Below are 71202 nucleotides of genomic sequence, written 5' to 3'. Positions count from 1 at the left end.
TCAGGACAACTCGGGTTAGCGTCAGGACAACTAGGGATAGCGTCAGGACAACTCGGGTTAGCGTCAGGACAACTCGGGTTAGCGTCAGGACAACTAGGGTTAGCGTCAGGACAACTAGGGTTAGCGTCAGGACAACTAGGGTTAGCGTCAGGACAACTAGGGTTAGCGTCAGGACAAGTAGGGTTAGCCTCAGGACAAGTAGGGTTAGCGTCAGGACAAGTAGGGTTAGCGTCAGGACAACTAGGGTTAGCGTCAGGACAACTAGGGTTAGCGTCAGGACAAGTAGGGTTAGCGTCAGGACAACTAGGGTTAGCGTTAGGACAACTAGGGTTAGCGTCAGGACAACTAGGGTTAGCGTCAGGACAAGTAGGGTTAGCATCAGGACAACTAGGGTTAGCGTCAGGACAACTAGGGTTAGCATCTGGACAACTAGCGTTAGCGTCAGGACAACTAGGGTTAGCGTCAGGACGACTAGGGTTAGCGTCAGGACAACTAGGGTTAGCGTCAGGACAACTAGGGTTAGCGTCAGGACAACTCGGGTTAGCGTCAGGACAACAAGGGTTAGCGTCCGGACAACTCGGGTTAGCGTCAGGACAACTCGGGTTAGCGTCAGGACAACTAGGGTTAGCGTCAGGACGACTAGGGTTAGCGTCAGGACAACTAGGGTTAGCGTCAGGACAACTCGGGTTAGCGTCAGGACAACTCGGGTTAGCGTCAGGACAACTCGGGTTAGCGTCAGGACAACAAGGGTTAGCGTCCGGACAACTCGGGTTAGCGTCAGGACAACTCGGGTTAGCGTCAGGACAACTCGGGTTAGCGTCAGGACAACTCGGGTTAGCGTCAGGACAACTAGGGTTAGCGTCAGGACAACTCGGGTTAGCGTCAGGACAACTCGGGTTAGCGTCAGGACAAGTAGGGTTAGCGTCAGGACAACTAGGGTAAGCGTCAGGACAACTAGGGTTAGCGTCAGGACAAGTAGGGTTAGCGTCAGGACAACTAGGATTAGCGTCAGGACAAGTAGGGTTAGCGTCAGGACAACTAGGGTTAGGGTCAGGACAACTAGGGTTAGCGTCAAAACAACTAGGGTTAGCGTAAGGACAACTAGGGTTAGCGTCAGGACAACTAGGGTTAGCGTCAGGACAACTAGGGTTAGCGTCAGGACAAATAGGGTTAGCATCAGGACAACTAGGGTTAGCGTCAGGACAACTAGGGTTAGAGTCAGGACAACTAGGGTTAGCGTCAGGTCAACTACGGTTAGCGTCAGGACAAGTAGGGTTAGCGTCAGGACAAGTAGGGTTAGCGTCAGGACAACTAGGGTTAGCGTCAGGACAACTAGGGTTAGCATCAGGACAAGTAGGGTTAGCGTCAGGACAAGTAGGGTTAGCGTCAGGACAACTAGGGTTAGCGTCAGGACAACTAGGGTTAGCGTCAGGACAACTAGGGTTAGCGTCAGGACAACTCGGGTTAGCGTCAGGACAACTCGGGTTAGCGTCAGGACAACTCGGGTTAGCATCAGGACAACTAGTGTAAGCGTCAGGACAACTCGGGTTAGCGTCAGGACAACTAGGGTTAGCGTCAAAACAACTAGGGTTAGCGTCAGGACAACTAGGGTTAGCGTCAGGACAACTAGGGTTAGCGTCAGCACAACTAGGGTTAGCGTCAGGACAAGTAGGGTTAGCATCAGGACAACTAGGGTTAGCGTCAGGACAACTAGGGTTAGCGTTAGGACAAGTAGGGTTAGCGTCAGGACAAGTAGGGTTAGCGTCAGGACAATTAGGGTTAGCGTCAGGACAACTAGGGTTAGCGTCAGGACAAGTAGGGTTAGCGTCAGGACAAGTAGGGTTAGCGTCAGGACAAGTAGGGTTAGCGTCAGGACAACTAGGGTTAGCGTCAGGACAACTAGGGTTAGCGTCAGGACAACTAGGGTTAGCGTCAGGACAACTAGGGTTAGCATCAGGACAACTAGGGTTAGCGTCAGGACAACTAGGGTTAGCCTCAGGACAACTAGGGTTAGCGTCAAGACAACTAGGGTTAGCGTCAGGACAAGTAGGGTTAGCGTCAGGACAACTCGGGTTAGCGTCAGGACAACTCGGGTTAGCGTCAGGACAACTCGGGTTAGCGTCAGGACAACTCGGGTTAGCGTCAGGACAACTAGGGTTAGCGTCAGGACAACTAGGGTTAGCGTCAGGACAAGTAGGGTTAGCGTCAGGACAAGTAGGGTTAGCGTCAGGACAACTAGGGTTAGCGTCAGGACAAGTAGGGTTAGCGTCAGGACAACTAGGGTTAGCGTCAGGACAAGTAGGGTTAGCGTCAGGACAAGAAGGGTTAGCGTCAGGACAAGTAGGGTTAGCGTCAGGACAAGTAGGGTTAGCGTCAGGACAACTAGGGTTAGCGTCAGGACAACTAGGGTTAGCGTCAGGAGAACTAGGGTTAGCGTCAGGACAACTAGGGTTAGCGTCAGGACAACCAGGGTTAGCCTCAGGACAACTAGGGTTAGCGTCAAGACAACTAGGGTTAGCGTCAGGACAAGTAGGGTTAGCGTCAGGACAACTCGGGTTAGCGTCAGGACAACTCGGGTTAGCGTCAGGACAACTCGGGTTAGCGTCAGGACAACTAGGGTTAGCGTCAGGACAACTCGGGTTAGCATCAGGACAACTCGGGTTAGCGTCAGGACAACTAGGGTTAGCGTCAGGACAACTCGGGTTAGCGCCAGGACAACTCAGGTTAGCGTCAGGACAACTCGGGTTAGCGTCAGGACAACTCGGGTTAGCGTCAGAACAACTAGGGTTAGCGTCAGGACAACTAGGGTTAGCGTCAGGACAACTAGGGTTAGCGTCAGGACAACTAGGGTTAGCGTCAGGACAACTAGGGTTAGCGTCAGGACAAGTAGGGTTAGCGTCAGGACAAGTAGGGTTAGCGTCAGGACAACTAGGGTTAGCGTCAGGACAGCTAGGGTTAGCGTCAATACAACTAGGGTTAGCGTCAGGACAACTAGGGTTAGCGTCAGGACAACTAGGGTTAGCGCCAGGACAACTGGGTTAGCGCCAGGACAACTAGGGTTAGCGCCAGGACAACTAGGGTTAGCGCCAGGACAACTGGGTTAGCGCCAGGACAACTAGAGTTAGCGCCAGGACAACTAGGGTTAGCGCCAGGACAACTAGGGTTAGCGCCAGGACAACGAGGGTTAGCGCCAGGACAACTAGGGTGAGCGTCAGGACAACTAGGGTGAGCGCCAGGACAACGAGGGTGAGCGCCAGGACAACTAGGATTAGCGCCAGGACAACTAGGGTTAGCGCCAGGACAACTAGGGTTAGCGCCAGGACAACTAGGGTGAGCGTCAGGACAACTAGGGTTAGCGCCAGGACAACTAGGGTTAGCGTCAGGACAACTAGGGTTAGCGCCAGGACAACTAGGGTTAGCGCCAGGACAACTAGGGTGAGCGTCAGGACAACTAGGGTTAGCGCCAGGACAACTAGGGTTAGCGTCAGGACAACTAGGGTTAGCGCCAGGACAACTCGGGTTAGCGTCAGGACAACTAGGGTTAGCGTCAGGACAAGTAGGGTTAGCGTCAGGACAAGTAGGGTTAACGTCAGGACAACTAGGGTTAGCGTCAGGACAAGTAGGGTTAGCGTCAGGACAACTAGGGTTAGCGTCAGGACAAGTAGGGTTAGCGTCAGGACAAGTAGGGTTAGCGTCAGGACAAGTAGGGTTAGCGTCAGGACAACTAGGGTTAGCGTCAGGACAACTAGGGTTAGCGTCAGGACAACTAGGGTTAGCGTCAGGAGAACTAGGGTTAGCGTCAGGACAACTAGGGTTAGCGTCAGGACAACCAGGGTTAGCCTCAGGACAACTAGGGTTAGCGTCAAGACAACTAGTTTTAGCGTCAGGACAAGTTGGGTTAGCGTCAGGACAACTCGGGTTAGCGTCAGGACAACTCGGGTTAGCGTCAGGACAACTAGGGTTAGCGTCAGGACAACTCGGGTTAGCGTCAGGACAACTCGGGTTAGCGTCAGGACAACTAGGGTTAGCGTCAGGACAACTCGGGTTAGCGCCAGGACAACTCGGGTTAGCGTCAGGACAACTCGGGTTAGCGTCAGTACAACTCGGGTTAGCGTCAGAACAACTAGGGTTAGCGTCAGAACAACTAGGGTTAGCGTCAGGACAACTAGGGTTAGCGTCAGGACAACTAGGGTTAGCGTCAGGACAACTAGGGTTAGCGTCAGGACAAGTAGGGTTAGCGTCAGGACAAGTAGGGTTAGCGTCAGGACAAGTAGGGTTAGCGTCAGGACAAGTAGGGTTAGCGTCAGGTCAACTAGGGTTAGCATCAGGACAGCTAGGGTTAGCGTCAGGACAGCTAGGGTTAGCGTCAGGACAACTAGGGTTAGCGCCAGGACAACTAGGGTTAGCGCCAGGACAACTAGGGTTAGCGCCAGGACAACTGGGTTAGCGCCAGGACAACTAGGGTTAGCGCCAGGACAACTAGGGTTAGCGCCAGGACAACTGGGTTAGCGCCAGGACAACTAGGGTTAGCGCCAGGACAACTAGGGTTAGCGCCAGGACAACTAGGGTTAGCGCCAGGACAACGAGGGTTAGCGCCAGGACAACTAGGGTGAGCGTCAGGACAACTAGGGTGAGCGCCAGGACAACGAGGGTGAGCGCCAGGACAACGAGGGTGAGCGCCAGGACAACTAGGATTAGCGCCAGGACAACTAGGGTTAGCGCCAGGACAACTAGGGTTAGCGCCAGGACAACTAGGGTGAGCGTCAGGACAACTAGGGTTAGCGCCAGGACAACTAGGGTTAGCGTCAGGACAACTAGGGTTAGCGCCAGGACAACTAGGGTTAGCGCCAGGACAACTAGGGTTAGCGTCAGGACAACTAGGGTTAGCGCCAGGACAACTAGGGTTAGCGTCAGGACAACTAGGGTTAGCGTCAGGACAACTAGGGTTAGCGTCAGGACAACTGGGGTTAGCGTCAGGACAACTAGGGTTGGCGTCAGGACAACTAGGGTTAGCGTCAGGACAACTAGGGTTAGCGTCAGGACAACTAGGGTTAGCGTCAGGACAACTAGGGTTAGCGTCAGGTCAACTAGGGTTAGCGTCAGGACAACTAGGGTTAGCGTCAGGACAACTAGGGTTAGCGTCAGGACAAGTAGGGTTAGCGTCAGGACAAGTAGGGTTAGCGTCAGGACAACTAGGGTTAGCGTCAGGACAACTCGGGTTAGCGTCAGGACAACTCGGGTTAGCGTCAGGACAACTAGGGTTAGCGTCTAAACAACTAGGGTTAGCGTCAGGACAACTAGGGTTAGCGTCAGGACAACTAAGGTTAGCGTCAGGACAAGTAGGGTTAGCATCAGGACAACTAGGGTTAGCGTCAGGACAACTAGGGTTAGCGTTAGGACAAGTAGGGTTAGCGTCAGGACAAGTAGGGTTAGCGTCAGGACAACTAGGGTTAGCCTCAGGACAACTAGGGTTAGCGTCAGGACAAGTAGGGTTAGCGTCAGGACAAGTAGGGTTAGCGTCAGGACAAGTAGGGTTAGCGTCAGGACAACTAGGGTTAGCGTCAGGACAACTAGGGTTAGCGTCAGGACAACTAGGGTTAGCGTCAGGACAACTAGGGATAGCGTCAGGACAACTAGGGTTAGCATCAGGACAACTAGGGTTAGCGTCAGGACAACTAGGGTTAGCCTCAGGACAACTAGGGTTAGCGTCAAGACAACTAGGGTTAGCGTCAGGACAAGTAGGGTTAGCGTCAGGACAACTCGGGTTAGCGTCAGGACAACTCGGGTTAGCGTCAGGACAACTCGGGTTAGCGTCAGGACAACTAGGGTTAGCGTCAGGACAACTAGGGTTAGCGTCAGGACAACTAGGGTTAGCGTCAGGACAACTGGGGTTAGCGTCAGGACAACTAGGGTTGGCGTCAGGACAACTAGGGTTAGCGTCAGGACAACTAGGGTTAGCGTCAGGACAACTAGGGTTAGCGTCAGGACAACTAGGGTTAGCGTCAGGTCAACTAGGGTTAGCGTCAGGACAACTAGGGTTAGCGTCAGGACAAGTAGGGTTAGCGTCAGGACAAGTAGGGTTAGCGTCAGGACAACTAGGGTTAGCGTCAGGACAACTCGGGTTAGCGTCAGGACAACTCGGGTTAGCGTCAGGACAACTAGGGTTAGCGTCAAAACAACTAGGGTTAGCGTCAGGACAACTAGGGTTAGCGTCAGGACAACTAAGGTTAGCGTCAGGACAAGTAGGGTTAGCATCAGGACAACTAGGGTTAGCGTCAGGACAACTAGGGTTAGCGTTAGGACAAGTAGGGTTAGCGTCAGGACAAGTAGGGTTAGCGTCAGGACAACTAGGGTTAGCCTCAGGACAACTAGGGTTAGCGTCAGGACAAGTAGGGTTAGCGTCAGGACAAGTAGGGTTAGCGTCAGGACAAGTAGGGTTAGCGTCAGGACAACTAGGGTTAGCGTCAGGACAACTAGGGTTAGCGTCAGGACAACTAGGGATAGCGTCAGGACAACTAGGGTTAGCATCAGGACAACTAGGGTTAGCGTCAGGACAACTAGGGTTAGCCTCAGGACAACTAGGGTTAGCGTCAAGACAACTAGGGTTAGCGTCAGGACAAGTAGGGTTAGCGTCAGGACAACTCGGGTTAGCATCAGGACAACTCGGGTTAGCGTCAGGACAACTCGGGTTAGCGTCAGGACAACTAGGGTTAGCGTCAGGACAACTAGGGTTAGCGTCAGGACAAGTAGGGTTAGCGTCAGGACAAGTAGGGTTAGCGTCAGGACAACTAGGGTTAGCGTCAGGACAACTCGGGTTAGCGTCAGGACAACTCGGGTTAGCGTCAGGACAACTAGGGTTAGCGTCAAAACAACTAGGGTTAGCGTCAGGACAACTAGGGTTAGCGTCAGGACAACTAAGGTTAGCGTCAGGACAAGTAGGGTTAGCATCAGGACAACTAGGGTTAGCGTCAGGACAACTAGGGTTAGCGTTAGGACAAGTAGGGTTAGCGTCAGGACAAGTAGGGTTAGCGTCAGGACAACTAGGGTTAGCCTCAGGACAACTAGGGTTAGCTTCAGGACAAGTAGGGTTAGCGTCAGGACAAGTAGGGTTAGCGTCAGGACAACTAGGGTTAGCGTCAGGACAACTAGGGTTAGCGTCAGGACAACTAGGGTTAGCGTCAGGACAACTAGGGTTAGCGTCAGGACAACTAGGGATAGCGTCAGGACAACTAGGGTTAGCATCAGGACAACTAGGGTTAGCGTCAGGACAACTAGGGTTAGCCTCAGGACAACTAGGGTTAGCGTCAAGACAACTAGGGTTAGCGTCAGGACAAGTAGGGTTAGCGTCAGGACAACTCGGGTTAGCGTCAGGACAACTCGGGTTAGCGTCAGGACAACTCGGGTTAGCGTCAGGACAACTCGGGTTAGCGTCAGGACAACTAGGGTTAGCGTCAGGACAACTAGGGTTAGCGTCAGGACAAGTAGGGTTAGCGTCAGGACAAGTAGGGTTAGCGTCAGGACAACTAGGGTTAGCGTCAGGACAAGTAGGGTTAGCGTCAGGACAACTAGGGTTAGCGTCAGGACAAGTAGGGTTAGCGTCAGGACAACTAGGGTTAGCGTCAGGACAACTAGGGTTAGCGTCAGGAGAACTAGGGTTAGCGTCAGGACAACTAGGGTTAGCGTCAGGACAACCAGGGTTAGCCTCAGGACAACTAGGGTTAGCGTCAAGACAACTAGGGTTAGCGTCAGGACAAGTAGGGTTAGCGTCAGGACAACTCGGGTTAGCGTCAGGACAACTCGGGTTAGCATCAGGACAACTCGGGTTAGCGTCAGGACAACTAGGGTTAGCGTCAGGACAACTCGGGTTAGCGTCAGGACAACTAGGGTTAGCGTCAGGACAACTCGGGTTAGCGCCAGGACAACTCGGGTTAGCGTCAGGACAACTCGGGTTAGCGTCAGGACAACTCGGGTTAGCGTTAGAACAACTAGGGTTAGCGTCAGGACAACTAGGGTTAGCGTCAGGACAACTAGGGTTAGCGTCAGGACAACTAGGGTTAGCGTCAGGACAAGTAGGGTTAGCGTCAGGACAAGTAGGGTTAGCATCAGGACAAGTAGGGTTAGCGTCAGGACAAGTAGGGTTAGCGTCAGGACAACTAGGGTTAGCATCAGGACAGCTAGGGTTAGCGTCAGGACAACTAGGGTTAGCGTCAGGACAACTAGGGTTAGCGCCAGGACAACTAGGGTTAGCGCCAGGACAACTAGGGTTAGCGCCAGGACAACTGGGTTAGCGCCAGGACAACTAGGGTTAGCGCCAGGACAACTAGGGTTAGCGCCAGGACAACTAGGGTTAGCGCCAGGACAACTAGGGTTAGCGCCAGGACAACGAGGGTTAGCGCCAGGACAACTAGGGTGAGCGTCAGGACAACTAGGGTGAGCGCCAGGACAACGAGGGTGAGCGCCAGGACAACGAGGGTGAGCGCCAGGACAACTAGGATTAGCGCCAGGACAACTAGGGTTAGCGCCAGGACAACTAGGGTTAGCGTCAGGACAACTAGGGTTAGCGTCAAAACAACTAGGGTTAGCGTCAGGACAACTAGGGTTAGCGTCAGGACAACTAGGGTTAGCGTCAGGACAAGTAGGGTTAGCATCAGGACAACTAGGGTTAGCGTCAGGACAACTAGGGTTAGCGTTAGGACAAGTAGGGTTAGCGTCAGGACAAGTAGGGTTAGCGTCAGGACAACTAGGGTTAGCCTCAGGACAACTAGGGTTAGCGTCAGGACAAGTAGGGTTAGCATCAGGACAAGTAGGGTTAGCGTCAGGACAACTAGGGTTAGCGTCAGGACAACTAGGGTTAGCGTCAGGACAACTAGGGTTAGCGTCAGGACAACTAGGGTTAGCGTCAGGACAACTAGGGATAGCGTCAGGACAACTAGGGTTAGCATCAGGACAACTAGGGTTAGCGTCAAGACAACTAGGGTTAGCGTCAGGACAAGTAGGGTTAGCGTCAGGACAAGTAGGGTTAGCGTCAGGACAACGCGGGTTAGCGTCAGGACAACTCGGGTTAGCGTCAGGACAACTCGGGTTAGCGTCAGGACAACTAGGGTGAGCGTCAGGACAACTAGGGTTAGCGCCAGGACAACTAGGGTTAGCGTCAGGACAACTAGGGTTAGCGCCAGGACAACTAGAGTTAGCGCCAGGACAACTAGGGTTAGCGTCAGGACAACTAGGGTTAGCGCCAGGACAACTAGGGTTAGCGTCAGGACAACTAGGGTTAGCGTCAGGACAACTAGGGTTAGCGTCAGGACAACTGGGGTTAGCGTCAGGACAACTAGGGTTGGCGTCAGGACAACTAGGTTTAGCGTCAGGACAACTAGGGTTAGCGTCAGGACAACTAGGGTTAGCGTCAGGACAAGTAGGGTTAGCGTCAGGACAAGAAGGGTTAGCGTCAGGACAAGTAGGGTTAGCGTCAGGACAACTAGGGTTAGCGTCAGGACAACTAGGGTTAGCGTCAGGACAACTAGGGTTAGCGTCAGGAGAACTAGGGTTAGCGTCAGGACAACTAGGGTTAGCGTCAGGACAACCAGGGTTAGCCTCAGGACAACTAGGGTTAGCGTCAAGACAACTAGGGTTAGCGTCAGGACAAGTAGGGTTAGCGTCAGGACAACTCGGGTTAGCGTCAGGACAACTCGGGTTAGCGTCAGGACAACTCGGGTTAGCGTCAGGACAACTAGGGTTAGCGTCAGGACAACTCGGGTTAGCGTCAGGACAACTCGGGTTAGCGTCAGGACAACTAGGGTTAGCGTCAGGACAACTCGGGTTAGCGCCAGGACAACTCAGGTTAGCGTCAGGACAACTCGGGTTAGCGTCAGGACAACTCGGGTTAGCGTCAGAACAACTAGGGTTAGCGTCAGGACAACTAGGGTTAGCGTCAGGACAACTAGGGTTAGCGTCAGGACAACTAGGGTTAGCGTCAGGACAACTAGGGTTAGCGTCAGGACAACTAGGGTTAGCGTCAGGACAAGTAGGGTTAGCGTCAGGACAAGTAGGGTTAGCGTCAGGACAACTAGGGTTAGCGTCAGGACAGCTAGGGTTAGCGTCAATACAACTAGGGTTAGCGTCAGGACAACTAGGGTTAGCGTCAGGACAACTAGGGTTAGCGCCAGGACAACTAGGGTTAGCGCCAGGACAACTGGGTTAGCGCCAGGACAACTAGGGTTAGCGCCAGGACAACTAGGGTTAGCGCCAGGACAACTGGGTTAGCGCCAGGACAACTAGAGTTAGCGCCAGGACAACTAGGGTTAGCGCCAGGACAACTAGGGTTAGCGCCAGGACAACGAGGGTTAGCGCCAGGACAACTAGGGTGAGCGTCAGGACAACTAGGGTGAGCGCCAGGACAACGAGGGTGAGCGCCAGGACAACGAGGGTGAGCGCCAGGACAACTAGGATTAGCGCCAGGACAACTAGGGTTAGCGCCAGGACAACTAGGGTTAGCGCCAGGACAACTAGGGTGAGCGTCAGGACAACTAGGGTTAGCGCCAGGACAACTAGGGTTAGCGTCAGGACAACTAGGGTTAGCGCCAGGACAACTAGGGTTAGCGCCAGGACAACTAGGGTGAGCGTCAGGACAACTAGGGTTAGCGCCAGGACAACTAGGGTTAGCGTCAGGACAACTAGGGTTAGCGCCAGGACAACTCGGGTTAGCGTCAGGACAACTAGGGTTAGCGTCAGGACAAGTAGGGTTAGCGTCAGGACAAGTAGGGTTAACGTCAGGACAACTAGGGTTAGCGTCAGGACAAGTAGGGTTAGCGTCAGGACAACTAGGGTTAGCGTCAGGACAAGTAGGGTTAGCGTCAGGACAAGTAGGGTTAGCGTCAGGACAAGTAGGGTTAGCGTCAGGACAACTAGGGTTAGCGTCAGGACAACTAGGGTTAGCGTCAGGACAACTAGGGTTAGCATCAGGAGAACTAGGGTTAGCGTCAGGACAACTAGGGTTAGCGTCAGGACAACCAGGGTTAGCCTCAGGACAACTAGGGTTAGCGTCAAGACAACTAGTTTTAGCGTCAGGACAAGTTGGGTTAGCGTCAGGACAACTCGGGTTAGCGTCAGGACAACTCGGGTTAGCGTCAGGACAACTAGGGTTAGCGTCAGGACAACTCGGGTTAGCGTCAGGACAACTCGGGTTAGCGTCAGGACAACTCGGGTTAGCGCCAGGACAACTCGGGTTAGCGTCAGGACAACTCGGGTTAGCGTCAGTACAACTCGGGTTAGCGTCAGAACAACTAGGGTTAGCGTCAGGACAACTAGGGTTAGCGTCAGGACAACTAGGGTTAGCGTCAGGACAACTAGGGTTAGCGTCAGGACAAGTAGGGTTAGCGTCAGGACAAGTAGGGTTAGCGTCAGGACAAGTAGGGTTAGCGTCAGGTCAACTAGGGTTAGCGTCAGGACAGCTAGGGTTAGCGTCAGGACAACTAGGGTTAGCGTCAGGACAGCTAGGGTTAGCGTCAGGACAACTAGGGTTAGCGCCAGGACAACTAGGGTTAGCGCCAGGACAACTAGGGTTAGCGCCAGGACAACTGGGTTAGCGCCAGGACAACTAGGGTTAGCGCCAGGACAACTAGGGTTAGCGCCAGGACAACTGGGTTAGCGCCAGGACAACTAGGGTTAGCGCCAGGACAACTAGGGTTAGCGCCAGGACAACTAGGGTTAGCGCCAGGACAACGAGGGTTAGCGCCAGGACAACTAGGGTGAGCGTCAGGACAACTAGGGTGAGCGCCAGGACAACGAGGGTGAGCGCCAGGACAACGAGGGTGAGCGCCAGGACAACTAGGATTAGCGCCAGGACAACTAGGGTTAGCGCCAGGACAACTAGGGTTAGCGCCAGGACAACTAGGGTGAGCGTCAGGACAACTAGGGTTAGCGCCAGGACAACTAGGGTTAGCGTCAGGACAACTAGGGTTAGCGCCAGGACAACTAGGGTTAGCGCCAGGACAACTAGGGTTAGCGTCAGGACAACTAGGGTTAGCGCCAGGACAACTAGGGTTAGCGTCAGGACAACTAGGGTTAGCGTCAGGACAACTAGGGTTAGCGTCAGGACAACTGGGGTTAGCGTCAGGACAACTAGGGTTGGCGTCAGGACAACTAGGGTTAGCGTCAGGACAACTAGGGTTAGCATCAGGACAACTAGGGTTAGCGTCAGGACAACTAGGGTTAGCGTCAGGTCAACTAGGGTTAGCGTCAGGACAACTAGGGTTAGCGTCAGGACAACTAGGGTTAGCGTCAGGACAAGTAGGGTTAGCGTCAGGACAAGTAGGGTTAGCGTCAGGACAACTAGGGTTAGCGTCAGGACAACTCGGGTTAGCGTCAGGACAACTCGGGTTAGCGTCAGGACAACTAGGGTTAGCGTCAAGACAACTAGGGTTAGCGTCAGGACAACTAGGGTTAGCGTCAGGACAACTAAGGTTAGCGTCAGGACAAGTAGGGTTAGCATCAGGACAACTAGGGTTAGCGTCAGGACAACTGGGGTTAGCGTTAGGACAAGTAGGGTTAGCGTCAGGACAAGTAGGGTTAGCGTCAGGACAACTAGGGTTAGCCTCAGGACAACTAGGGTTAGCGTCAGGACAAGTAGGGTTAGCGTCAGGACAAGTAGGGTTAGCGTCAGGACAACTAGGGTTAGATTCAGGACAACTAGGGTTAGCGTCAGGACAACTAGGGTTAGCGTCAGGACAACTAGGGATAGCGTCAGGACAACTAGGTTTAGCATCAGGACAACTAGGGTTAGCGTCAGGACAACTAGGGTTAGCCTCAGGACAACTAGGGTTAGCGTCAAGACAACTAGGGTTAGCGTCAGGACAAGTAGGGTTAGCGTCAGGACAACTCGGGTTAGCGTCAGGACAACTCGGGTTAGCGTCAGGACAACTCGGGTTAGCGTCAGGACAACTAGGGTTAGCGTCAGGACAACTAGGGTTAGCGTCAGGACAAGTAGGGTTAGCGTCAGGACAAGTAGGGTTAGCGTCAGGACAACTAGGGTTAGCGTCAGGACAACTCGGGTTAGCGTCAGGACAACTCGGGTTAGCGTCAGGACAACTAGGGTTAGCGTCAAAACAACTAGGGTTAGCGTCAGGACAACTAGGGTTAGCGTCAGGACAACTAAGGTTAGCGTCAGGACAAGTAGGGTTAGCATCAGGACAACTAGGGTTAGCGTCAGGACAACTAGGGTTAGCGTTAGGACAAGTAGGGTTAGCGTCAGGACAAGTAGGGTTAGCGTCAGGACAACTAGGGTTAGCCTCAGGACAACTAGGGTTAGCTTCAGGACAAGTAGGGTTAGCGTCAGGACAAGTAGGGTTAGCGTCAGGACAACTAGGGTTAGCGTCAGGACAACTAGGGTTAGCGTCAGGACAACTAGGGTTAGCGTCAGGACAACTAGGGATAGCGTCAGGACAACTAGGGTTAGCATCAGGACAACTAGGGTTAGCGTCAGGACAATTAGGGTTAGCCTCAGGACAACTAGGGTTAGCGTCAAGACAACTAGGGTTAGCGTCAGGACAAGTAGGGTTAGCGTCAGGACAACTCGGGTTAGCGTCAGGACAACTCGGGTTAGCGTCAGGACAACTCGGGTTAGCGTCAGGACAACTCGGGTTAGCGTCAGGACAACTAGGGTTAGCGTCAGGACAACTAGGGTTAGCGTCAGGACAAGTAGGGTTAGCGTCAGGACAAGTAGGGTTAGCGTCAGGACAACTAGGGTTAGCGTCAGGACAAGTAGGGTTAGCGTCAGGACAACTAGGGTTAGCGTCAGGACAAGTAGGGTTAGCGTCAGGACAAGTAGGGTTAGCGTCAGGACAACTAGGGTTAGCGTCAGGACAACTAGGGTTAGCGTCAGGAGAACTAGGGTTAGCGTCAGGACAACTAGGGTTAGCGTCAGGACAACCAGGGTTAGCCTCAGGACAACTAGGGTTAGCGTCAAGACAACTAGGGTTAGCGTCAGGACAAGTAGGGTTAGCGTCAGGACAACTCGGGTTAGCGTCAGGACAACTCGGGTTAGCGTCAGGACAACTCGGGTTAGCGTCAGGACAACTAGGGTTAGCGTCAGGACAACTCGGGTTAGCGTCAGGACAACTAGGGTTAGCGTCAGGACAACTCGGGTTAGCGCCAGGACAACTCGGGTTAGCGTCAGGACAACTCGGGTTAGCGTCAGGACAACTCGGGTTAGCGTTAGAACAACTAGGGTTAGCGTCAGGACAACTAGGGTTAGCGTCAGGACAACTAGGGTTAGCGTCAGGACAACTAGGGTTAGCGTCAGGACAAGTAGGGTTAGCGTCAGGACAAGTAGGGTTAGCGTCAGGACAACTAGGGTTAGCGTCAGGACAGCTAGGGTTAGCGTCAGGACAACTAGGGTTAGCGTCAGGACAACTAGGGTTAGCGCCAGGACAACTAGGGTTAGCGCCAGGACAACTAGGGTTAGCGCCAGGACAACTGGGTTAGCGCCAGGACAACTAGGGTTAGCGCCAGGACAACTAGGGTTAGCGCCAGGACAACTAGGGTTAGCGCCAGGACAACTAGGGTTAGCGCCAGGACAACGAGGGTTAGCGCCAGGACAACTAGGGTGAGCGTCAGGACAACTAGGGTGAGCGCCAGGACAACGAGGGTGAGCGCCAGGACAACGAGGGTGAGCGCCAGGACAACTAGGATTAGCGCCAGGACAACTAGGGTTAGCGCCAGGACAACTAGGGTTAGCGTCAGGACAACTAGGGTTAGCGTCAAAACAACTAGGGTTAGCGTCAGGACAACTAGGGTTAGCGTCAGGACAACTAGGGTTAGTGTCAGGACAAGTAGGGTTAGCATCAGGACAACTAGGGTTAGCGTCAGGACAACTAGGGTTAGCGTTAGGACAAGTAGGGTTAGCGTCAGGACAAGTAGGGTTAGCGTCAGGACAACTAGGGTTAGCCTCAGGACAACTAGGGTTAGCGTCAGGACAAGTAGGGTTAGCATCAGGACAAGTAGGGTTAGCGTCAGGACAACTAGGGTTAGCGTCAGGACAACTAGGGTTAGCGTCAGGACAACTAGGGTTAGCGTCAGGACAACTAGGGTTAGCGTCAGGACAACTAGGGATAGCGTCAGGACAACTAGGGTTAGCATCAGGACAACTAGGGTTAGCGTCAAGACAACTAGGGTTAGCGTCAGGACAAGTAGGGTTAGCGTCAGGACAAGTAGGGTTAGCGTCAGGACAACGCGGGTTAGCGTCAGGACAACTCGGGTTAGCGTCAGGACAACTCGGGTTAGCGTCAGGACAACTAGGGTGAGCGTCAGGACAACTAGGGTTAGCGCCAGGACAACTAGGGTTAGCGTCAGGACAACTAGGGTTAGCGCCAGGACAACTAGGGTTAGCGCCAGGACAACTAGGGTTAGCGTCAGGACAACTAGGGTTAGCGCCAGGACAACTAGGGTTAGCGTCAGGACAACTAGGGTTAGCGTCAGGACAACTGGGGTTAGCGTCAGGACAAATAGGGTTGGCGTCAGGACAACTAGGGTTAGCGTCAGGACAACTAGGGTTAGCGTCAGGACAACTAGGGTTAGCGTCAGGACAACTAGGGTTAGCGTCAGGTCAACTAGGGTTAGCGTCAGGACAACTAGGGTTAGCGTCAGGACAACTAGGGTTAGCGTCAGGACAAGTAGGGTTAGCGTCAGGACAAGTAGGGTTAGCGTCAGGACAACTAGGGTTAGCGTCAGGACAACTCGGGTTAGCGTCAGGACAACTCGGGTTAGCGTCAGGACAACTAGGGTTAGCGTCAAAACAACTAGGGTTAGCGTCAGGACAACTAGGGTTAGCGTCAGGACAACTAAGGTTAGCGTCAGGACAAGTAGGGTTAGCATCAGGACAACTAGGGTTAGCGTCAGGACAACTAGGGTTAGCGTTAGGACAAGTAGGGTTAGCGTCAGGACAAGTAGGGTTAGCGTCAGGACAACTAGGGTTAGCCTCAGGACAACTAGGGTTAGCGTCAGGACAAGTAGGGTTAGCGTCAGGACAAGTAGGGTTAGCGTCAGGACAAGTAGGGTTAGCGTCAGGACAACTAGGGTTAGCGTCAGGACAACTAGGGTTAGCGTCAGGACAACTAGGGATAGCGTCAGGACAACTAGGGTTAGCATCAGGACAACTAGGGTTAGCGTCAGGACAACTAGGGTTAGCCTCAGGACAACTAGGGTTAGCGTCAAGACAACTAGGGTTAGCGTCAGGACAAGTAGGGTTAGCGTCAGGACAACTCGGGTTAGCGTCAGGACAACTCGGGTTAGCGTCAGGACAACTCGGGTTAGCGTCAGGACAACTAGGGTTAGCGTCAGGACAACTAGGGTTAGCGTCAGGACAAGTAGGGTTAGCGTCAGGACAAGTAGGGTTAGCGTCAGGACAAGTAGGGTTAGCGTCAGGACAACTCGGGTTAGCGTCAGGACAACTCGGGTTAGCGTCAGGACAACTAGGGTTAGCGTCAAAACAACTAGGGTTAGCGTCAGGACAACTAGGGTTAGCGTCAGGACAACTAAGGTTAGCGTCAGGACAAGTAGGGTTAGCATCAGGACAACTAGGGTTAGCGTCAGGACAACTAGGGTTAGCGTTAGGACAAGTAGGGTTAGCGTCAGGACAAGTAGGGTTAGCGTCAGGACAACTAGGGTTAGCCTCAGGACAACTAGGGTTAGCTTCAGGACAAGTAGGGTTAGCGTCAGGACAAGTAGGGTTAGCGTCAGGACAACTAGGGTTAGCGTCAGGACAACTAGGGTTAGCGTCAGGACAACTAGGGTTAGCGTCAGGACAACTAGGGTTAGCGTCAGGACAACTAGGGATAGCGTCAGGACAACTAGGGTTAGCATCAGGACAACTAGGGTTAGCGTCAGGACAACTAGGGTTAGCCTCAGGACAACTAGGGTTAGCGTCAAGACAACTAGGGTTAGCGTCAGGACAAGTAGGGTTAGCGTCAGGACAACTCGGGTTAGCGTCAGGACAACTCGGGTTAGCGTCAGGACAACTCGGGTTAGCGTCAGGACAACTCGGGTTAGCGTCAGGACAACTAGGGTTAGCGTCAGGACAACTAGGGTTAGCGTCAGGACAAGTAGGGTTAGCGTCAGGACAAGTAGGGTTAGCGTCAGGACAACTAGGGTTAGCGTCAGGACAAGTAGGGTTAGCGTCAGGACAAGTAGGGTTAGCGTCAGGACAACTAGGGTTAGCCTCAGGACAACTAGGGTTAGCGTCAAGACAACTAGGGTTAGCGTCAGGACAAGTAGGGTTAGCGTCAGGACAACTCGGGTTAGCGTCAGGACAACTCGGGTTAGCGTCAGGACAACTCGGGTTAGCGTCAGGACAACTCGGGTTAGCGTCAGGACAACTAGGGTTAGCGTCAGGACAACTAGGGTTAGCGTCAGGACAAGTAGGGTTAGCGTCAGGACAACTAGGGTTAGCGTCAGGACAACTAGGGTTAGCGTCAGGACAAGTAGGGTTAGCGTCAGGACAAGTAGGGTTAGCGTCAGGACAACTAGGGTTAGCGTCAGGACAACTAGGGTTAGCGTCAGGAGAACTAGGGTTAGCGTCAGGACAACTAGGGTTAGCGTCAGGACAACCAGGGTTAGCCTCAGGACAACTAGGGTTAGCGTCAAGACAACTAGGGTTAGCGTCAGGACAAGTAGGGTTAGCGTCAGGACAACTCGGGTTAGCGTCAGGACAACTCGGGTTAGCGTCAGGACAACTAGGGTTAGCGTCAGGACAACTCGGGTTAGCGTCAGGACAACTAGGGTTAGCGTCAGGACAACTCGGGTTAGCGCCAGGACAACTCGGGTTAGCGTCAGGACAACTCGGGTTAGCGTCAGGACAACTCGGGTTAGCGTTAGAACAACTAGGGTTAGCGTCAGGACAACTAGGGTTAGCGTCAGGACAACTAGGGTTAGCGTCAGGACAACTAGGGTTAGCGTCAGGACAAGTAGGGTTAGCGTCAGGACAAGTAGGGTTAGCATCAGGACAAGTAGGGTTAGCGTCAGGACAAGTAGGGTTAGCGTCAGGACAACTAGGGTTAGCGTCAGGACAGCTAGGGTTAGCGTCAGGACAACTAGTGTTAGCGTCAGGACAACTAGGGTTAGCGCCAGGACAACTAGGGTTAGCGCCAGGACAACTAGGGTTAGCGCCAGGACAACTGGGTTAGCGCCAGGACAACTAGGGTTAGCGCCAGGAGAACTAGGGTTAGCGCCAGGAGAACTAGGGTTAGCGCCAGGACAACTAGGGTTAGCGCCAGGACAACTAGGGTTAGCGCCAGGACAACGAGGGTTAGCGCCAGGACAACTAGGGTGAGCGTCAGGACAACTAGGGTGAGCGCCAGGACAACGAGGGTGAGCGCCAGGACAACGAGGGTGAGCGCCAGGACAACTAGGATTAGCGCCAGGACAACTAGGGTTAGCGCCAGGACAACTAGGGTTAGCGTCAGGACAACTAGGGTTAGCGTCAAAACAACTAGGGTTAGCGTCAGGACAACTAGGGTTAGCGTCAGGACAACTAGGGTTAGCGTCAGGACAAGTAGGGTTAGCATCAGGACAACTAGGGTTAGCGTCAGGACAACTAGGGTTAGCGTTAGGACAAGTAGGGTTAGCGTCAGGACAAGTAGGGTTAGCGTCAGGACAACTAGGGTTAGCCTCAGGACAACTAGGGTTAGCGTCAGGACAAGTAGGGTTAGCATCAGGACAAGTAGGGTTAGCGTCAGGACAACTAGGGTTAGCGTCAGGACAACTAGGGTTAGCGTCAGGACAACTAGGGTTAGCGTCAGGACAACTAGGGATAGCGTCAGGACAACTAGGGTTAGCATCAGGACAACTAGGGTTAGCGTCAAGACAACTAGGGTTAGCGTCAGGACAAGTAGGGTTAGCGTCAGGACAAGTAGGGTTAGCGTCAGGACAACGCGGGTTAGCGTCAGGACAACTCGGGTTAGCGTCAGGACAACTCGGGTTAGCGTCAGGACAACTAGGGTTAGCGTCAGGACAAGTAGGGTTAGCGTCAGGACAAGTAGGGTTAGCGTCAGGACAAGTAGGGTTAGCGTCAGGACAACTAGGGTTAGCGTCAGGACAAGTAGGGTTAGCGTCAGGACAACTAGGGTTAGCGTCAGGACAAGTAGGGTTAGCGTCAGGACAAGTAGGGTTAGCGTCAGGACAAGTAGGGTTAGCGTCAGGACAAGTATAGTTAGCGTCAGGACAACTAGGGTTAGCGTCAGGACAACTAGGGTTAGCGTCAGGAGAACTAGGGTTAGCGTCAGGACAACTAGGGTTAGCGTCAGGACAACCAGGGTTAGCCTCAGGACAACTAGGGTTAGCGTCAAGACAACTAGGGTTAGCGTCAGGACAAGTAGGGTTAGCGTCAGGACAACTCGGGTTAGCGTCAGGACAACTCGGGTTAGCGTCAGGACAACTCGGGTTAGCGTCAGGACAACTAGGGTTAGCGTCAGGACAACTCGGGTTAGCGTCAGGACAACTCGGGTTAGCGTCATGACAACTAGGGTTAGCGTCAGGACAACTCGGATTAGCGCCAGGACAACTCGGGTTAGCGTCAGGACAACTCGGGTTAGCGTCAGGACAACTCGGGTTAGCGTCAGAACAACTAGGGTTAGCGTCAGGACAACTAGGGTTAGCGTCAGGACAACTAGGGTTAGCGTCAGGACAACTAGGGTTAGCGTCAGGACAAGTAGGGTTAGCGTCAGGACAAGTAGGGTTAGCGTCAGGACAAGTAGGGTTAGCGTCAGGACAACTAGGGTTAGCGTCAGGACAGCTAGGGTTAGCATCAGGACAACTAGGGTTAGCGTCAGGACAACTAGGGTTAGCGCCAGGACAACTAGGGTTAGCGCCAGGACAACTAGGGTTAGCGCCAGGACAACTGGGTTAGCGCCAGGACAACTAGGGTTAGCGCCAGGAAAACTAGGGTTAGCGCCAGGACAACTGGGTTAGCGCCAGGAAAACTAGGGTTAGCGCCAGGACAACTAGGGTTAGCGCCAGGACAACTAGGGTTAGCGCCAGGACAACGAGGGTTAGCGCCAGGACAACTAGGGTGAGCGTCAGGACAACTAGGGAGAGCGCCAGGACAACGAGGGTGAGCGCCAGGACAACGAGGGTGAGCGCCAGGACAACTAGGATTAGCGCCAGGACAACTAGGGTGAGCGTCAGGACAACGAGGGTTAGCGCCAGGACAACTAGGGTTAGCGTCAGGACAACTAGGGTTAGCGCCAGGACAACTAGGGTTAGCGCCAGGACAACTAGGGTTAGCGTCAGGACAACTAGGGTTAGCACCAGGACAACTAGGGTTAGTGTCAGGACAACTAGTGTTAGCATCAGGACAACTAGGGTTAGCGTCAGGACAACTAGGGTTAGCGTCAGAACAACTGGGGTTAGCGTCAGGACAACTAGGGTTGGCGTCAGGACAACTAGGGTTAGCGTCAGGACAACTAGGGTTAGCGTCAGGACAACTAGGGTTAGCGTCAGGACAACTAGGGTTAGCGTCAGGACAAGTAGGGTTAGCGTCAGGATAAGTAGGGTTAGCGTCAGGACAACTAGGGTTAGCGTCAGGACAACTCGGGTTAGCGTCAGGACAACTCGGGTTAGCGTCAGGACAACTAGGGTTAGCGTCAAAACAACTAGGGTTAGCGTCAGGACAACTAGGGTTAGCGTCAGGACAACTAGGGTTAGCGTCAGGACAAGTAGGGTTAGCATCAGGACAACTAGGGTTAGCGTCAGGACAACTAGGGTTAGCGTCAGGACAAGTAGGGTTAGCGTCAGGACAACTAGGGTTAGCCTCAGGACAACTAGGGTTAGCGTCAGGACAAGTAGGGTTAGCGTCAGGACAAGTAGGGTTAGCGTCAGGACAAGTAGGGTTAGCATCAGGACAACTAGGGTTAGCGTCAGGACAACTAGGGTTAGCGTCAGGACAACTAGGGTTAGCGTCAGGACAACTAGGGATAGCGTCAGGACAACTAGGGTTAGCGTCAGGACAACTAGGGTTAGCCTCAGGACAACTAGGGTTAGCGTCAAGACAACTAGGGTTAGCGTCAGGACAAGTAGGGTTAGCGTCAGGACAACTCGGGTTAGCGTCAGGACAACTCGGGTTAGCGTCAGGACAACTCGGGTTAGCGTCAGGACAACTCGGGTTAGCGTCAGGACAACTAGGGTTAGCGTCAGGACAAGTAGGGTTAGCGTCAGGACAAGTAGGGTTAGCGTCAGGACAACTAAGGTTAGCGTCAGGACAAGTAGGGTTAGCGTCAGGACAACTAGGGTTAGCGTCAGGACAAGTAGGGTTAGCGTCAGGACAACTAGGGTTAGCGTCAGGACAACTAGGGTTAGCGTCAGGACAACTAGGGTTAGCGTCAGGAGAACTAGGGTTAGCGTCAGGACAACTAGGGTTAGCGTCAGGACAACCGGGGTTAGCCTCAGGACAACTAGGGTTAGCGTCAAGACAACTAGGGTTAGCGTCAAGACAACTAGGGTTAGCGTCAGGACAAGTAGGGTTAGCGTCAGGACAACTCGGGTTAGCGTCAGGACAACTCGGGTTAGCGTCAGGACAACTAGGGTTAGCGTCAGGACAACTCGGGTTAGCGTCAGGACAACTAGGGTTAGCGTCAGGACAACTCGGGTTAGCGCCAGGACAACTCGGGTTAGCGTCAGGACAACTCGGGTTAGCGTCAGGACAACTCGGGTTAGCGTTAGAACAACTAGGGTTAGCGTCAGGACAACTGGGGTTAGCGTCAGGACAACTAGGGTTAGCGTCAGGACAACTAGGGTTAGCGTCAGGACAACTAGGGTTAGCGTCAGGACAAGTAGGGTTAGCGTCAGGACAAGTAGGGTTAGCGTCAGGACAAGTAGGGTTAGCGTCAGGACAACTAGGGTTAGCGTCAGGACAGCTAGGGTTAGCGTCAGGACAACTAGGGTTAGCGTCAGGACAACTAGGGTTAGCGTCAGGACAACTAGGGTTAGCGTCAGGACAACTAGGGTTAGCGCCAGGACAACTAGGGTTAGCGCCAGGACAACTAGGGTTAGCGCCAGGACAACTGGGTTAGCGCCAGGACAACTAGGGTTAGCGCCAGGACAACTAGGGTTAGCGCCAGGACAACTAGGGTTAGCGCCAGGACAACTGGGTTAGCGCCAGGACAACTAGGGTTAGCGCCAGGACAACTAGGGTTAGCGCCAGGACAACTAGGGTTAGCGCCAGGACAACTAGGGTTAGCGCCAGGACAACGAGGGTTAGCGCCAGGACAACTAGGGTGAGCGTCAGGACAACTAGGGTGAGCGCCAGGACAACGAGGGTGAGCGCCAGGACAACGAGGGTGAGCGCCAGAACAACTAGGATTAGTGCCAGGACAACTAGGGTTAGCGCCAGGACAACTAGGGTTAGAGCCAGGACAACTAGGGTGAGCGTCAGGACAACTAGGGTTAGCGCCAGGACAACTAGGGTTAGCGTCAGGACAACTAGGGTTAGCGCCAGGACAACTAGGGTTAGCGCCAGGACAACTAGGGTTAGCGTCAGGACAAATAGGGTTAGCGTCAGGACAACTAGGGTTCGCGCCAGGACAACTAGGGTTAGCATCAGGACAACTAGGGTTAGCGTCAGGACAACTAGGGTTAGCGTCAGGACAACTAGGGTTAGCGTCAGGACAACTAGGGTTAGCGTCAGGACAACTGGGGTTAGCGTCAGGACAACTAGGGTTGGCGTCAGGACAACTAGGGTTGGCGTCAGGACAACTAGGGTTAGCATCAGGACAACTAGGGTTAGCGTCAGGACAACTAGGGTTAGCGTCAGGACAACTAGGGTTAGCGTCAGGACAACTAGGGTTAGCGTCAGGACAACTAGGGTTAGCGCCAGGACAACTAGGGTTAGCGCCAGGACAACTAGGGTTAGTGCCAGGACAACTGGGTTAGCGCCAGGACAACTAGGGTTAGCGCCAGGACAACTAGGGTTAGCGCCAGGACAACTGGGTTAGCGCCAGGACAACTAGGGTTAGCGCCAGGACAACTAGGGTTAGCGCCAGGACAACTAGGGTTAGCGCCAGGACAACTAGGGTTAGCGCCAGGACAACGAGGGTTAGCGCCAGGACAACTAGGGTGAGCGTCAGGACAACTAGGGTGAGCGCCAGGACAACGAGGGTGAGCGCCAGGACAACGAGGGTGAGCGCCAGGACAACTAGGATTAGCGCCAGGACAACTAGGGTTAGCGCCAGGACAACTAGGGTTAGCGCCAGGACAACTAGGGTTAGCGCCAGGACAACTAGGGTTAGCGCCAGGACAACGAGGGTTAGCGCCAGGACAACTAGGGTGAGCGTCAGGACAACTAGGGTGAGCGCCAGGACAACGAGGGTGAGCGCCAGGACAACGAGGGTTAGCGCCAGGACAACTAGGTTTAGCGTCAGGACAACTAGGGTTAGCGCCAGGACAACTAGGGTTAGCGCCAGGACAACTAGGGTTAGCGTCAGGGCAACTAGGGTGAGCGTCAGGACAACTAGGGTTAGCGCCAGGACAACTAGGGTTAGCATCAGGACAACTAGGGTTAGCGTCAGGACAACTAGGGTTAGCGTCAGTACAACTAGGGTTAGCGTCAGGACAACTAGGGTTAGCGTCAGGACAACTGGGGTTAGCGACAGGACAACTAGGGTTGGCGTCAGGACAACTAGGGTTAGCGTCAGGACAACTAGGGTTAGCGTCAGGACAACTAGGGTTAGCGTCAGGACAACTAGGGTTAGCGTCAGGTCAACTAGGGTTAGCGTCAGGACAACTAGGGTTAGCGTCAGGACAACTAGGGTTAGCGTCAGACCAAGTAGGGTTAGCGTCAGGACAACTAGGGTTAGCGTCAGGACAACTAGGGTTAGCGTCAGGACAACTAGGGTTAGCGTCAGGACAACTAGAGTTAGCGTCAGGACAACAAGGGTTAGCCTCAGGACAACTAGGGTTAGCGTCAGGACAACTAGGGTTAGCGTCAGGACAACTAGGGTTAGCGTCAGGACAACTAGGGTTAGCGCCAGGACAACTAGGGTTAGCGCCAGGACAACTAGGGTTAGCGCCAGGACAACTGGGTTAGCGCCAGGACAACTAGGGTTAGCGCCAGGACAACTAGGGTTAGCGCCAGGACAACTGGGTTAGCGCCAGGACAACTAGGGTTAGCGCCAGGACAACTAGGGTTAGCGCCAGGACAACTAGGGTTAGCGCCAGGACAACGAGGGTTAGCGCCAGGACAACTAGGGTGAGCGTCAAGACAACTAGGGTGAGCGCCAGGACAACGAGGGTTAGCGCCAGGACAACTAGGGTGAGCGTCAGGACAACTAGGGTGAGCGACAGGACAACGAGGGTGAGCGCCAGGACAACGAGGGTGTGCGCCAGGACAACTAGGATAAGCGCCAGGACAACTAGGGTTAGCGCCAGGACAACTAGGGTTAGCGCCAGGACAACTAGGGTGAGCGTCAGGACAACTAGGGTTAGCGCCAGGACAACTAGGTTTAGCGTCAGGACAACTAGGGTTAGCGCCAGGACAACTAGGGTTAGCGCCAGGACAACTAGGGTTAGCGTCAGGACAACTAGGGTTAGCGTCAGGACAACTAGGGTTAGCGCCAGGACAACTAGGGTTAGCATCAGGACAACTAGGGTTAGCGTCAGGACAACTAGGGTTAGCGTCAGGACAACTAGGGTTAGCGTCAGGACAACTAGGGTTAGCGTCAGGACAACTGGGGTTAGCGTCAGGACAACTAGGGTTGGCGTCAGGACAACTAGGGTTAGCGTCAGGACAACTAGGGTTAGCGTCAGGTCAACTAGGGTTAGCGTCAGGACAACTAGGGTTAGCGTCAGGACAACTAGGGTTAGCGTCAGGACAAGTAGGGTTATCGTCAGGACAACTAGGGTTAGCGTCAGGACAACTAGGGTTAGCGTCAGGACAACTAGGGTTAGCGTCAGGACAACAAGGGTTAGCCTCAGGACAACTAGGGTTAGCGTCAGGACAACTAGGGTTAGCGTCAGGACAACTAGGGTTAGCGCCAGGACAACTAGGGTTAGCGCCAGGACAACTAGGGTTAGCGCCAGGACAACTGGGTTAGCGCCAGGACAACTAGGGTTAGCGCCAGGACAACTAGGGTTAGCGCCAGGACAAATGGGTTAGCGCCAGGACAACTAGGGTTAGCGCCAGGACAACTAGGGTTAGCGTCAGGACAACTAGGGTTAGCGCCAGGACAACTAGGGTTAGCGTCAGGACAACTAGGGTTAGCGTCAGGACAACTAGGGTTAGCGTCGGGACAACTAGGGTTAGCGTCAGGACAACTAGGGTTAGCGTCAGGACAACTGGGGTTAGCGTCAGGACAACTAGGGTTGGCGTCAGGACAACTAGGGTTAGCGTCAGGACAACTAGGGTTAGCGTCAGGACAACTAGGGTTAGCGTCAGGTCAACTAGGGTTAGCGTCAGGACAACTAGGGTTAGCGTCAGGACAAGTAGGGTTAGCGTCAGGACAACTAGGGTTAGCGTCAGGACAAGTAGGGTTGGCGTCAGGACAACTAGGGTTAGCGTCAGGACAACTAGGGTTAGCGTCAGGACAACTAGGGTTAGCGTCAAGACAACAAGGGTTAGCGTCAGGACAACTAGGGTTAGCGTCAGGACAACTAGGGTTGGCATCAGGACAACTAGGGTTAGCATCAGGACAACTAGGGTTAGCGTCAGGACAACTAGGGTTGGCATCAGGACAACTAGGTTTGGCGTCAGGACAACTAGGGTAGGCGTCAGGACAACTAGGGTTAGCGTCAGGACAACTATGGTTAGTGTCAGGACAACTAGGGTTAGCGTCAGGACAACTAGGGTTAGCGTCAGGACAACTAGGGTGAGCGCCAGGACAACGAGGGTGAGCGCCAGGACAACGAGGGTGAGCGCCAGGACAACTAGGATTAGCGCCAGGACAACTAGGGTTAGCGCCAGGACAACTAGGGTTAGCGCCAGGACAACTAGGGTGAGCGTCAGGACAACTAGGGTTAGCGCCAGGACAACTAGGGTTAGCGCCAGGACAACTAGGGTTAGCGCCAGGACAACTAGGGTTAGCGTCAGGACAACTAGGGTTAGCGTCAGGACAACTAGGGTTAGCGCCAGGACAACTAGGGTTAGCATCAGGACAACTAGGGTTAGCGTCAGGACAACTAGGGTTAGCGTCAGGACAACTCGGGTTAGCGCCAGGACAACTCGGGTTAGCGTCAGGACAACTCGGGTTAGCGTCAGGACAACTCGGGTTAGCGTTAGAACAACTAGGGTTAGCGTCAGGACAACTGGGGTTAGCGTCAGGACAACTAGGGTTAGCGTCAGGACAAATAGGGTTAGCGTCAGGACAACTAGGGTTAGCGTCAGGACAAGTAGGGTTAGCGTCAGGACAAGTAGGGTTAGCGTCAGGACAAGTAGGGTTAGCGTCAGGACAACTAGGGTTAGCGTCAGGACAGCTAGGGTTAGCGTCAGGACAACTAGGGTTAGCGTCAGGACAACTAGGGTTAGCGTCAGGACAACTAGGGTTAGCGCCAGGACAACTAGGGTTAGCGCCAGGACAACTGGGTTAGCGCCAGGACAACTAGGGTTAGCGCCAGGACAACTAGGGTTAGCGCCAGGACAACTAGGGTTAGCGCCAGGACAACTGGGTTAGCGCCAGGACAACTAGGGTTAGCGCCAGGACAACTAGGGTTAGCGCCAGGACAACTAGGGTTAGCGCCAGGACAACTAGGGTTAGCGCCAGGACAACGAGGGTTAGCGCCAGGACAACTAGGGTGAGCGTCAGGACAACTAGGGTGAGCGCCAGGACAACGAGGGTGAGCGCCAGGACAACGAGGGTGAGCGCCAGAACAACTAGGATTAGTGCCAGGACAACTAGGGTTAGCGCCAGGACAACTAGGGTTAGAGCCAGGACAACTAGGGTGAGCGTCAGGACAACTAGGGTTAGCGCCAGGACAACTAGGGTTAGCGTCAGGACAACTAGGGTTAGCGCCAGGACAACTAGGGTTAGCGCCAGGACAACTAGGGTTAGCGTCAGGACAAATAGGGTTAGCGTCAGGATAACTAGGGTTCGCGCCAGGACAACTAGGGTTAGCATCAGGACAACAAGGGTTAGCGTCAGGACAACTAGGGTTAGCGTCAGGACAACTAGGGTTAGCGTCAGGACAACTAGGGTTAGCGTCAGGACAACTGGGGTTAGCGTCAGGACAACTAGGGTTGGCGTCAGGACAACTAGGGTTAGCGTCAGGACAACTAGGGTTAGCGTCAGGACAACTAGGGTTAGCGTCAGGACAACTAGGGTTAGCGTCAGGACAACTAGGGTTAGCGTCAGGACAACTAGGGTTAGCGCCAGGACAACTAGGGTTAGCGCCAGGACAACTAGGGTTAGTGCCAGGACAACTGGGTTAGCGCCAGGACAACTAGGGTTAGCGCCAGGACAACTAGGGTTAGCGCCAGGACAACTGGGTTAGCGCCAGGACAACTAGGGTTAGCGCCAGGACAACTAGGGTTAGCGCCAGGACAACTAGTGTTAGCGCCAGGACAACTAGGGTTAGCGCCAGGACAACGAGGGTTAGCGCCAGGACAACTAGGGTGAGCGTCAGGACAACTAGGGTGAGCGCCAGGACAACGAGGGTGAGCGCCAGGACAACGAGGGTGAGCGCCAGGACAACTAGGATTAGCGCCAGGACAACTAGGGTTAGCGCCAGGACAACTAGGGTTAGCGCCAGGACAACTAGGGTTAGCGCCAGGACAACTAGGGTTAGCGCCAGGACAACGAGGGTTAGCGCCAGGACAACTAGGGTGAGCGTCAGGACAACTAGGGTGAGCGCCAGGACAACGAGGGTGAGCGCCAGGACAACGAGGGTTAGCGCCAGGACAACTAGGTTTAGCGTCAGGACAACTAGGGTTAGCGCCAGGACAACTAGGGTTAGCGCCAGGACAACTAGGGTTAGCGTCAGGGCAACTAGGGTTAGCGTCAGGACAACTAGGGTTAGCGCCAGGACAACTAGGGTTAGCATCAGGACAACTAGGGTTAGCGTCAGGACAACTAGGGTTAGCGTCAGTACAACTAGGGTTAGCGTCAGGACAACTAGGGTTAGCGTCAGGACAACTGGGGTTAGCGACAGGACAACTAGGGTTGGCGTCAGGACAACTAGGGTTAGCGTCAGGACAACTAGGGTTAGCGTCAGGACAACTAGGGTTAGCGTCAGGACAACTAGGGTTAGCGTCAGGTCAACTAGGGTTAGCGTCAGGACAACTAGGGTTAGCGTCAGGACAACTAGGGTTAGCGTCAGGACAAGTAGGGTTAGCGTCAGGACAACTAGGGTTAGCGTCAGGACAACTAGGGTTAGCGTCAGGACAACTAGAGTTAGCGTCAGGACAACAAGGGTTAGCCTCAGGACAACTAGGGTTAGCGTCAGGACAACTAGGGTTAGCGTCAGGACAACTAGGGTTAGCGTCAGGACAACTAGGGTTAGCGCCAGGACAACTAGGGTTAGCGCCAGGACAACTAGGGTTAGCGCCAGGACAACTGGGTTAGCGCCAGGACAACTAGGGTTAGCGCCAGGACAACTAGGGTTAGCGCCAGGACAACTGGGTTAGCGCCAGGACAACTAGGGTTAGCGCCAGGACAACTAGGGTTAGCGCCAGGACAACTAGGGTTAGCGCCAGGACAACGAGGGTTAGCGCCAGGACAACTAGGGTGAGCGTCAGGACAACTAGGGTGAGCGCCAGGACAACGAGGGTTAGCGCCAGGACAACTAGGGTGAGCGTCAGGACAACTAGGGTGAGCGACAGGACAACGAGGGTGAGCGCCAGGACAACGAGGGTGTGCGCCAGGACAACTAGGATAAGCGCCAGGACAACTAGGGTTAGCGCCAGGACAACTAGGGTTAGCGCCAGGACAACTAGGGTGAGCGTCAGGACAACTAGGGTTAGCGCCAGGACAACTAGGTTTAGCGTCAGGACAACTAGGGTTAGCGCCAGGACAACTAGGGTTAGCGCCAGGACAACTAGGGTTAGCGTCAGGACAACTAGGGTTAGCGTCAGGACAACTAGGGTTAGCACCAGGACAACTAGGGTTAGAATCAGGACAACTAGGGTTAGCGTCAGGACAACTAGGGTTAGCGTCAGGACAACTAGGGTTAGCGTCAGGACAACTAGGGTTAGCGTCAGGACAACTGGGGTTAGCGTCAGGACAACTAGGGTTGGCGTCAGGACAACTAGGGTTAGCGTCAGGACAACTAGGGTTAGCGTCAGGTCAACTAGGGTTAGCGTCAGGACAACTAGGGTTAGCGTCAGGACAACTAGGGTTAGCGTCAGGACAAGTAGGGTTATCGTCAGGACAACTAGGGTTAGCGTCAGGACAACTAGGGTTAGCGTCAGGACAACTAGGGTTAGCGTCAGGACAACAAGGGTTAGCCTCAGGACAACTAGGGTTAGCGTCAGGACAACTAGGGTTAGCGTCAGGACAACTAGGGTTAGCGCCAGGACAACTAGGGTTAGCGCCAGGACAACTAGGGTTAGCGCCAGGACAACTGGGTTAGCGCCAGGACAACTAGGGTTAGCGCCAGGACAACTAGGGTTAGCGCCAGGACAAATGGGTTAGCGCCAGGACAACTAGGGTTAGCGCCAGGACAACTAGGGTTAGCGTCAGGACAACTAGGGTTAGCGCCAGGACAACTAGGGTTAGCATCAGGACAACTAGGGTTAGCGTCAGGACAACTAGGGTTAGCGTCAGGACAACTAGGGTTAGCGTCAGGACAAATGGGGTTAGCGTCAGGACAACTAGGGTTGGCGTCAGGACAACTAGGGTTAGCGTCAGGACAACTAGGGTTAGCGTCAGGACAACTAGGGTTAGCGTCAGGTCAACTAGGGTTAGCGTCAGGACAACTAGGGTTAGCGTCAGGACAACTAGGGTTAGCGTCAGGACAACTAGGGTTAGCGTCAGGACAAGTAGGGTTGGCATCAGGACAACTAGGGTTAGCGTCAGGACAACTAGGGTTAGCGTCAGGACAACTAGGGTTAGCGTCAGGACAACTAGGGTTAGCGTCAGGACAACTAGGGTTGGCATCAGGACAACTAGGGTTAGCATCAGGACAACTAGGGTTAGCGTCAGGACAACTAGGGTTGGCATCAGGACAACTAGGTTTGGCGTCAGGACAACTAGGGTAGGCGTCAGGACAACTAGGGTTAGCGTCAGGACAACTATGGTTAGTGTCAGGACAACTAGGGTTAGCGTCAGGACAACTAGGGTTAGCGTCAGGACAACTAGGGTGAGCGCCAGGACAACGAGGGTGAGCGCCAGGACAACGAGGGTGAGCGCCAGGACAACTAGGATTAGCGCCAGGACAACTAGGGTTAGCGCCAGGACAACTAGGGTTAGCGCCAGGACAACTAGGGTGAGCGTCAGGACAACTAGGGTTAGCGCCAGGACAACTAGGGTTAGCGCCAGGACAACTAGGGTTAGCGCCAGGACAACTAGGGTTAGCGTCAGGACAACTAGGGTTAGCGTCAGGACAACTAGGGTTAGCGCCAGGACAACTAGGGTTAGCATCAGGACAACTAGGGTTAGCGTCAGGACAACTAGGGTTAGCGTCAGGAGAACTAGGGTTAGCGTCAGGACAAGTAGGGTTAGCGTCAGGACAACTAGGGTTAGCGTCAGGACAACTAGGGTTAGCGTCAGGACAACTAGGGTTAGCGCCAGGACAACTAGGGTTAGCATCAGGACAACTAGGGTTAGCGTCAGGACAACTAGGGTTAGCGTCAGGACAAGTAGGGTTAGCGTCAGGACAAGTAGGGTTAGCGTCAGGACAACTAGGGTTAGCGTCAGGACAACTAGGGTTAGCGTCAGGACAACTAGGGTTAGCGTCAGGACAACAAGGGTTAGCGTCAGGACAACTAGGGTTAGCGTCAGGACAACTAGGGTTGGCATCAGGACAACTAGGGTTAGCATCAGGACAACTAGGGTTAGCGTCAGGACAACTAGGGTTAGCGTCAGGACAACTAGGGTTAGCGTCAGGACAACTAGGGTTAGCGTCAGGACAACTAGGGTTAGCGTCAGGACAACTAGGGTTAGCGTCAGGACAACAAGGGTTAGCCTCAGGACAACTAGGGTTAGCGTCAGGACAACTAGGGTTAGCGTCAGGACAACTAGGGTTAGCGTCAGGACAACTAGGGTTAGCGCCAGGACAACTAGGGTTAGCGCCAGGACAACTAGGGTTAGCGCCAGGACAACTGGGTTAGCGCCAGGACAACTAGGGTTAGCGCCAGGACAACTAGGGTTAGCGCCAGGACAACTGGGTTAGCGCCAGAACAACTAGGGTTAGCGCCAGGACAACTAGGGTTAGCGCCAGGAAAACTAGGGTTAGCGCCAGGACAACTAGGGTTAGCGCCAGGACAACTAGGGTTAGCGCCAGGACAACTAGGGTTAGCGCCAGGACAACGAGGGTTAGCGCCAGGACAACTAGGGTGAGCGTCAGGACAACGAGGGTGAGCGCCAGGACAATGAGGGTGAGCGCCAGGACAACGAGGGTGAGCGCCAGGACAACTAGGATTAGCGCCAGGACAACTAGGGTTAGCGCCAGGACAACTAGGGTTAGCGCCAGGACAACTAGGGTGAGCGTCAGGACAACTAGGGTTAACGCCAGGACAACTAGGGTTAGCGTCAGGACAACTAGGGTTAGCGCCAGGACAACTATGGTTAGCGCCAGGACAACTAGGGTTAGCGTCAGGACAACTAGGGTTAGCGTCAGGACAACTAGGGTTAGCGCCAGGACAACTAGGGTTAGCATCAGGACAACTAGGGTTAGCGTCAGGACAACTAGGGTTAACGTCAGGACAACTAGGGTTAGCGTCAGGACAACTAGGGTTAGCGTCAGGACAACTGGGGTTAGCGTCAGGACAACTAAGGTTGGCGTCAGGACAACTAGGGTTAGCGTCAGGACAACTAGGGTTAGCGTCAGGACAACTAGGGTTAGCGTCAGGACAACTAGGGTTAGCGTCAGGACAACTAGGGTTAGCGTAAGGTCAACTAGAGTTAGCGTCAGGACAACTAGGGTTAGCGTCAGGACAACTAGGGTTAGCGTCAGGACAAGTAGGGTTAGCGTCAGGACAACTAGGGTTAGCGTCAGGACAACTAGGGTTAGCGTCAGGACAACTAGGGTTAGCGTCAGGACAACTAGGGTTAGCGTCAGGACAACAAGGGTTAGCGTCAGGACAACTAGGGTTAGCGTCAGGACAACTAGGGTTGGCATCAGGACAACTAGGGTTAGCATCAGGACAACTAGGGTTAGCGTCAGGACAACTAGGGTTGGCATCAGGACAACTAGGGTTGGCGTCAGGACAACTATGGTAGGCGTCAGGACAAGTAGGGTTAGCGTCAGGACAACTATGGTTAGCGTCAGGACAACTAGGGTTAGAGTCAGGACTACTAGGGTGAGCGCCAGGACAACGAGGGTGAGCGCCAGGACAACTGGGGTTAGCGTCAGGACAACTAAGGTTGGCGTCAGGACAACTAGGGTTAGCGTCAGGACAACTAGGGTTAGCGTCAGGACAACTAGGGTTAGCGTCAGGACAACTAGGGTTAGCGTCAGGACAACTAGGGTTAGCGTAAGGTCAACTAGGGTTAGCGTCAGGACAACTAGGGTTAGCGTCAGGACAACTAGGGTTAGCGTCAGGACAAGTAGGGTTAGCGTCAGGACAACTAGGGTTAGCGTCAGGACAACTAGGGTTAGCGTCAGGACAACTAGGGTTAGCGTCAGGACAACTAGGGTTAGCGTCAGGACAACAAGGGTTAGCGTCAGGACAACTAGGGTTAGCGTCAGGACAACTAGGGTTGGCATCAGGACAACTAGGGTTAGCATCAGGACAACTAGGGTTAGCGTCAGGACAACTAGGGTTGGCATCAGGACAACTAGGGTTGGCGTCAGGACAACTAGGGTAGGCGTCAGGACAAGTAGGGTTAGCGTCAGGACAACTATGGTTAGCGTCAGGACAACTAGGGTTAGAGTCAGGACAACTAGGGTGAGCGCCAGGACAACGAGGGTGAGCGCCAGGACAATGAGGGTGAGCGCCAGGACAACTAGGATTAGCGCCAGGACAACTAGGGTTAGCGCCAGGACAACTAGGGTTAGCGCCAGGACAACTAGGTTGAGCGTCAGGACAACTAGGGTTAGCGCCAGGACAACTAGGGTTAGCGTCAGGACAACTAGGGTTAGCGCCAGGACAACTAGGGTTAGCGCCAGGACAACTAGGGTTAGCGTCAGGACAACTAGGGTTAGCGTCAGGACAACTAGGATTAGCGCCAGGACAACTAGGGTTAGCATCAGGACAACTAGGGTTAGCGTCAGGACAACTAGGGTTAGCGTCAGGACAACTAGGGTTAGCGTCAGGACAACTGGGGTTAGCGTCAGGACAACTAGGGTTGGCGTCAGGACAACTAGGGTTGGTGTCAGGACAACTAGGGTAGGCGTCAGGACAACTAGGGTTAGCGTCAGGACAACTATGGTTAGCGTCAGGACAACTAGGGTTAGCGTCAGGACAACTAGGGTTAGCATCAGGACAACTAGGGTTAGCGTCAGGACAACTAGGGTTAGCGTCAGGACAAGTAGGGTTAGCGTCAGGGCAAGTAAGGTTAGCGTCAGGACAAGTAGGGTTAGCGTCAGGACAACTAGGGTTAGCGTCAGGACAACTAGGGTTAGCGTCAGGACAACTAGGGTTAGCGCCAGGACAACTAGGGTTAGCGCCAGGACAACTAGGGTTAGCGCCAGGACAACTGGGTTAGCGCCAGGACAACTAGGGTTAGCACCAGGACAACTAGGGTTAGCGCCAGGACAACTAGGGTGAGCGCCAGGACAACTAGGGTGAGCGCCAGGACAACGAGGGTGAGCGCCAGGACAACGAGGGTGAGCGCCAGGACAACTAGGATTAGCGCCAGGACAACTAGGGTTAGCACCAGGACAACTAGGGTTAGCGCCAGGACAACTAGGGTTAGCGCCAGGACAACTAGGGTGAGCGTCAGGACAACTAGGGTTAGCGCCAGGACAACTAGGGTTAGCGCCAGGACAACTAGGGTTAGCATCAGGACAACTAGGGTTAGCGCCAGGACAACTAGGGTTAGCGCCAGGACAACTAGGGTTAGCGTCAGGACAACTAGGGTTAGCATCAGGACAACTAGGGTTAGCGCCAGGACAGCTAGGGTTAGCGTCAGGACAACTAGGGTTAGCGTCAGGACAACTAGGGTTAGCGTCAGGACAACTAGGGTTAGCGTCAGGACAGCTGGGGTTAGCGTCAGGACAACTAGGGTTGGCGTCAGGACAACTAGGGTTAGCGTCAGGACAACTAGGGTTAGCGTCAGGACAACTAGGGTTAGCGTCAGGACAACTAGGGTTAGCGTCAGGACAAGTAGGGTTAGCGTCAGGACAACTAGGGTTAGCATCAGGACAACTAGGGTTAGCGTCAGGACAACTAGGGTTAGCGTCAGGACAACTAGGGTTAGTGTCAGGACAACAAGGGTTAGCGTCAGGACAACTAGGGTTAGCGTCAGGTTAACTAGGGTTGGCATCAGGACAACTAGGGTTAGCATAAGGACAACTAGCGTTAGCGTCAGGACAACTAGGGTTGGCGTCATGACAACTAGGGTTGGCGTCAGGACAACTAGGGTAGGCGTCAGGACAACTAGGGTTAGCGTCAGGACAACTAGGGTTAGCGTCAGGACAACTAGGGTTGGCGTCAGGACAACTAGGGTTGGCGTCAGGACAACTAGGGTAGGCGTCAGGACAACTAGGGTTAGCGTCAGGACAACTAGGGTTAGCGTCAGGACAAGTAGGGTTAGCGTCAGGACAACTAGGGTTAGCGTCAGGACATCTAGGGTTAGCGTCAGGACAACTAGGGTTAGCGTCAGGACAACTAGGGTTAGCGTCAGGACAACTAGGGTTAGCGTCAGGACAACTAGGGTAAGCGTCAGGACATCTAGGGTTAGAGTCAGGACAACTAGGGTTAGCATCAGGACAACTAGGGTTAGCGTCAGGACAACTAGGGTTAGCGTCAGGACAAGTAGGGTTAGCGTCAGGACAAGTAGGGTTAGCGTCAGGACAACTAGGGTTAGCGTCAGGACAACTAGGGTTAGCGTCAGGACAACTAGGGTTAGCATCAGGACAACTAGGGTTAGCGTCAGGACAACTAGGGTTAGCGTCAGGACAACTAGGGTTAGCGTCAGGACATCTAGGGTTAGCGTCAGGACAACTAGGGTTAGCGTCAGGACAACTAGGGTTAGCGTCAGGACAACTAGGGTTAGCGTCAGGACAACTAGGGTTAGCGTCAGGACAACTGGGGTTAGCGTCAGGACAACTAGGGTTAGCGTCAGGACAACTAGGGTTATCGTCAGGACAACTAGGGTTAGCGTCAGGACAAATAGGGTTAGCATCAGGACAACTAGGGTTAGCGTCAGGACAAGTAGGGTTAGCGTCAGGACAACTAGGGTTAGCGTCAGGACAAGTAGGGTTAGCGTCAGGACAACGAGGGTTAGCGTCAGGACAAGTAGGGTTAGCGTCAGGACAAGTAGGGTTAGCGTCAGGACAACTAGGGTTAGCGTCAGGACAACTAGGGTTAGCGTCAGGACAACTAGGGTTGGCATCAGTACAACTAGGGTTAGCATCAGGACAACTAGGGTTAGCGTCAGGACAACTAGGGTTGGCATCAGGACAACTAGGGTTGGCGTCAGGACAACTAGGGTAGGCGTCAGGACAACTAGGGTTAGCGTCAGGACAACTATGGTTAGCGTCAGGACAACTAGGGTTAGCGTCAGGACAACTAGGGTGAGCGCCAGGACAACGAGGGTGAGCGCCAGGACAATGAGGGTGAGCGCCAGGACAACTAGGATTAGCGCCAGGACAACTAGGGTTAGCGCCAGGACAACTAGGGTTAGCGCCAGGACAACTAGGGTGAGCGTCAGGACAACTAGGGTTAGCACCAGGACAACTAGGGTTAGCGTCAGGACAACTGGGTTAGCGCCAGGACAACTAGGGTTAGCACCAGGACAACTAGGGTTAGCGCCAGGACAACTAGGGTGAGCGCCAGGACAACTAGGGTGAGCTCCAGGACAACGAGGGTGAGCGCCAGGACAACGAGGGTGAGCGCCAGGACAACTAGGATTAGCGCCAGGACAACTAGGGTTAGCACCAGGACAACTAGGGTTAGCGCCAGGACAACTAGGGTTAGCGCCAGGACAACTTGGGTTAGCATCAGGACAACTAGGGTTAGCGCCAGGACAACTAGGGTTAGCGCCAGGACAACTAGGGTTAGCGTCAGGACAACTAGGGTTAGCATCAGGACAACTAGGGTTAGCGCCAGGACAGCTGGGTTAGCGTCAGGACAACTAAGGTTAGCGTCAGGACAACTAGGGTTAGCGTCAGGACAACTAGGGTTAGCGTCAGGACAACTAGGGTTAGCGTCAGGACAACTGGGGTTAGCGTCAGGACAACTAGGGTTGGCGTCAGGACAACTAGGGTTAGCGTCAGGACAACTAGGGTTGGCGTCAGGACAACTAGGGTTAGCGTCAGGACAAGTAGGGTTAGCGTCAGGACAACTAGGGTTAGCGTCAGGACAACTAGGGTTAGCGTCAGGACAACTAGGGTTAGCGTCAGGACAACTAGGGTTAGTGTCAGGACAACAAGGGTTAGCGTCAGGACAACTAGGGTTAGCGTCAGGATAACTAGGGTTGGCATCAGGACAACTAGGGTTAGCATAAGGACAACTAGCGTTAGCGTCAGGACAACTAGGGTTGGCGTCATGACAACTAGGGTTGGCGTCAGGACAACTAGGGTAGGCGTCAGGACAACTAGGGTTAGCGTCAGGACAACTAGGGTTAGCGTCAGGACAACTAGGGTTGGCGTCAGGACAACTAGGGTTGGCGTCAGGACAACTAGGGTAGGCGTCAGGACAACTAGGGTTAGCGTCAGGACAACTAGGGTTAGCGTCAGGACAACTAGGGTCAGTGTCAGGACAAGTAGGGTTAGCGTCAGGACAACTAGGGTTAGCGTCAGGACATCTAGGGTTAGCGTCAGGACAACTAGGGTTAGCGTCAGGACAACTAGGGTTAGCGTCAGGACAACTAGGGTTAGCGTCAGGACAACTAGGGTTAGCGTCAGGACAACTAGGGTAAGCGTCAGGACATCTAGGGTTAGAGTCAGGACAACTAGGGTTAGCGTCAGGACAACTAGGGTTAGCGTCAGGACAACTAGGGTTAGCGTCAGGACAAGTAGGGTTAGCGTCAGGACAAGTAGGGTTAGCGTCAGGACAACTAGGGTTAGCGTCAGGACAACTAGGGTTAGCGTCAGGACAACTAGGGTTAGCATCAGGACAACTAGGGTTAGCGTCAGGACAACTAGGGTTAGCGTCAGGACAACTAGGGTTAGCGTCAGGACATCTAGGGTTAGCGTCAGGACATCTAGGGTTAGTGTCAGGACAACTAGGGTTAGCGTCAGGACAACTGGGGTTAGCGTCAGGACAACTAGGGTTGGCGTCAGGACAACTAGGGTTGGTGTCAGGACAACTAGGGTAGGCGTCAGGACAACTAGGGTTAGCGTCAGGACAACTAGGGTTAGCGTCAGGACAACTAGGGTTAGCGTCAGGACAACTAGGGTTAGCGTCAGGACAACTAGGGTTAGCGTCAAGACAACTAGGGTTAGCGTCAGGACAAGTAGAGTTAGCGTCAGGACAACTAGGGTTAGCGTCAGGACAACTAGGGTTAGCATCAGGACAACTAGGGTTAGCGTCAGGACAACTAGGGTTAGCGTCAGGACAAGTAGGGTTAGCGTCAGGACAAGTAAGGTTAGCGTCAGGACAAGTAGGGTTAGCGTCAGGACAACTAGGGTTAGCGTCAGGACAACTAGGGTTAGCGTCAGGACAACTAGGGTTAGCGCCAGGACAACTAGGGTTAGCGCCAGGACAACTAGGGTTAGCGCCAGGACAACTGGGTTAGCGCCAGGACAACTAGGGTTAGCACCAGGACAACTAGGGTTAGCGCCAGGACAACTAGGGTGAGCGCCAGGACAACTAGGGTGAGCGCCAGGACAACGAGGGTGAGCGCCAGGACAACAAGGGTGAGCGCCAGGACAACTAGGATTAGCGCCAGGACAACTTGGGTTAGCACCAGGACAACTAGGGTTAGCGCCAGGACAACTAGGGTTAGCGCCAGGACAACTAGGGTTAGCGCCAGGACAACTAGGGTTAGCATCAGGACAACTAGGGTTAGCGCCAGGACAACTAGGGTTAGCGCCAGGACAACTAGGGTTAGCGTCAGGACAACTAGGGTTAGCATCAGGACAACTAGGGTTAGCGCCAGGACAGCTAGGGTTAGCGTCAGGACAACTAGGGTTAGCGTCAGGACAACTAGGGTTAGCGTCAGGACAACTAGGGTTAGCGTCAGGACAACTAGGGTTAGCGTCAGGACAACTGGGGTTAGCGTCAGGACAACTAGGGTTGGCGTCAGGACAACTAGGGTTAGCGTCAGGACAACTAGGGTTAGCGTCAGGACAACTAGGGTTAGCGTTAGGAAAAACTAGGGTTAGCGTCAGGACAAGTAGGGTTAGCGTCAGGACAACTAGGGTTAGCGTCAGGACAACTAGGGTTAGCGTCAGGACAACTAGGGTTAGCGTCAGGACAACTAGGTTTAGTGTCAGGACAACAAGGGTTAGCGTCAGGACAACTAGGGTTAGCGTCAGGATAACTAGGGTTGGCATCAGGACAACTAGGGTTAGCATAAGGACAACTAGCGTTAGCGTCAGGACAACTAGGGTTGGCGTCATGACAACTAGGGTTGGCGTCAGGACAACTAGGGTAGGCGTCAGGACAACTAGGGTTAGCGTCAGGACAACTAGGGTTAGCGTCAGGACAACTAGGGTTAGCGTCAGGACAACTAGGGTTGGCGTCAGGACAACTAGGGTTGGCATCAGGACAAATAGGGTAGGCGTCAGGACAACTAGGGTTAGCGTCAGGACAACTAGGGTTAGCGTCAGGACAACTAGGGTTAGTGTCAGGACAAGTAGGGTTAGCGTCAGGACAACTAGGGTTAGCATCAGGACAACTAGGGTTAGCGTCAGGACAACTAGGGTTAGCGTCAGGACAACTAGGGTTAGCGTCAGGACAACTAGGGTAAGCGTCAGGACATCTAGGGTTAGAGTCAGGACAACTAGGGTTAGCGTCAGGACAACTAGGGTTAGCGTCAGGACAACTAGGGTTAGCGTCAGGACAACTAGGGTAAGCGTCAGGACATCTAGGGTTAGAGTCAGGACAACTAGGGTTAGCGTCAGGACATCTAGGGTTAGCGTCAGGACAACTAGGGTTAGCGTCAGGACAACTAGGGTTAGCGTCAGGACAACTAGGGTTAGCGTCAGGACAACTAGGGTTAGCGTCAGGACAACTAGGGTAAGCGTCAGGACATCTAGGGTTAGAGTCAGGACAACTAGGGTTAGCGTCAGGACAACTAGGGTTAGCGTCAGGACAACTAGGGTTAGCGTCAGGACAAGTAGGGTTAGCGTCAGGACAAGTAGGGTTAGCGTCAGGACAACTAGGGTTAGCGTCAGGACAACTAGGGTTAGCGTCAGGACAACTAGGGTTAGCATCAGGACAACTAGGGTTAGCGTCAGGACAACTAGGGTTAGCGTCAGGACAACTAGGGTTAGCGTCAGGACATCTAGGGTTAGCGTCAGGACATCTAGGGTTAGTGTCAGGACAACTAGGGTTAGCGTCAGGACAACTGGGGTTAGCGTCAGGACAACTAGGGTTGGCGTCAGGACAACTAGGGTTGGTGTCAGGACAACTAGGGTAGGCGTCAGGACAACTAGCGTTAGCGTCAGGACAACTATGGTTAGCGTCAGGACAACTAGGGTTAGCGTCAGGACAACTAGGGTTAGCGTCAGGACAACTAGGGTTAGCGTCAGGACAACTAGGGTTAGCATCAAGACAACTAGGGTTAGCGTCAGGACAAGTAGAGTTAGCGTCAGGACAACTAGGGTTAGCGTCAGGACAACTAGGGTTAGCGTCAGGACAACTAGGGTTAGCATCAGGACAACTAGGGTTAGCGTCAGGACAACTAGGGTTAGCGTCAGGACAAGTAGGGTTAGCGTCAGGACAAGTAAGGTTAGCGTCAGGACAAGTAGGGTTAGCGTCAGGACAACTAGGGTTAGCGTCAGGACAACTAGGGTTAGCGTCAGGACAACTAGGGTTAGCGCCAGGACAACTAGGGTTAGCGCCAGGACAACTAGGGTTAGCGCCAGGACAACTGGGTTAGCGCCAGGACAACTAGGGTTAGCACCAGGACAACTAGGGTTAGCGCCAGGACAACTAGGGTGAGCGCCAGGACAACTAGGGTGAGCGCCAGGACAACGAGGGTGAGCGCCAGGACAACAAGGGTGAGCGCCAGGACAACTAGGATTAGCGCCAGGACAACTAGGGTTAGCACCAGGACAACTAGGGTTAGCGCCAGGACAACTAGGGTTAGCGCCAGGACAACTAGGGTTAGCGCCAGGACAACTAGGGTTAGCATCAGGACAACTAGGGTTAGCGCCAGGACAACTAGGGTTAGCGCCAGGACAACTAGGGTTAGCGTCAGGACAACTAGGGTTAGCATCAGGACAACTAGGGTTAGCGCCAGGACAGCTAGGGTTAGCGTCAGGACAACTAGGGTTAGCGTCAGGACAACTAGGGTTAGCGTCAGGACAACTAGGGTTAGCGTCAGGACAACTAGGGTTAGCGTCAGGACAACTGGGGTTAGCGTCAGGACAACTAGGGTTGGCGTCAGGACAACTAGGGTTAGCGTCAGGACAACTAGGGTTAGCGTCAGGACAACTAGGGTTAGCGTCAGGAAAAACTAGGGTTAGCGTCAGGACAAGTAGGGTTAGCGTCAGGACAACTAGGGTTAGCGTCAGGACAACTAGGGTTAGCGTCAGGACAACTAGGGTTAGCGTCAGGACAACTAGGTTTAGTGTCAGGACAACAAGGGTTAGCGTCAGGACAACTAGGGTTAGCTTCAGGATAACTAGGGTTGGCATCAGGACAACTAGGGTTAGCATAAGGACAACTAGCGTTAGCGTCAGGACAACTAGGGTTGGCGTCATGACAACTAGGGTTGGCGTCAGGACAACTAGGGTAGGCGTAAGGACAACTAGGGTTAGCGTCAGGACAACTAGGGTTAGCGTCAGGACAACTAGGGTTAGCGTCAGGACAACTAGGGTTGGCGTCAGGACAACTAGGGTTGGCGTCAGGACAACTAGGGTAGGCGTCAGGACAACTAGGGTTAGCGTCAGGACAACTAGGGTTAGCGTCAGGACAACTAGGGTTAGTGTCAGGACAAGTAGGGTTAGCGTCAGGACAACTAGGGTTAGCGTCAGGACAACTAGGGTTAGCGTCAGGACAACTAGGGTTAGCGTCAGGACAACTAGGGTTAGCGTCAGGACAACTAGGGTAAGCGTCAGGACATCTAGGGTTAGAGTCAGGACAACTAGGGTTAGCGTCAGGACAACTAGGGTTAGCGTCAGGACAACTAGGGTTAGCGTCAGGACAACTAGGGTAAGCGTCAGGACATCTAGGGTTAGAGTCAGGACAACTAGGGTTAGCGTCAGGACATCTAGGGTTAGCGTCAGGACAACTAGGGTTAGCGTCAGGACAACTAGGGTTAGCGTCAGGACAACTAGGGTTAGCGTCAGGACAACTAGGGTAAGCGTCAGGACATCTAGGGTTAGAGTCAGGACAACTAGGGTTAGCGTCAGGACAACTAGGGTTAGCGTCAGGACAACTAGGGTTAGCGTCAGGACAAGTAGGGTTAGCGTCAGGACAAGTAGGGTTAGCGTCAGGACAACTAGGGTTAGCGTCAGGACAACTAGGGTTAGCGTCAGGACAACTAGGGTTAGCATCAGGACAACTAGGGTTAGCGTCAGGACAACTAGGGTTAGCGTCAGGACAACTAGGGTTAGCGTCAGGACATCTAGGGTTAGCGTCAGGACAACTAGGGTTAGCATCAGGACAACTAGGGTTAGCGTCAGGACAACTAGGGTTAGCGTCAGGACAACTAGGGTTAGCGTCAGGACAAGTAGGGTTAGCGTCAGGACAACTAGGGTTAGCGTCAGGACAACTAGGGTTAGCGTCAGGACAACTGGGGTTAGCATCAGGACAACTAGGGTTAGCGTCAGGACAACTAGGGTTAGCGTCAGGACAACTAGGGTTAGCGTCAGGACAACTAGGGTTAGCGTCAGGACAAGTAGGGTTAGCGTCAGGACAACTAGGGTTAGCGTCAGGACAACTAGGGTTAGCGTCAGGACAAGTAGGGTTAGCGTCAGGACAACTAGGGTTAGCGTCAGGACAAGTAGGGTTAGCGTCAGGACAACTAGGGTTAGCGTCAGGACAAGTAGGGTTAGCGTCAGGACAACTAGGGTTAGCGTCAGGACAACTAGGGTTAGCGTCAGGACAACTAGGGTTAGTGTCAGGACAACAAGGGTTAGCGTCAGGACAACTAGGGTTAGCGTCAGGATAACTAGGGTTGGCATCAGGACAACTAGGGTTAGCATAAGGACAACTAGCGTTAGCGTCAGGACAACTAGGGTTGGCGTTATGACAACTAGGGTTGGCGTCAGGACAACTAGGGTAGGCGTCAGGACAACTAGGGTTAGCGTCAGGACAACTAGGGTTAGCGTCAGGACAACTAGGGTTAGCGTCAGGACAACTAGGGTTGGCGTCAGGACAACTAGGGTTGGCGTCAGGACAACTAGGGTAGGCGTCAGGACAACTAGGGTTAGCGTCAGGACAACTAGGGTTAGCGTCAGGACAACTAGGGTTAGCATCAGGACAGCTAGGGTTAGTGTCAGGACAAGTAGGGTTAGCGTCAGGACAACTAGGGTTAGCGTCAGGACATCTAGGGTTAGCGTCAGGACAACTAGGGTTAGCGTCAGGACAACTAGGGTTAGCGTCAGGACAACTAGGGTAAGCGTCAGGACATCTAGGGTTAGCGTCAGGACAACTAGGGTTAGCGTCAGGACAACTATGGTTAGCGTCAGGACAACTAGGGTTAGCGTCAGGACAACTAGGGTTAGCGTCAGGACAACTAGGGTTAGCGTCAGGACAAGTAGGGTTAGCGTCAGGACAACTAGGGTTAGCGCCAGGACAACTAGGGTTAGTGTCAGGACAACTAGGGTTAGCGCCAGGACAACTAGGGTTAGCATCAGGACAACTAGGGTTAGCGTCAGGACAACTAGGGTTAGCGTCAGGACAACTATGGTTAGCGTCAGGACAACTAGGGTTAGCGTCAGGACAACTAGGGTTAGCGTCAGGACAACTAGGGTTAGCGTCAGGACAAGTAGGGTTAGCGTCAGGACAACTAGGGTTAGCGCCAGGACAACTAGGGTTAGCGTCAGGACAACTAGGGTTAGCGCCAGGACAACTAGGGTTAGCATCAGGACAACTAGGGTTAGCGTCAGGACAACTAGGGTTAGCGTCAGGACAACTAGGGTTAGCATCAGGACAACTAGGGTTAGCGTCAGGACAACTGGGGTTAGCGTCAGGACAACTAGGGTTGGCGTCAGGACAACTAGGGTTAGCGTCAGGACAACTAGGGTTAGCGTCAGGACAACTAGGGTTAGCGTCAGGTCAACTAGGGTTAGCGTCAGGACAACTAGGGTTAGCGTCAGGACAACTAGGGTTAGCGTCAGGACAAGTAGGGTTAGCGTCAGGACAACTAGGGTTAGCGTCAGGACAACTAGGGTTAGCGTCAGGACAACTAGGGTTAGCGTCAGGACAACTAGGGTTAGCGTCAGGACAACTAGGGTTAGTGTCAGGACAAGTAGGGTTAGCGTCAGGACAACTAGGGTTAGCGTCAGGACAAGTAGGGTTAGCGTCAGGACAACTAGGGTTAGCGTCAGGACAACTAGGGTTAGCGTCAGGACAACTAGGGTTAGTGTCAGGACAACAAGGGTTAGCGTCAGGACAACTAGGGTTAGCGTCAGGATAACTAGGGTTGGCATCAGGACAACTAGGGTTAGCATAAGGACAACTAGCGTTAGCATCAGGACAACTAGGGTTGGCGTCATGACAACTAGGGTTGGCGTCAGGACAACTAGGGTAGGCGTCAGGACAACTAGGGTAGGCGTCAGGACAACTAGGGTTAGCGTCAGGACAACTAGGGTTAGCGTCAGGACAACTAGGGTTAGCGTCAGGACAACTAGGGTTGGCGTCAGGACAACTAGGGTAGGCGTCAGGACAACTAGGGTTAGCGTCAGGACAACTAGGGTTAGCGTCAGGATAACTAGGGTTAGCGTCAGGACAACTAGGGTTAGTGTCAGGACAAGTAGGGTTAGCGTCAGGACAACTAGGGTTAGCGTCAGGACATCTAGGGTTAGCGTCAGGACAACTAGGGTTAGCGTCAGGACAACTAGGGTTAGCGTCAGGACAACTAGGGTAAGCGTCAGGACATCTAGGGTTAGCGTCAGGACAACTAGGGTTAGCGTCAGGACAACTAGGGTTAGCGTCAGGACAACTAGGGTTAGCGTCAGGACAACTAGGGTTAGCGTCAGGACAACTAGGGTTAGTGTCAGGACAAGTAGGGTTAGCGTCAGGACAACTAGGGTTAGTGCCAGGACAACTAGGGTTAGCGTCAGGACAACTAGGGTTAGCGTCAGGACAACTAGGGTTAGCGCCAGGACAACTAGGGTTAGCGTCAGGACAATTAGGGTTAGCGTCAGGACAACTAGGGTTAGCGTCAGGACAACTAGGGTTAGCCTCAGGACAACTAGGGTTAGCGTCAGGACAACTGGGGTTAGCGTCAGGACAACTAGGGTTGGCGTCAGGACAACTAGGGTTAGCGTCAGGACAACTAGGGTTAGCGTCAGGACAACTAGGGTTAGCGTCAGGACAACTAGGGTTAGCGTCAGGTCAACTAGGGTTAGCGTCAGGACAACTAGGGTTAGCGTCAGGACAACTAGGGTTAGCGTCAGGACAAGTAGGGTAAGCGTCAGGACAACTAGGGTTAGCGTCAGGACAACTAGGGTTAGCGTCAGGACAACTAGGGTTAGCCTCAGGACAACTAGGGTTAGCGTCAGGACAACTAGGGTTAGCGTCAGGACAACTAGGGTTAGCGTCAGGACAACTAGGGTTAGCGCCAGGACAACTAGGGTTAGCGCCAGGACAACTAGGGTTAGCGCCAGGACAACTGGGTTAGCGCCAGGACAACTAGGGTTAGCGCCAGGACAACTAGGGTTAGCGCCAGGACAACTGGGTTAGCGCCAGGACAACTAGGGTTAGCGCCAGGACAACTAGGGTTAGCGCCAGGACAACTAGGGTTAGCGCCAGGACAACTAGGATTAGCGCCAGGACAACGAGGGTTAGCGCCAGGACAACTAGGGTGAGCGTCAGGACAACTAGGGTGAGCGCCAGGACAACGAGGGTGAGCACCAGGACAACGAGGGTGAGCGCCAGGACAACTAGGATTAGCGCCAGGACAACTAGGGTTAGTGCCAGGACAACTAGGGTTAGCGCCAGGACAACTAGGGTGAGCGTCAGGACAACTAGGGTTAACGCCAGGACAACTAGGGTTAGCGTCAGGACAACTAGGGTTAGCGCCAGGACAACTAGGGTTAGCGCCAGGACAACTAGGGTTAGCGTCAGGACAACTAGGGTTAGCGTCAGGACAACTAGGGTTAGCGCCAGGACAACTAGGGTTAGCATCAGGACAACTACGGTTAGCGTCAGGACAACTAGGGTTAGCGTCAGGACAACTAGGGTTAGCGTCAGGACAACTAGGGTTGGCATCAGGACAACTAGGGTTAGCGTCAGGACAACTAGGGATAGCGTCAGGACAACTAGGGTTGGCATCAGGACAACTAGGGTTAGCGTCAGGACAACTAGGGTTAGCGTCAGGACAACTAGGGTTAGCGTCAGGACAACTAGGGTTAGCGTCAGGACAACTAGGGTTAGCGTCAGGTCAACTAGGGTTAGCGTCAGGACAACTAGGGTTAGCGTCAGGACAAGTAGGGTTAGCGTCAGGACAACTAGGGTTAGCGTCAGGACAACTAGGGTTAGCGTCAGGACAACTAGGGTTAGCGTCAGGACAACAAGGGTTAGCGTCAGGACAACTAGGGTTAGCGTCAGGACAACTAGGGTTGGCATCAGGACAACTAGGGTTAGCATCAGGACAACTACGGTCAGCGTCAGGACAACTAGGGATGGCATCAGGACAACTAGGGTTGGCGTCAGGACAACTAGGGTAGGCGTCAGGACAACTAGGGTTAGCGTCAGGACAACTATGGTTAGCGTCAGCACAACTAGGGTTAGCGTCAGGACAACTAGGGTTAGCGTCAGGACAACTAGGGTGAGCGCCAGGACAACGAGGGTGAGCGCCAGGACAATGAGGGTGAGCGCCAGGACAACTAGGATTAGCGCCAGGACAACTAGGGTTAGCGTCAGGACAACTAGGGTAGGCGTCAGGACAACTAGGGTTAGCGTCAGGACAACTAGGGTTAGCGTCAGGACAACTAGGGTTAGCGTCAGGACAACTAGGGTTGGCGTCAGGACAACTAGGGTTGGCGTCAGGACAACTAGGGTAGGCGTCAGGACAACTAGGGTTAGCGTCAGGACAACTAGGGTTAGCGTCAGGACAACTAGGGTTAGCGTCAGGACAACTAGGGTTAGCGTCAGGACAACTAGGGTTAGCGTCAGGACAACTAGGGTTAGTGTCAGGACAAGTAGGGTTAGCGTCAGGACAACTAGGGTTAGTGCCAGGACAACTAGGGTTAGCGTCAGGACAACTAGGGTTAGCGTCAGGACAACTAGGGTTAGCGCCAGGACAACTAGGGTTAGCGTCAGGACAATTAGGGTTAGCGTCAGGACAACTAGGGTTAGCGTCAGGACAACTAGGGTTAGCCTCAGGACAACTAGGGTTAGCGTCAGGACAACTGGGGTTAGCGTCAGGACAACTAGGGTTGGCGTCAGGACAACTAGGGTTAGCGTCAGGACAACTAGGGTTAGCGTCAGGACAACTAGGGTTAGCGTCAGGACAACTAGGGTTAGCGTCAGGTCAACTAGGGTTAGCGTCAGGACAACTAGGGTTAGCGTCAGGACAACTAGGGTTAGCGTCAGGACAAGTAGGGTAAGCGTCAGGACAACTAGGGTTAGCGTCAGGACAACTAGGGTTAGCGTCAGGACAACTAGGGTTAGCGTCAGGACAACAAGGGTTAGCCTCAGGACAACTAGGGTTAGCGTCAGGACAACTAGGGTTAGCGTCAGGACAACTAGGGTTAGCGTCAGGACAACTAGGGTTAGCGCCAGGACAACTAGGGTTAGCGCCAGGACAACTAGGGTTAGCGCCAGGACAACTGGGTTAGCGCCAGGACAACTAGGGTTAGCGCCAGGACAACTAGGGTTAGCGCCAGGACAACTGGGTTAGCGCCAGGACAACTAGGGTTAGCGCCAGGACAACTAGGGTTAGCGCCAGGACAACTAGGGTTAGCGCCAGGACAACTAGGGTTAGCGCCAGGACAACGAGGGTTAGCGCCAGGACAACTAGGGTGAGCGTCAGGACAACTAGGGTGAGCGCCAGGACAACGAGGGTGAGCACCAGGACAACGAGGGTGAGCGCCAGGACAACTAGGATTAGCGCCAGGACAACTAGGGTTAGTGCCAGGACAACTAGGGTTAGCGCCAGGACAACTAGGGTGAGCGTCAGGACAACTAGGGTTAACGCCAGGACAACTAGGGTTAGCGTCAGGACAACTAGGGTTAGCGCCAGGACAACTAGGGTTAGCGCCAGGACAACTAGGGTTAGCGTCAGGACAACTAGGGTTAGCGTCAGGACAACTAGGGTTAGCGCCAGGACAACTAGGGTTAGCATCAGGACAACTACGGTTAGCGTCAGGACAACTAGGGTTAGCGTCAGGACAACTAGGGTTAGCGTCAGGACAACTAGGGTTGGCATCAGGACAACTAGGGTTAGCGTCAGGACAACTAGGGATAGCGTCAGGACAACTAGGGTTGGCATCAGGACAACTAGGGTTAGCGTCAGGACAACTAGGGTTAGCGTCAGGACAACTAGGGTTAGCGTCAGGACAACTAGGGTTAGCGTCAGGACAACTAGGGTTAGCGTCAGGTCAACTAGGGTTAGCGTCAGGACAACTAGGGTTAGCGTCAGGACAAGTAGGGTTAGCGTCAGGACAACTAGGGTTAGCGTCAGGACAACTAGGGTTAGCGTCAGGACAACTAGGGTTAGCGTCAGGACAACAAGGGTTAGCGTCAGGACAACTAGGGTTAGCGTCAGGACAACTAGGGTTGGCATCAGGACAACTAGGGTTAGCATCAGGACAACTACGGTCAGCGTCAGGACAACTAGGGATGGCATCAGGACAACTAGGGTTGGCGTCAGGACAACTAGGGTAGGCGTCAGGACAACTAGGGTTAGCGTCAGGACAACTATGGTTAGCGTCAGCACAACTAGGGTTAGCGTCAGGACAACTAGGGTTAGCGTCAGGACAACTAGGGTGAGCGCCAGGACAACGAGGGTGAGCGCCAGGACAATGAGGGTGAGCGCCAGGACAACTAGGATTAGCGCCAGGACAACTAGGGTTAGCGTCAGGACAACTAGGGTAGGCGTCAGGACAACTAGGGTTAGCGTCAGGACAACTAGGGTTAGCGTCAGGACAACTAGGGTTAGCGTCAGGACAACTAGGGTTGGCGTCAGGACAACTAGGGTTGGCGTCAGGACAACTAGGGTAGGCGTCAGGACAACTAGGGTTAGCGTCAGGACAACTAGGGTTAGCGTCAGGACAACTAGGGTTAGCGTCAGGACAACTAGGGTTAGTGTCAGGACAAGTAGGGTTAGCGTCAGGACAACTAGGGTTAGCGTCAGGACATCTAGGGTTAGCGTCAGGACAACTAGGGTTAGCGTCAGGACAACTAGGGTTAGCGTCAGGACAACTAGGGTAAGCGTCAGGACATCTAGGGTTAGCGTCAGGACAACTAGGGTTAGCGTCAGGACAACTATGGTTAGCGTCAGGACAACTAGGGTTAGCGTCAGGACAACTAGGGTTAGCGTCAGGACAACTAGGGTTAGTGTCAGGACAAGTAGGGTTAGCGTCAGGACAACTAGGGTTAGCGCCAGGACAACTAGGGTTAGCGTCAGGACAACTAGGGTTAGCGTCAGGACAACTAGGGTTAGCGCCAGGACAACTAGGGTTAGCATCAGGACAACTAGGGTTAGCGTCAGGACAACTAGGGTTAGCGTCAGGACAACTAGGGTTAGCATCAGGACAACTAGGGTTAGCGTCAGGACAACTGGGGTTAGCGTCAGGACAACTAGGGTTGGCGTCAGGACAACTAGGGTTAGCGTCAGGACAACTAGGGTTAGCGTCAGGACAACTAGGGTTAGCGTCAGGTCAACTAGGGTTAGCGTCAGGACAACTAGGGTTAGCGTCAGGACAACTAGGGTTAGCGTCAGGACAAGTAGGGTTAGCGTCAGGACAACTAGGGTTAGCGTCAGGACAACTAGGGTTAGCGTCAGGACAACTAGGGTTAGCGTCAGGACAACAAGGGTTAGCCTCAGGACAACTAGGGTTAGCATCAGGACAACTAGGGTTAGCGTCAGGACAACTAGGGTTAGCGCCAGGACAACTAGGGTTAGCGCCAGGACAACTAGGGTTAGCGCCAGGACAATTGGGTTAGCGCCAGGACAACTAGGGTTAGCGCCAGGACAACTAGGGTTAGCGTCAGGACAACTAGGGTTGGCGTCAGGACAACTAGGGTTAGCGTCAGGACAACTAGGGTTAGCGTCAGGACAACTAGGGTTAGCGTCAGGTCAACTAGGGTTAGCGTCAGGACAACTAGGGTTAGCGTCAGGACAACTAGGGTTAGCGTCAGGACAAGTAGGGTTAGCGTCAGGACAACTAGGGTTAGCGTCAGGACAACTAGGGTTAGCGTCAGGACAACTAGGGTTAGCGTCAGGACAACTAGGGTTAGCGTCAGGACAACAAGGGTTAGCCTCAGGACAACTAGGGTTAGCGTCAGGACAACTAGGGTTAGCGTCAGGACAACTAGGGTTAGCGCCAGGACAACTAGGGTTAGCGCCAGGACAACTAGGGTTAGCGCCAGGACAACTGGGTTAGCGCCAGGACAACTAGGGTTAGCGCCAGGACAACTAGGGTTAGCGTCAGGACAACTAGGGTTAGCGTCAGGACAACTAGGGTTAGCGTCAGGACAACAAGGGTTAGCCTCAGGACAACTAGGGTTAGCGTCAGGACAACTAGGGTTAGCGTCAGGACAACTAGGGTTAGCGTCAGGACAACTAGGGTTAGCATCAGGACAACTAGGGTTAGCGTCAGGACAACTAGGGTTAGCGTCAGGACAACTAGGGTTAGCGTCAGGACATCTAGGGTTAGCGTCAGGACAACTAGGGTTAGCATCAGGACAACTAGGGTTAGCGTCAGGACAACTAGGGTTAGCGTCAGGACAACTAGGGTTAGCGTCAGGACAAGTAGGGTTAGCGTCAGGACAAGTAGGGTTAGCGTCAGGACAACTAGGGTTAGCGTCAGGACAACTGGGGTTAGCGTCAGGACAACTAGGGTTAGCGTCAGGACAACTAGGGTTATCGTCAGGACAACTAGGGTTAGCGTCAGGAAAACTAGGGTTAGCGTCAGGACAACTAGGGTTAGCGTCAGGACAAGTAGGGTTAGCGTCAGGACAAGTAGGGTTAGCGTCAGGACAACTAGGGTTAGCGTCAGGACAAGTAGGGTTAGCGTCAGGACAACTAGGGTTAGCGTCAGGACAAGTAGGGTTAGCGTCAGGACAACTAGGGTTAGCGTCAGGACAAGTAGGGTTAGCGTCAGGACAACTAGGGTTAGCGTCAGGACAACTAGGGTTAGCGTCAGGACAACTAGGGTTAGTGTCAGGACAACAAGGGTTAGCGTCAGGACAACTAGGGTTAGCGTCAGGATAACTAGGGTTGGCATCAGGACAACTAGGGTTAGCATAAGGACAACTAGCGTTAGCATCAGGACAACTAGGGTTGGCGTCATGACAACTAGGGTTGGCGTCAGGACAACTAGGGTAGGCGTCAGGACAAATAGGGTTAGCGTCAGGACAACTAGGGTTAGCGTCAGGACAACTAGGGTTAGCGTCAGGACAACTAGGGTTGGCGTCAGGACAACTAGGGTTGGCGTCAGGACAACTAGGGTAGGCGTCAGGACAACTAGGGTTAGCGTCAGGACAACTAGGGTTAGCGTCAGGACAACTAGGGTTAGTGTCAGGACAAGTAGGGTTAGCGTCAGGACAACTAGGGTTAGCGTCAGGACATCTAGGGTTAGCGTCAGGACAACTAGGGTTAGCGTCAGGACAACTAGGGTTAGCGTCAGGACAACAAGGGTTAGCGTCAGGACAACTAGGGTAAGCGTCAGGACATCTAGGGTTAGCGTCAGGACAACTAGGGTTAGCGTCAGGACAACTAGGGTTAGCGTCAGGACAACTAGGGTTAGCGTCAGGACAACTAGGGTTAGTGTCAGGACAAGTAGGGTTAGCGTCAGGACAACTAGGGTTAGTGCCAGGACAACTAGGGTTAGCGTCAGGACAACTAGGGTTAGCGTCAGGACAACTAGGGTTAGCGCCAGGACAACTAGGGTTAGCGTCAGGACAACTAGGGTTAGCGTCAGGACAACTAGGGTTAGCGTCAGGACAACTAGGGTTAGCCTCAGGACAACTAGGGTTAGTGTCAGGACAACTGGGGTTAGCGTCAGGACAACTAGGGTTGGCGTCAGGACAACTAGGGTTAGCGTCAGGACAACTAGGGTTAGCGTCAGGACAACTAGGGTTAGCGTCAGGTCAACTAGGGTTAGCGTCAGGACAACTAGGGTTAGCGTCAGGACAACTAGGGTTAGCGTCAGGACAAGTAGGGTAAGCGTCAGGACAACTAGGGTTAGCGTCAGGACAACTAGGGTTAGCGTCAGGACAACTAGGGTTAGCGTCAGGACAACAAGGGTTAGCCTCAGGACAACTAGGGTTAGCGTCAGGACAACTAGGGTTAGCGTCAGGACAACTAGGGTTAGCGTCAGGACAACTAGGGTTAGCGCCAGGACAACTAGGGTTAGCGCCAGGACAACTAGGGTTAGCGCCAGGACAACTGGGTTAGCGCCAGGACAACTAGGGTTAGCGCCAGGACAACTAGGGTTAGCGCCAGGACAACTGGGTTAGCGCCCGGACAACTAGGGTTAGCGCCAGGACAACTAGGGTTAGCGCCAGGACAACTAGGGTTAGCGCCAGGACAACTAGGGTTAGCGCCAGGACAACGAGGGTTAGCGCCAGGACAACTAGGGTGAGCGTCAGGACAACTAGGGTGAGCGCCAGGACAACGAGGGTGAGCACCAGGACAACGAGGGTGAGCGCCAGGACAACTAGGATTAGCGCCAGGACAACTAGGGTTAGTGCCAGGACAACTAGGGTTAGCGCCAGGACAACTAGGGTGAGCGTCAGGACAACTAGGGTTAACGCCAGGACAACTAGGGTTAGCGTCAGGACAACTAGGGTTAGCGCCAGGACAACTAGGGTTAGCGCCAGGACAACTAGTGTTAGCGTCAGGACAACTAGGGTTAGCGTCAGGACAACTAGGGTTAGCGCCAGGACAACTAGGGTTAGCATCAGGACAACTACGGTTAGCGTCAGGACAACTAGGGTTAGCGTCTGGACAACTAGGGTTAGCGTCAGGACAACTGGGGTTAGCGTCAGGACAACTAGGGTTGGCATCAGGACAACTAGGGTTAGCGTCAGGACAACTAGGGTTAGCGTCAGGACAACTAGGGTTAGCGTCAGGACAACTAGGGTTAGCGTCAGGACAACTAGGGTTAGCGTCCGGTCAACTAGGGTTAGCGTCAGGACAACTAGGGTTAGCGTCAGGACAAGTAGGGTTAGCGTCAGGACAACTAGGGTTAGCGTCAGGACAACTAGGGTTAGCGTCAGGACAACTAGGGTTAGCGTCAGGACAACAAGGGTTAGCGTCAGGACAACTAGGGTTAGCGTCAGGACAACTAGGGTTGGCATCAGGACAACTAGGGTTAGCATCAGGACAACTACGGTCAGCGTCAGGACAACTAGGGTTGGCATCAGGACAACTAGGGTTGGCGTCAGGACAACTAGGGTAGGCGTCAGGACAACTAGGGTTAGCGTCAGGACAACTATGGTTAGCGTCAGCACAACTAGGGTTAGCGTCAGGACAACTAGGGTTAGCGTCAGGACAACTAGGGTGAGCGCCAGGACAACGAGGGTGAGCGCCAGGACAATGAGGGTGAGCGCCAGGACAACTAGGATTAGCGCCAGGACAACTAGGGTTAGCGTCAGGACAACTAGGGTAGGCGTCAGGACAACTAGGGTTAGCATCAGGACAACTAGGGTTAGCGTCAGGACAACTAGGGTTAGCGTCAGGACAACTAGGGTTGGCGTCAGGACAACTAGGGTTGGCGTCAGGACAACTAGGGTAGGCGTCAGGACAACTAGGGTTAGCGTCAGGACAACTAGGGTTAGCGTCAGGACAACTAGGGTTAGCGTCAGGACAACTAGGGTTAGTGTCAGGACAAGTAGGGTTAGCGTCAGGACAACTAGGGTTAGCGTCAGGACATCTAGGGTTAGCGTCAGGACAACTAGGGTTAGCGTCAGGACAACTAGGGTTAGCGTCAGGACAACTAGGGTAAGCGTCAGGACATCTAGGGTTAGCGTCAGGACAACTAGGGTTAGCGTCAGGACAACTATGGTTAGCGTCAGGACAACTAGGGTTAGCGTCAGGACAACTAGGGTTAGCGTCAGGACAACTAGGGTTAGTGTCAGGACAAGTAGGGTTAGCGTCAGGACAACTAGGGTTAGCGCCAGGACAACTAGGGTTAGCGTCAGGACAACTAGGGTTAGCGTCAGGACAACTAGGGTTAGCGCCAGGACAACTAGGGTTAGCATCAGGACAACTAGGGTTAGCGTCAGGACAACTAGGGTTAGCGTCAGGACAACTAGGGTTAGCATCAGGACAACTAGGGTTAGCGTCAGGACAACTGGGGTTAGCGTCAGGACAACTAGGGTTGGCGTCAGGACAACTAGGGTTAGCGTCAGGACAACTAGGGTTAGCGTCAGGACAACTAGGGTTAGCGTCAGGTCAACTAGGGTTAGCGTCAGGACAACTAGGGTTAGCGTCAGGACAACTAGGGTTAGCGTCAGGACAAGTAGGGTTAGCGTCAGGACAACTAGGGTTAGCGTCAGGACAACTAGGGTTAGCGTCAGGACAACAAGGGTTAGCCTCAGGACAACTAGGGTTAGCATCAGGACAACTAGGGTTAGCGTCAGGACAACTAGGGTTAGCGCCAGGACAACTAGGGTTAGCGCCAGGACAACTAGGGTTAGCGCCAGGACAACTGGGTTAGCGCCAGGACAACTAGGGTTAGCGCCAGGACAACTAGGGTTAGCGTCAGGACAACTAGGGTTAGCGTCAGGACAACTAGGGTTAGCGTCAGGACAACAAGGGTTAGCCTCAGGACAACTAGGGTTAGCGTCAGGACAACTAGGGTTAGCGTCAGGACAACTAGGGTTAGCGTCAGGACAACTAGGGTTAGCATCAGGACAACTAGGGTTAGCGTCAGGACAACTAGGGTTAGCGTCAGGACAACTAGGGTTAGCGTCAGGACATCTAGGGTTAGCGTCAGGACAACTAGGGTTAGCATCAGGACAACTAGGGTTAGCGTCAGGACAACTAGGGTTAGCGTCAGGACAACTAGGGTTAGCGTCAGGACAAGTAGGGTTAGCGTCAGGACAAGTAGGGTTAGCGTCAGGACAACTAGGGTTAGCGTCAGGACAACTGGGGTTAGCGTCTGGACAACTAGGGTTAGCGTCAGGACAACTAGGGTTATCGTCAGGACAACTAGGGTTAGCGTCAGGAAAACTAGGGTTAGCGTCAGGACAACTAGGGTTAGCGTCAGGACAAGTAGGGTTAGCGTCAGGACAACTAGGGTTAGCGTCAGGACAAGTAGGGTTAGCGTCAGGACAAGTAGGGTTAGCGTCAGGACAACTAGGGTTAGCGTCAGGACAAGTAGGGTTAGCGTCAGGACAACTAGGGTTAGCGTCAGGACAAGTAGGGTTAGCGTCAGGACAACTAGGGTTAGCGTCAGGACAACTAGGGTTAGCATCAGGACAACTAGGGTTAGTGTCAGGACAACAAGGGTTAGCGTCAGGACAACTAGGGTTAGCGTCAGGATAACTAGGGTTGGCATCAGGACAACTAGGGTTAGCATAAGGACAACTAGCGTTAGCATCAGGACAACTAGGGTTGGCGTCATGACAACTAGGGTTGGCGTCAGGACAACTAGGGTAGGCGTCAGGACAACTAGGGTTAGCGTCAGGACAACTAGGGTTAGCGTCAGGACAACTAGGGTTAGCGTCAGGACAACTAGGGTTGGCGTCAGGACAACCAGGGTTGGCGTCAGGACAACTAGGGTAGGCGTCAGGACAACTAGGGTTAGCGTCAGGACAACTAGGGTTAGCGTCAGGATAACTAGGGTTAGCGTCAGGACAACTAGGGTTAGTGTCAGGACAAGTAGAGTTAGCGTCAGGACAACTAGGGTTAGCGTCAGGACATCTAGGGTTAGCATCAGGACAACTAGGGTTAGCGTCAGGACAACTAGGGTTAGCGTCAGGACAACTAGGGTTAGCGTCAGGACAACTAGGGTAAGCGTCAGGACATCTAGGGTTAGCGTCAGGACAACTAGGGTTAGCGTCAGGACAACTAGGGTTAGCGTCAGGACAACTAGGGTTAGCGTCAGGACAACTAGGGTTAGTGTCAGGACAAGTAGGGTTAGCGTCAGGACAACTAGGGTTAGCGCCAGGACAACTAGGGTTAGCGTCAGGACAACTAGGGTTAGCGTCAGGACAACTAGGGTTAGCGCCAGGACAACTAGGGTTAGCGTCAGGACAACTAGGGTTAGCGTCAGGACAACTAGGGTTAGCGTCAGGACAACTAGGGTTAGCCTCAGGACAACTAGGGTTAGCGTCAAGACAACTGGGGTTAGCGTCAGGACAACTAGGGTTGGCGTCAGGACAACTAGGGTTAGCGTCAGGACAACTAGGGTTAGCGTCAGGACAACTAGGGTTAGCGTCAGGACAACTAGGGTTAGCGTCAGGTCAACTAGGGTTAGCGTCAGGACAACTAGGGTTAGCGTCAGGACAACTAGGGTTAGCGTCAGGACAAGTAGGGTTAGCGTCAGGACAAGTAGGGTTAGCGTCAGGACAACTAGGGTTAGCGTCAGGACAACTGGGGTTAGCGTCTGGACAACTAGGGTTAGCGTCAGGACAACTAGGGTTATCGTCAGGACAACTAGGGTTAGCGTCAGGAAAACTAGGGTTAGCGTCAGGACAACTAGGGTTAGCGTCAGGACAAGTAGGGTTAGCGTCAGGACAACTAGGGTTAGCGTCAGGACAAGTAGGGTTAGCGTCAGGACAAGTAGGGTTAGCGTCAGGACAACTAGGGTTAGCGTCAGGACAAGTAGGGTTAGCGTCAGGACAACTAGGGTTAGCGTCAGGACAAGTAGGGTTAGCGTCAGGACAACTAGGGTTAGCGTCAGGACAACTAGGGTTAGCGTCAGGACAACTAGGGTTAGTGTCAGGACAACAAGGGTTAGCGTCAGGACAACTAGGGTTAGCGTCAGGATAACTAGGGTTGGCATCAGGACAACTAGGGTTAGCATAAGGACAACTAGCGTTAGCATCAGGACAACTAGGGTTGGCGTCATGACAACTAGGGTTGGCGTCAGGACAACTAGGGTAGGCGTCAGGACAACTAGGGTTAGCGTCAGGACAACTAGGGTTAGCGTCAGGACAACTAGGGTTAGCGTCAGGACAACTAGGGTTGGCGTCAGGACAACTAGGGTTGGCGTCAGGACAACTAGGGTAGGCGTCAGGACAACTAGGGTTAGCGTCAGGACAACTAGGGTTAGCGTCAGGATAACTAGGGTTAGCGTCAGGACAACTAGGGTTAGTGTCAGGACAAGTAGAGTTAGCGTCAGGACAACTAGGGTTAGCGTCAGGACATCTAGGGTTAGCGTCAGGACAACTAGGGTTAGCGTCAGGACAACTAGGGTTAGCGTCAGGACAACTAGGGTTAGCGTCAGGACAACTAGGGTAAGCGTCAGGACATCTAGGGTTAGCGTCAGGACAACTAGGGTTAGCGTCAGGACAACTAGGGTTAGCGTCAGGACAACTAGGGTTAGCGTCAGGACAACTAGGGTTAGTGTCAGGACAAGTAGGGTTAGCGTCAGGACAACTAGGGTTAGCGCCAGGACAACTAGGGTTAGAGTCAGGACAACTAGGGTTAGCGTCAGGACAACTAGGGTTAGCGCCAGGACAACTAGGGTTAGCGTCAGGACAACTAGGGTTAGCGTCAGGACAACTAGGGTTAGCGTCAGGACAACTAGGGTTAGCCTCAGGACAACTAGGGTTAGCGTCAAGACAACTGGGGTTAGCGTCAGGACAACTAGGGTTGGCGTCAGGACAACTAGGGTTAGCGTCAGGACAACTAGGGTTAGCGTCAGGACAACTAGGGTTAGCGTCAGGACAACTAGGGTTAGCGTCAGGTCAACTAGGGTTAGCGTCAGGACAACTAGGGTTAGCGTCAGGACAACTAGGGTTAGCGTCAGGACAAGTAGGGTTAGCGTCAGGACAAGTAGGGTTAGCGTCAGGACAACTAGGGTTAGCGTCAGGACAACAAGGGTTAGCCTCAGGACAACTAGGGTTAGCGTCAGGACAACTAGGGTTAGCGTCAGGACAACTAGGGTTAGCGTCAGGACAACTAGGGTTAGCGCCAGGACAACTAGGGTTAGCGGCAGGACAACTAGGGTTAGCGCCAGAACAACTGGGTTAGCGCCAGGACAACTAGGGTTAGCGCCAGGACAACTAGGGTTAGCGCCAGGACAACTGGGTTAGCGCCAGGACAACTAGGGTTAGCGCCAGGACAACTAGGGTTAGCGCCAGGACAACTAGGGTTAGCGCCAGGACAACGAGGGTTAGCGCCAGGACAACTAGGGTGAGCGTCAGGACAACTAGGGTGAGCGCCAGGACAACGAGGGTGAGCACCAGGACAACGAGGGTGAGCGCCAGGACAACTAGGATTAGCGCCAGGACAACTAGGGTTAGTGCCAGGACAACTAGGGTTAGCGCCAGGACAACTAGGGTGAGCGTCAGGACAACTAGGGTTAACGCCAGGACAACTAGGGTTAGCGTCAGGACAACTAGGGTTAGAGTCAGGACAACTAGGGTTAGCGTCAGGACAACTGGGGTTAGCGTCAGGACAACTAGGGTTGGCATCAGGACAACTAGGGTTAGCGTCAGGACAACTAGGGTTAGCGTCAGGACAACTAGGGTTAGCGTCAGGACAACTAGGGTTAGCGTCAGGTCAACTAGGGTTAGCGTCAGGACAACTAGGGTTAGCGTCAGGACAAGTAGGGTTAGCGTCAGGACAACTAGGGTTAGCGTCAGGACAACTAGGGTTAGCGTCAGGACAACTAGGGTTAGCGTCAGGACAACAAGGGTTAGCGTCAGGACAACTAGGGTTAGCGTCAGGACAACTAGGGTTGGCATCAGGACAACTAGGGTTAGCATCAGGACAACTACGGTCAGCGTCAGGACAACTAGGGTTGGCATCAGGACAACTAGGGTTGGCGTCAGGACAACTAGGGTAGGCGTCAGGACAACTAGGGTTAGCGTCAGGACAACTATGGTTAGCGTCAGGACAACTAGGGTTAGCGTCAGGACAACTAGGGTTAGCGTCAGGACAACTAGGGTGAGCGCCAGGACAACGAGGGTGAGCGCCAGGACAATGAGGGTGAGCGCCAGGACAACTAGGGTTAGCGCCAGGACAACTAGGGTTAGCGCCAGGACAACTAGGGTTAGCGCCAGGACAACTAGGGTTAGCGCCAGGACAACTAGGGTGAGCGTCAGGACAACTAGGGTTAGCGCCATGACAACTAGGGTTAGCGTCAGGACAACTAGGGTTAGCTCCAGGACAACTAGGGTTAGCGCCAGGACAAATAGGGTTAGCGTCAGGACAACTAGGGTTAGCTTCAGGACAACTAGGATTAGCGCCAGGACAACTAGGGTTAGCATCAGGACAACTAGGGTTAGCGTCAGGACAACTAGGGTTAGCGTCAGGACAACTAGGGTTAGCGTCAGGACAACTAGGGTAAGCGTCAGGACAACTGGGGTTAGCGTCAGGACAACGAGGGTTAGCGCCAGGACAACTAGGGTTAGCGCCAGGACAACTAGGGTTAGCGCCAGGACAACTGGGTTAGCGACAGGACAACTAGGGTTAGCGCCAGGACAACTAGGGTTAGCGCCAGGACAACTAGGGTTAGCGCCAGTACAACTAGGGTGAGCGCCAGGACAACTAGGGTGAGCGCCAGGACAACGAGGGTGAGCGCCAGGACAACGAGGCTGAGCGCCAGGACAACTAGGATTAGCGCCAGGACAACTAGGGTTAGCGTCAGGACAACTAGGGTTAGCGCCAGGACAACTAGGGTCAGCGCCAGGACAACTAGGGTTAGCGCCAGGACAACTAGGGTTAGCGCCAGGACAACTAGGGTTAGCGCCAGGACAACTAGGGTTAGCGTCAGGACAACTAGGGTTAGCGTCAGGACAACTAGGGTTAGCGTCAGGACAACTAGGGTTAGAGCCAGGACAGCTAGGGTTAGCGTCAGGACAACTAGGGTTAGCGTCAGGACAACTAGGGTTAGCGTCAGGACAACTAGGGTTAGCGTCAGGACAACTGGGGTTAGCGTCTGGACAACTAGGGTTGGCGTCAGGACAACTAGGGTTAGCGTCAGGACAACTAGGGTTAGCGTCAGGACAACTAGGGTTAGCGTCAGGACAAGTAGGGTTAGCGTCAGGACAAGTAGGGTTAGCGTCAGGACAACTAGGGTTAGCGTCAGGACAACTAGGGTTAGCGTCAGGACAACTAGGGTTAGCGTCAGGACAACAAGGGTTAGCGTCAGGACAACTAGGGTTAGCGTCAGGATAACTAGGGTTGGCATCAGGACAACTAGGGTTAGCATAAGGACAACTAGCGTTAGCGTCAGGACAACTAGGGTTGGCGTCATGACAACTAGGGTTGGCGTCAGGACAACTAGGGTAGGCGTCAGGACAACTAGGGTTAGCGTCAGGACAACTAGGGTTAGCGTCAGGACAACTAGGGTTAGCGTCAGGACAACTAGGGTTGGCGTCAGGACAACTAGGGTTGGCGTCAGGACAACTAGGGTAGGCGTCAGGACAACTAGGGTTAGCGTCAGGACAACTAGGGTTAGCGTCAGGACAACTAGGGTTAGTGTCAGGACAAGTAGGGTTAGCGTCAGGACAACTAGGGTTAGCGCCAGGACAACTAGGGTTAGCGTCAGGACAACTAGGGTTAGCGTCAGGACAACTAGGGTTAGTGTCAGGACAAGTAGGGTTAGCGTCAGGACAACTAGGGTTAGCGCCAGGACAACTAGGGTTAGCGTCAGGACAACTAGGGTTAGCGTCAGGACAACTAGGGTTAGCGCCAGGACAACTAGGGTTAGCATCAGGACAACTAGGGTTAGCGTCAGGACAACTAGGGTTAGCGTCAGGACAACTAGGGTTAGCATCAGGACAACTAGGGTTAGCGTCAGGACAACTGGGGTTAGCGTCAGGACAACTAGGGTTGGCTTCAGGACAACTAGGGTTAGCGTCAGGACAACTAGGGTTAGCGTCAGGACAACTAGGGTTAGCGTCAGGACAACTAGGGTTAGCGTCAGGACAACTAGGGTTAGCGTCAGGACAAGTAGGGTTAGCGTCAGGACAACTAGGGTTAGCGTCAGGACAACTAGGGTTAGCGTCAGGACAACTAGGGTTAGCGTCAGGACAACTAGGGTTAGCGTCAGGACAACAAGGGTTAGCCTCAGGACAACTAGGGTTAGCGTCAGGACAACTAGGGTTAGCGTCAGGACAACTAGGGTTAGCGTCAGGACAACTAGGGTTAGCGCCAGGACAACTAGGGTTAGCGCCAGGACAACTAGAGTTAGCGCCAGGACAACTGGGTTAGCGCCAGGACAACTAGGGTTAGCGCCAGGACAACTAGGGTTAGCGCCAGGACAACTGGGTTAGCGCCAGAACAACTAGGGTTAGCGCCAGGACAACTAGGGTTAGCGCCATGACAACTAGGGTTAGCGCCAGGACAACTAGGGTTAGCGCCAGGACAACTAGGGTTAGCGCCAGGACAACGAGGGTTAGCGCCAGGACAACTAGGGTGAGCGTCAGGACAACTAGGGTGAGCGCCAGGACAACGAGGGTGAGCGCCAGGACAACGAGGGTGAGCGCCAGGACAACTAGGATTAGCGCCAGGACAACTAGGGTTGGCATCAGGACAACTAGGGTTGGCGTCAGGACAACTAGGGTAGGCGTCAGGACAACTAGGGTTAGCGTCAGGACAACTATGGTTAGCGTCAGGACAACTAGGGTTAGCGTCAGGACAACTAGGGTTAGCGTCAGGACAACTAGGGTGAGCGCCAGGACAACGAGGGTGAGCGCCAGGACAATGAGGGTGAGCACCAGGACAACTAGGATTAGCGCCAGGACAACTAGGGTTAGCGCCAGGACAACTAGGGTTAGTGCCAGGACAACTAGGGTGAGCGTCAGGACAACTAGGGTTAGCGCCAGGACAACTAGGGTTAGCGTCAGGACAACTAGGGTTAGCGCCAGGACAACTAGGGTTAGCGCCAGGACAACTAGGGTTAGCGTCAGGACAACTAGGGTTAGCTTCAGGACAACTAGGATTAGCGCCAGGACAACTAGGGTTAGCATCAGGACAACTAGGGTTAGCGTCAGGACAACTAGGGTTAGCGTCAGGACAACTAGGGTTAGCGTCAGGACAACTGGGGTTAGCGTCAGGACAACTAGGGTTGGCGTCAGGACAACTAGGGTTGGCGTCAGGACAACTAGGGTAGGCGTCAGGACAACTAGGGTTAGCATCAGGACAACTATGGTTAGCGTCAGGACAACTAGGGTTAGCGTCAGGACAAGTAGGGTTAGCGTCAGGACAACTAGGGTTAGCGTCAGGACAACTAGGGTTAGCGTCAGGACAACTAGGGTTAGCTTCAGGACAACTAGGGTTAGCGTCAGGACAACTAGGGTTAGCGTCAGGACAACTAGGGTTAGCGTCAGGAGAACTAGGGTTAGCGTCAAGACAACTAGGGTTAGCGTCAGGACAAGTAGGGTTAGCGTCAGGACAACTAGGGTTAGCGTCAGGACAACTAGGGTTAGCGTCAGGACAACTAGGGTTAGCATCAGGACAACTAGGGTTAGCGTCAGGACAACTAGGGTTAGCGTCAGGACAAGTAGGGTTAGCGTCAGGACAAGTAAGGTTAGCGTCAGGACATGTAGGGTTAGCGTCAGGACAACTAGGGTTAGCGCCAGGACAACTAGGGTTAGCGCCAGGACAACTAGGGTTAGCGTCAGGACAACTAGGGTTAGCGTCAGGACAACTAGGGTTAGCTTCAGGACAACTAGGGTTAGCGTCAGGACAACTAGGGTTAGCGTCAGGACAACTAGGGTTAGCGTCAGGAGAACTAGGGTTAGCGTCAAGACAACTAGGGTTAGCGTCAGGACAAGTAGGGTTAGCGTCAGGACAACTAGGGTTAGCGTCAGGACAACTAGGGTTAGCGTCAGGACAACTAGGGTTAGCATCAGGACAACTAGGGTTAGCGTCAGGACAACTAGGGTTAGCGTCAGGACAAGTAGGGTTAGCGTCAGGACAAGTAAGGTTAGCGTCAGGACAAGTAGGGTTAGCGTCAGGACAACTAGGGTTAGCGCCAGGACAACTAGGGTTAGCGCCAGGACAACTAGGGTTAGCGTCAGGACAACTAGGGTTAGCTTCAGGACAACTAGGATTAGCGCCAGGACAACTAGGGTTAGCATCAGGACAACTAGGGTTAGCGTCAGGACAACTAGGGTTAGCGTCAGGACAACTAGGGTTAGCGTCAGGACAACTGGGGTTAGCGTCAGGACAACTAGGGTTAGCGTCAGGACAACTAGGGTTAGCGTCAGGACAACTGGGGTTAGCGTCAGGACAACTAGGGTTGGCGTCAGGACAACTAGGGTTGGCGTCAGGACAACTAGGGTAGGCGTCAGGACAACTAGGGTTAGCATCAGGACAACTATGGTTAGCGTCAGGACAACTAGGGTTAGCGTCAGGACAACTAGGGTTAGCGTCAGGACAAGTAGGGTTAGCGTCAGGACAAGTAGGGTTAGCGTCAGGACAACTAGGGTTAGCGTCAGGACAACTAGGGTTAGCGTCAGGACAACTAGGGTTAGCTTCAGGACAACTAGGGTTAGCGTCAGGACAACTAGGGTTAGCGTCAGGACAACTAGGGTTAGCGTCAGGAGAACTAGGGTTAGCGTCAAGACAACTAGGGTTAGCGTCAGGACAAGTAGGGTTAGCGTCAGGACAACTAGGGTTAGCGTCAGGACAACTAGGGTTAGCGTCAGGACAACTAGGGTTAGCATCAGGACAACTAGGGTTAGCGTCAGGACAACTAGGGTTAGCGTCAGGACAAGTAGGGTTAGCGTCAGGACAAGTAAGGTTAGCGTCAGGACAAGTAGGGTTAGCGTCAGGACAACTAGGGTTAGCGCCAGGACAACTAGGGTTAGCGCCAGGACAACTAGGGTTAGCGTCAGGACAACTAGGGTTAGCTTCAGGACAACTAGGATTAGCGCCAGGACAACTAGGGTTAGCATCAGGACAACTAGGGTTAGCGTCAGGACAACTAGGGTTAGCGTCAGGACAACTAGGGTTAGCGTCAGGACAACTGGGGTTAGCGTCAGGACAACTAGGGTTGGCGTCAGGACAACTAGGGTTGGCGTCAGGACAACTAGGGTAGGCGTCAGGACAACTAGGGTTAGCATCAGGACAACTATGGTTAGCGTCAGGACAACTAGGGTTAGCGTCAGGACAACTAGGGTTAGCGTCAGGACAAGTAGGGTTAGCGTCAGGACAAGTAGGGTTAGCGTCAGGACAACTAGGGTTAGCGTCAGGACAACTAGGGTTAGCGTCAGGACAACTAGGGTTAGCTTCAGGACAACTAGGGTTAGCGTCAGGACAACTAGGGTTAGCGTCAGGACAACTAGGGTTAGCGTCAGGAGAACTAGGGTTAGCGTCAAGACAACTAGGGTTAGCGTCAGGACAAGTAGGGTTAGCGTCAGGACAACTAGGGTTAGCGTCAGGACAACTAGGGTTAGCGTCAGGACAACTAGGGTTAGCATCAGGACAACTAGGGTTAGCGTCAGGACAACTAGGGTTAGCGTCAGGACAAGTAGGGTTAGCGTCAGGACAAGTAAGGTTAGCGTCAGGACAAGTAGGGTTAGCGTCAGGACAACTAGGGTTAGCGTCAGGACAACTAGGGTTAGCGCCAGGACAACTAGGGTTAGCGCCAGGACAACTAGGGTTAGCGCCAGGACAACTAGGGTTAGAGCCAGGACAACTGGGTTAGCGCCAGGATAACTAGGGTTAGCACCAGGACAACTAGGGTTAGCGCCAGGACAACTAGGGTGAGCGCCAGGACAACTAGGGTGAGCGCCAGGACAACGAGGGTGAGCGCCAGAACAACGAGGGTGAGCGCCAGGACAACTAGGATTAGCGCCAGGACAACTAGGGTTAGCGCCAGGACAACTAGGGTTAGCGCCAGGACAACTAGGGTTAGCGCCAGGACAACTAGGGTGAGCGTCAGGACAACTAGGGTTAGCGCCAGGACAACTAGGGTTAGCACCAGGACAACTAGGGTTAGCATCAGGACAACTAGGGTTAGCGCCAGGACAACTAGGGTTAGCGCCAGGACAACTAGGGTTAGCGTCAGGACAACTAGGGTTAGCATCAGGACAACTAGGGTTAGCGCCAGGACAGCTAGGGTTAGCGTCAGGACAACTAGGGTTAGCGTCAGGACAACTAGGGTTAGCGTCAGGACAACTAGGGTTAGCGTCAGGACAACTGGGGTTAGCGTCAGGACAACTAGGGTTGGCGTCAGGACAACTAGGGTTAGCGTCAGGACAACTAGGGTTAGCGTCAGGACAACTAGGGTTAGCGTCAGGACAACTAGGGTTAGCGTCAGGACAAGTAGGGTTAGCGTCAGGACAACTAGGGTTAGCGTCAGGACAACTAGGGTTAGCGTCAGGACAACTAGGGTTAGCGTCAGGACAACTAGGGTTAGCGTCAGGACAACAAGGGTTAGCGTCAGGACAACTAGGGTTAGCGTCAGGATAACTAGGGTTGGCATCAGGACAACTAGGGTTAGCATAAGGACAACTAGCGTTAGCGTCAGGACAACTAGGGTTGGCGTCATGACAACTAGGGTTGGCGTCAGAACAACTAGGGTAGGCGTCAGGACAACTAGGGTTAGCGTCAGGACAACTAGGGTTAGCGTCAGGACAACTAGGGTTAGCGTCAGGACAACAAGGGTTAGCGTCAGGACAACTAGGGTTAGCGTCAGGACAACTAGGGTTGGCATCAGGACAACTAGGGTTAGCATCAGGACAACTAGGGTTAGCGTCAGGACAACTTGGGTTGGCATCAGGACAACTAGGGTTGGCGTCAGGACAACTAGGTTAGGCGTCAGGACAACTAGGGTTAGCGTCAGGACAACTATGGTTAGCGTCAGGACAACTAGGGTTAGCGTCAGGACAACTAGGGTGAGCGCCAGGACAACGAGGGTGAGCGCCAGGACAATGAGGGTGAGCGCCAGGACAACTAGGATTAGCGCCAGGACAACTAGGGTTAGCGCCAGGACAACTAGGGTTAGCGCCAGGACAACTAGGGTGAGCGTCAGGACAACTAGGGTGAGCGCCAGGACAACTAGGGTGAGCGCCAGGACAACGAGGGTGAGCGCCAGAACAACGAGGGTGAGCGCCAGGACAACTAGGATTAGCGCCAGGACAACTAGGGTTAGCGCCAGGACAACTAGGGTTAGCGCCAGGACAACTAGGGTTAGCGCCAGGACAACTAGGGTGAGCGTCAGGACAACTAGGGTTAGCGCCAGGACAACTAGGGTTAGCACCAGGACAACTAGGGTTAGCATCAGGACAACTAGGGTTAGCGCCAGGACAACTAGGGTTAGCGCCAGGACAACTAGGGTTAGCGTCAGGACAACTAGGGTTAGCATCAGGACAACTAGGGTTAGCGCCAGGACAGCTAGGGTTAGCGTCAGGACAACTAGGGTTAGCGTCAGGACAACTAGGGTTAGCGTCAGGACAACTAGGGTTAGCGTCAGGACAACTGGGGTTAGCGTCAGGACAACTAGGGTTGGCGTCAGGACAACTAGGGTTAGCGTCAGGACAACTAGGGTTAGCGTCAGGACAACTAGGGTTAGCGTCAGGACAAGTAGGGTTAGCGTCAGGACAACTAGGGTTAGCGTCAGGACAACTAGGGTTAGCGTCAGGACAACTAGGGTTAGCGTCAGGACAACTAGGGTTAGCGTCAGGACAACAAGGGTTAGCGTCAGGACAACTAGGGTTAGCGTCAGGATAACTAGGGTTGGCATCAGGACAACTAGGGTTAGCATAAGGACAACTAGCGTTAGCATCAGGACAACTAGGGTTGGCGTCATGACAACTAGGGTTGGCGTCAGAACAACTAGGGTAGGCGTCAGGACAACTAGGGTTAGCGTCAGGACAACTAGGGTTAGCGTCAGGACAACTAGGGTTAGCGTCAGGACAACAAGGGTTAGCGTCAGGACAACTAGGGTTAGCGTCAGGACAACTAGGGTTGGCATCAGGACAACTAGGGTTAGCATCAGGACAACTAGGGTTAGCGTCAGGACAACTTGGGTTGGCATCAGGACAACTAGGGTTGGCGTCAGGACAACTAGGTTAGGCGTCAGGACAACTAGGGTTAGCGTCAGGACAACTATGGTTAGCGTCAGGACAACTAGGGTTAGCGTCAGGACAACTAGGGTGAGCGCCAGGACAACGAGGGTGAGCGCCAGGACAATGAGGGTGAGCGCCAGGACAACTAGGATTAGCGCCAGGACAACTAGGGTTAGCGCCAGGACAACTAGGGTTAGCGCCAGGACAACTAGGGTGAGCGTCAGGACAACTAGGGTTAGCGCCAGGACAACTAGGGTTAGCGTCAGGACAACTAGGGTTAGCGTCAGGACAACTAGGGTGGGCATCAGGACAACTAGGGTTGGCGTCAGGACAACTAGGGTAGGCGTCAGGACAACTAGGGTTAGCGTCAGGACAACTATGGTTAGCGTCAGGACAACTAGGGTTAGCGTCAGGACAACTAGGGTTAGCGTCAGGACAACTAGGGTGAGCGCCAGGACAACGAGGGTGAGCGCCAGGACAATGAGGGTGAGCACCAGGACAACTAGGATTAGCGCCAGGACAACTAGGGTTAGCGCCAGGACAACTAGGGTTAGCGCCAGGACAACTAGGGTGAGCGTCAGGACAACTAGGGTTAGCGCCAGGACAACTAGGGTTAGCGTCAGGACAACTAGGGTTAGCGCCAGGACAACTAGGGTTAGCGCCAGGACAACTAGGGTTAGCGTCAGGACAACTAGGGTTAGCTTCAGGACAACTAGGATTAGCGCCAGGACAACTAGGGTTAGCATCAGGACAACTAGGGTTAGCGTCAGGACAACTAGGGTTAGCGTCAGGACAACTAGGGTTAGCGTCAGGACAACTAGGTTTAGCGTCAGGACAACTGGGGTTAGCGTCAGGACAACTAGGGTTGGCGTCAGGACAACTAGGGTTGGCGTCAGGACAACTAGGGTAGGCGTCAGGACAACTAGGGTTAGCATCAGGACAACTATGGTTAGCGTCAGGACAACTAGGGTTAGCGTCAGGACAACTAGGGTTAGCGTCAGGACAAGTAGGGTTAGCGTCAGGACAAGTAGGGTTAGCGTCAGGACAACTAGGGTTAGCGTCAGGACAACTAGGGTTAGCGTCAGGACAACTAGGGTTAGCTTCAGGACAACTAGGGTTAGCGTCAGGACAACTAGGGTTAGCGTCAGGACAACTAGGGTTAGCGTCAGGAGAACTAGGGTTAGCGTCAAGACAACTAGGGTTAGCGTCAGGACAAGTAGGGTTAGCGTCAGGACAACTAGGGTTAGCGTCAGGACAACTAGGGTTAGCGTCAGGACAACTAGGGTTAGCATCAGGACAACTAGGGTTAGCGTCAGGACAACTAGGGTTAGCGTCAGGACAAGTAGGGTTAGCGTCAGGACAAGTAAGGTTAGCGTCAGGACAAGTAGGGTTAGCGTCAGGACAACTAGGGTTAGCGTCAGGACAACTAGAGTTAGCGTCAGGACAACTAGGGTTAGCGCCAGGACAACTAGGGTTAGCGCCAGGACAACTAGGGTTAGCGCCAGGACAACTAGGGTTAGCGCCAGGACAACTGGGTTAGCGCCAGGATAACTAGGGTTAGCACCAGGACAACTAGGGTTAGCGCCAGGACAACTAGGGTGAGCGCCAGGACAACTAGGGTGAGCGCCAGGACAACGAGGGTGAGCGCCAGAACAACGAGGGTGAGCGCCAGGACAACTAGGATTAGCGCCAGGACAACTAGGGTTAGCGCCAGGACAACTAGGGTTAGCGCCAGGACAACTAGGGTTAGCGCCAGGACAACTAGGGTGAGCGTCAGGACAACTAGGGTTAGCGCCAGGACAACTAGGGTTAGCACCAGGACAACTAGGGTTAGCATCAGGACAACTAGGGTTAGCGCCAGGACAACTAGGGTTAGCGCCAGGACAACTAGGGTTAGCGTCAGGACAACTAGGGTTAGCATCAGGACAACTAGGGTTAGCGCCAGGACAGCTAGGGTTAGCGTCAGGACAACTAGGGTTAGCGTCAGGACAACTAGGGTTAGCGTCAGGACAACTGGGGTTAGCGTCAGGACAACTGGGGTTAGCGTCAGGACAACTAGGGTTGGCGTCAGGACAACTAGGGTTAGCGTCAGGACAACTAGGGTTAGCGTCAGGACAACTAGGGTTAGCGTCAGGACAAGTAGGGTTAACGTCAGGACAAGTAGGGTTAGCGTCAGGACAACTAGGGTTAGCGTCAGGACAACTAGGGTTAGCGTCAGGACAACTAGGGTTAGCGTCAGGACAACTAGGGTTAGTGTCAGGACAACTAGGGTTAGCGTCAGGACAACTAGGGTTAGCATCATGATAACTAGGGTTGGCATCAGGACAACTAGGGTTAGCATAAGGACAACTAGCGTTAGCGTCAGGACAACTAGGGTTGGCGTCATGACAACTAGGGTTGGCGTCAGAACAACTAGGGTAGGCGTCAGGACAACTAGGGTTAGCGTCAGGACAACTAGGGTTAGCGCCAGGACAACTAGGGTTAGCGCCAGGACAACTAGGGTTAGCGCCAGGACAACTAGGGTGAGCGTCAGGACAACTAGGGTTAGCGCCAGGACAACTAGGGTTAGCACCAGGACAACTAGGGTTAGCATCAGGACAACTAGGGTTAGCGCCAGGACAACTAGGGTTAGCGCCAGGACAACTAGGGTTAGCGTCAGGACAACTAGGGTTAGCATCAGGACAACTAGGGTTAGCGCCAGGACAGCTAGGGTTAGCGTCAGGACAACTAGGGTTAGCGTCAGGACAACTAGGGTTAGCGTCAGGACAACTGGGGTTAGCGTCAGGACAACTGGGGTTAGCGTCAGGACAACTAGGGTTGGCGTCAGGACAACTAGGGTTAGCGTCAGGACAACTAGGGTTAGCGTCAGGACAACTAGGGTTAGCGTCAGGACAAGTAGGGTTAGCGTCAGGACAAGTAGGGTTAGCGTCAGGACAACTAGGGTTAGCGTCAGGACAACTAGGGTTAGCGTCAGGACAACTAGGGTTAGCGTCAGGACAACTAGGGTTAGTGTCAGGACAACTAGGGTTAGCGTCAGGACAACTAGGGTTAGCATCATGATAACTAGGGTTGGCATCAGGACAACTAGGGTTAGCATAAGGACAACTAGCGTTAGCGTCAGGACAACTAGGGTTGGCGTCATGACAACTAGGGTTGGCGTCAGAACAACTAGGGTAGGCGTCAGGACAACTAGGGTTAGCGTCAGGACAACTAGGGTTAGCGTCAGGACAACTAGGGTTAGCGTCAGGACAACTAGGGTTGGCGTCAGGACAACTAGGGTTGGCGTCAGGACAACTAGGGTAGGCGTCAGGACAACTAGGGTTAGCGTCAGGACAACTAGGGTTAGCGTCAGGACAACTAGGGTTAGTGTCAGGACAAGTAGGGTTAGCGTCAGGACAACTAGGGTTAGCGTCAGGACATCTAGGGTTAGCGTCAGGACAACTAGGGTTAGCATCAGGACAACTAGGGTTAGCGTCAGGACAACTAGGGTTAGCGTCAGGACAACTAGGGTTAGCGTCAGGACAACTAGGGTAAGCGTCAGGACATCTAGGGTTAGCGTCAGGACAACTAGGGTTAGCGTCAGGACAACTAGGGTTAGCGTCAGGACAACTAGGGTTAGCGTCAGGACAAGTAGGGTTAGCGTCAGGACAAGTAGGGTTAGCGTCAGGACAACTAGGGTTAGCGTCAGGACATCTAGGGTTAGCGTCAGGACAACTAGGGTTAGCATCAGGACAACTAGGGTTAGCGTCAGGACAACTAGGGTTAGCGTCAGGACAAGTAGGGTTAGCGTCAGGACAACTAGGGTTAGCGTCAGGACAACTAGGGTTAGCGTCAGGACAACTAGGGTTAGTGTCAGGACAACAAGGGTTAGCGTCAGGACAACTAGGGTTAGCGTCAGGATAACTAGGGTTGGCATCAGGACAACTAGGGTTAGCATAAGGACAACTAGCGTTAGCGTCAGGACAACTAGGGTTGGCGTCATGACAACTAGGGTTGGCGTCAGAACAACTAGGGTAGGCGTCAGGACAATTAGGGTTAGCGTCAGGACAACTAGGGTTAGCGTCAGGACAACTAGGGTTAGCGTCAGGACAACTAGGGTTGGCGTCAGGACAACTAGGGTTGGCGTCAGGACAACTAGGGTAGGCGTCAGGACAACTAGGGTTAGCGTCAGGACAACTAGGGTTAGCGTCAGGACAACTAGGGTTAGCGTCAGGACAACTAGGGTTAGTGTCAGGACAAGTAGGGTTAGCGTCAGGACAACTAGGGTTAGCGTCAGGACATCTAGGGTTAGCGTCAGGACAACTAGGGTTTGC

The sequence above is a fragment of the Phyllobates terribilis genome, unplaced genomic scaffold (genome assembly GCF_046119375.1).
Source record: "Phyllobates terribilis strain yellow unplaced genomic scaffold, ASM4611937v1 Scaffold_67__1_contigs__length_7525285, whole genome shotgun sequence".
Lineage (NCBI taxonomy): Eukaryota > Metazoa > Chordata > Amphibia > Anura > Dendrobatidae > Phyllobates > Phyllobates terribilis.
The sequence above is the reverse complement of the archived record's forward strand: the minus strand, read 5'-3'. Positions refer to the sequence as shown.